The following is a 60,948-nucleotide window of genomic DNA, read 5'->3' on the forward strand; positions in this document are numbered from 1 at the left end:
ACCAGGTGATTCTAGGCTGCGTTTTGACATTTAAAACTAACCATCACAATAAGGGTCCAGTTCCTCCATATCCTGGCCAACATGAGTCACTGACCTTCTTTATGACAGTCATCCTAGTTGGTGAGACATGGTTTTTTGACTCATGTGCTCAGAAACACTGCACCGGGACAGATGTGGAGCTGTCCACCGCCCTAGTGCTGAAACAAGCAAGTTATTCCGTGTGTTATAACCTCCACCGAACATGGGCAGCACCATCCCATGGCTTGAGGTGCTGAATTCTATGAGAGTGGCAAAGTCAGCTGAGAGAAGAATAAGAAGAATGTGAGAATCCATGCATTCCCCATCTGCTTTGACTGTGAATTGTAGGAACTCCTTCAGCCAGTAACCTTTAAGATACCAGCCCACTTTAGGAGAGGAAAAGTGTTCTCAGCCCTCTTTTCTGCTGGGTTTTGTTCCAGTTCCCAGTGCATGCAGTAAGGGTGCAGATCGCTGGCCTTACTGTGAGTTTATCCCCAAATAAATAAACCTTTGTTATGCTCCATTCTGGGCTATTGTGGTACTTTTTGGTACAACTCCAACCATGGATGTAATGTGACTAGCCACTTGAGTTCCTGCCTCTATGTCTCCTCAGTGATGAACCCTGTAACCTAAAATTGTAAGCCAGATAAACCCTTTCTTCCCCTCTAGTGCTTTTGGTCAGGCTATCTTATGACAACTGCCACTTGAAGCCCCTCTTGTCTGCTTTTTACTTATATCATGACCAGCCATCCTGTGTACTTCAGCATTTGTTTGAGTCTGTCTGGGGGATGCTCACCTTGGCTGACCTTGGATCCCCAGCCTTAGACTTGGAAAGATTCTAGAACTTCTCAGTGTGCTTCTTCTGCTTTTCTTGATGTTGTAGCTTATTGCATTGTTTGGTTGGTTTGTTTTGAGACAGTTTCATTATGTATCTCAAGCTGCCCTCAAACCTATGTAGCCCAGGCTGGCCTCACCTTGGGGTCACCATACACTGGCCTCTACAGGGCTGTGTCACAGGTGTCCTCCACCATGCTCAGTCTGACTCGCTTCTCCACAGCATCCCTTGGCCTCTGCTTTTGCAAAACGCCTGTTAACTCCTGTTCCCCTTTCTCTTTTTGCTCTCCTTCCCATCCACTTCCCAGCTTGCCAAAAAAAAATCCCTAGGCTTTGGACTTCTTAACAGCTTCTATAATCCCTTCTGAACTCATGGTCTAAGTCTTTCATGCTTGCTCTACAGTTTGCCTCTAAACACTTAAAACTGACAAATGCCTTCCATGTTATTGGAAGATTGTGTGAAGATGGTGGGGGTGGTACTGCTTTTAGCACCTGGGAAAGTATCTATTATTGTTGGTTACCAGTATTTTTATGGTGAACTGAATACCAGCTAGGTGTTAGCAAGCCTCCAAAGAGGTTCCCAAAAATTCATACCTCCTGGAAACCACAGCTTTGTCTGTCCTCGGCATTGAGCAACAGGGTTTAACCAATAGAATATTGCAGGCACAGTGGTGCGTGACTTGCAAAGTGAAGCTATTAAAAGCATCTTGGCCTCTGCTATGTACTTTAAGGATTACCTGGTACTCTGTATGGTCTGGAGAATTTCCTGTAGTGGCCATGCTTTCAGTTTTGAATGAGTGAATTTATTAAGTGTATAGGAAGAAAAAGTGAAAAGTATAATAGCAAGTAATAGGTAGATGATAGATAGATAGATAGATAGATAGATAGATAGATAGATAGATAGATGATAGAAGACATAAACAGATACATACATACATACATACACACATACATATATATACATAATATGGTAGTTCGAATGTAATTGGCCTCTATAAGCTCATAGGGAGTGGCACTATTTGAGGTGTGTGCTGGGGAAGAATCCTCTTGTACACTGTAAAGATTTGTCATCATATTGGCTTAATAAAATACTGATTGGCCAGTAGCCAGGCAGGAAGTACAGGAGGGGCAACCATAGTGATAGACTATGGGGAATTTTGAAGTAGGACTAAATGCATTTTGCATTGTGATATGGTTACACACTTATGGGGGTCAGGGAGTGTTTTTAAATGCTTTTCCTTTATAAGAGTCGCTGTGGTCATGGTGTCTCTTCACAGCAATAGAAACCCTAACTAAGACACATTGATACATAAATTGATGCATAGATAGATAGATACATACATACATACATACCTACATAGATTGACAGATGATTATGATAAATAGATACATATGTACATAGATCAATAGATGATGATGAAGATAGATAGATGATAGATAGATAGATAGATAGATGATAGATAGATGATAGATAGATAGATAGATAGATAGATAGATAGATAGATAGACAGACAGATGGATAGATGGATAGACAGACATATAAGTCAGGAGCTCATCATATCCAGCAGAAAGCCACTGAGGAAGTAGAGGCTATAATCTGAAGTTCTCAACTGAGCTTTCTGCTATGACTGGGCATCCCACGACTGAACTTCCTCCCACCAAGGCTAGGCATCACATGTTTGGGCTCCCCTCTTCTCTTTTGTTTCCCATTACAGACACTTTTACACCACAGGACAAACAGTAGTAACCTCTGTCAGAACGATTTGCCTGTTTTGTTTTGTGTTTTTAGCTGTTCTCAGGGTACAATACTTTTATTCTTGGGCTGTTTTGCTATTCTCTTCCCTTCCCCTATGATAGTGGTAAGGGGACCAGTGCATCCCCAGGCAGGGGCCTGGAGGATACTTTGAGACAAACATGCTTGGGTCTGAAATGAGGAAAGAGGCAACCCTGCTTCCAGAGTCAGCTTCTTGGTAAACTCCAGTGCCTGGCCCATGTGCTGACAGCCTCATGAGCATCCTCGAACTTCCTCACTGCCATGACAAAATACCAGACAGAAAAGAAAGATTCTTTGGGCCCATGGTTTAAAAAGGAATTCCGTCCATCATGGTGGGAGACACAATGAGACATGAGGCCACTGGTCACCTTGCGCCTGTAGTCAAAGCAGAGAGAGGTGAGTTCTGGGTGTTTAACTGGCTCCTCCTTTTCCTCCCTGTCTGTTCAGTCCAGGAACCTAGGCCACAGAAGAGTGCAGTCCGCCCTTAGGATGGTCCCTCTTCCTCCATTAAACCTCTAAACTATGTCTCCTAGGCGATTCTAAATCCAGTTAAACTGACAAATGGGATAAACTGTGATACAGACCCATCCAGTCCAGTTCTTTCTGAGGCACTAGTGATGTGGCTGTGGTTTGAAATACTCACTGCTCTTCCAAAGGACCCAAATGTTATTCCTAGCACCCACTTTCTGTAGCTCCCAGCCACCTGCACATCCTCCAGGGAATACCATGCTGGCTTTTGGCCTCTGCCACAGCCATACTCATTTGATGTACACAGAGAGAGAGATACCCACATGCACATAAAAATAAACAGATGAGCATGTTTCATCCGCACTTCCGACCAGGAGGAATGTGACTGGTAACAGAATGTCAGCGCTGCTTTCAGTGATTAAGTGGCGGGGTGACTGATTACCACAGAAACTGATGACGGCTACAGTTTACCAGAGAGCCAGTCATGGTTCAATGCCACAAAGTTCCCTCCGAATGGCAGCATCCTAAATCAGATAGCGACACATCTCTCTCAGTCGGAGATGGTCCTTCCAACCTGTGCTAAGACAGAGTTTTCATTATCTAACAACTCTCTCCTGAGAGCTGAGAGTGTAACTCAGTGGCAGAGCATTGGCTCACCATGCATACGGCCTACTGCACATGTACACACACATACACACATGCACACACACACATGCACACATATGAATACATATACATACATACACATGAACACACACACAATTCTGGAGGCCCAATCAAAGCCAGTTTTCCACACTTTCTAGATCAGACTTTTAAGATTCTACACTTAACAAGGGTGAAGCCTCCCAAGCGCTCACCTCTGGACCACACTGCCTCCTCCCTCCCCACTCTAAAGGACTCTAGACAGTTTCCTAATAACTGGCTTACATTGCTTGCCACAGACTCCAAATCTGTGGCTTCAGCTAGAACCCAGGAATGCGTGGTTAAAAGAAGTCCTTATCCTATCCTTTCTCAAGTGATGCTGTGGAGGTGGTCCCCTGTCCCGGGTGATGCTGAGCAGGTGGTCCCCATCCCAGGTGATGCTGAGTAGGTGCTCCCCTGTCCCAGGTGATGCTGTGGAGGTGGTCCCTTGTCCCAAGAGATGCTGGGCAAGTGGTCCGCTGACCACACCTGAAGAGAAAATGCTCTTAAAGCCAGTGCTGCTCTCATCCCAGCCCCTGCCTTGCCAAGTCATTTGCCGAGCAATTGCAGCACATGAAATGGGAACCACATTGAATGCATTTACCCACACAAACGAGCTGGCTTGTGGGATGGGAATAGCATTGAAAGCTTTTACAAGCACAAAGGGAGGCTTCTCCAGATCTGAAGCTGGAGGATGGCAAGCTGTGCTCCACTGCAGGTGACAGTGTGCGGCCCGCATTTCTCTGTCTCTCATAAAGCGCTCCAGCGAATGTGCGGCCCCGCATTTCTCTGTCTCTCATAAAGCGCTCCAGCGAATAGCTTAAGGAGCAGAGGCCACTCCCAGCTCCCAAATTCCTGTACCCTTTTCTACTTTGGCAACTCTAAGAGAATTACATCTATTTCATAATGGTTGGCGTTTATGGCTAAGTTGGATTTAAGAGCTTTTTAACATCTCCAAAACTAGTGTATGGGCTGGGCAGATGGCTCGGCAGGTAAAGCACCTGCTGATTTAGGGTGTGCACAGTGGAACTAGAAAGGAAACTGTGGGAGGGGAAGAAGAGGCCTTAAGAGAGGGGAACAGGGCCAGTTTTTAGGTGAGGCTAATTGAGTACATGTGATGAGAAAAGAGGAGGGGGCACCAGTGGGAGGCGAGAACCCAGCAAGAGTGGGGCAAGAGGGCAGGGGAGGAAGGGAGCATCAGTACAGAGTGTGTGCAAAACCACCGTAACAACAAAAAGTCCAAAAGTTTGCATTGCTTCCACACTTTTCTGGCACAATTCCTTATCCTTCTCAATTCACAGCCTGCCTTCTTGAGCTCTGCATATCACTTGGCACTGTCTGGTTAGTCAAAATCTCTAGCCAGGTTCTCCTTGAGAAGTTCTCCATCCTTTAATCCTAAGTACAGTGACGCGGTGCTCAGCGGAAGCAGCTATTCCGAATTGCTTGAATAAATAAATTAATTTAAAAATATGCGCAGAAACCTGTTGGGTCCTTAAATTCATGGCCAACACTGAGAAAACCTCATGTGGCCAGGGATAAAGCTCAGTCAGTGACGTCCTCACCTGCAAGCACAAGGCCCGAGTTGAGATCCCCAACGCCAGTGTGGAGGGAAAAGAAGCCATCTCAGGTTAAAGAGGCAGGGACATGCGGATCCAGGGGACTCCTTGCCAAACAGCTTAGCCTTCTTGGCAAACTTCTGGCCAAAGGGAGACTCTCAAAATAAACGACTGAATGAATGAACGAACAAACAAACAAATAACAAGGTGAACTGCTCTTGCAGAGTGACACCTAAGGTTAATCTCTGGCTTCCACAGGTACACACATTTAAATACACACACTCCACACATACATACATACTACCTAATACATACATACACACACTATATATTCATACACACACTATGCACACACACACCACATATATGGGCACATACACACACACATATGTGCACATACACACATATATACACACATGCGCGCAGTCTAGATGCCCAAGTCAATTAGCACTTTCTGTGTGACAAAACACCACTTCATGGTCTGCAGCCCAAGATGGCTTCTGCTCAGCCGACATCAGCTTCCCAGGAGGCCTTGGCTAGGGTGGCAGGCTCCAGCGAGCTAGCCTGGGCTGTGTGTGAGGTGGTCACAGTTCTAGAAACAACAGCAGGAACACTGAGACCTTTTGAGGGCTGGGTTCGCACACGTGTCATGATTTCTACTTAATTCTGTTTATCAAAGGTCACATGGCAAACCAGAGCCAGGGGATGGAATAACAACCTCACCCCTGGGTGGGAAGAGGGGTGTCTGTCCATTTTGACAGGTTCCCAAGCTTCTCTAAGATGGGCCACTTCAGACATGCAAGCCAGGAAGGGCTGATATAGAGCAAGAAAGCACAGCCGCCTCAGACAATACGGACCCCTCCTAACTATACTGATTTTCTCACTTACATGAGCTCCCGGTTCAGTGGGCATGGAAAGACTGGCCACTCGCCATCCCAAGGTAACCTCCCACCCAATATATCCCAGATCTCAGCCTGACTTCCCACCCCAGTACATCCCAAATTCCAGAATGACCTCCTACCCCTGTTCATACCAAATCCTAGAATGACCTCCCACCCCAGTGTACCCTAAACTCCAGAGTGACCTCACGCTCCAGGATCACTCAAATTCCAGAACGACCCCCACGCCAGTGTATCCCAACCCCCAGAGTGACCTCACACTCCAGGATAACTCAAATTCCAGAACGACTCCCACCCCAGTAGATCCCAACTCCCAGAGTGACCTGCACCCCAATAAATTGCAAAGAGCCAGGAGCTCTACCACAACCCAACTACAACTGCACCCTGAAATTGCTTTGTCTTCCCAAGAATGCTCTCCTTTCTAGTCACCCTGTTTCCTTTTCCAGGCAATAGCTAAAGAGCCTCAGCTGATAACCCATAACCCAGGCTGTTCCAGGCATAGCTCTGGAACAGGATTTATAGGCTGCCATCTTGGTTCCACAGCCCTCCACTCACTCCAGGTCTCTCAGGCCCCACGTCCTCAACTGCAGATCTGTGCCTACTGCTTTTGTATTTCTCCCTGAAGATGTGTCCATCGATTTGTACATTTTGTACAAGTGCAGCTTCGCTCCGGATGTGCTGGCAATGTTCAGTAAGGAAAGAAAATAGCAACGGTTCACTTTTCATTTAGCCCTCTGTCCCCCAGTGTGATCGAGGTACGGCAGCTTCCCACAAGAAGCAATTTGCGACTCGTACAGAGGCGTTTAGCTGAAAGGTAGAAAGGCTCCTTAACTCGGGAGAGCTGTCTTAAGTACTTACATTTGCAAATTACAGTTCTGAGAGAACTGCTTCCAAAGTCACTGGCCAGCCTGGCCGCTGTGATCACGGCCGTGGGAGAGCCTGCAGCGCCACCTTCTGGGTAAGGATATCTATTACAAAGGTATATATATCTATTACCCGGTACTTGGAGCCCCTCTCATGGTCACTGACCTAGGCAGCCAGAACCTGGTAACCAGGGAGCCGCAGTCTTCTCCCTCTTGCAGGGCGTGCCTGTGTAGTCCCCTGAGACCTCAGACCCAGTGCCTCGCAACAGAGCGAGCGGCCCTCCTTCAACAAGCTTGTCTGAAAAGCGCAGGAACAGGACGGGTTCCCAAGAGCTGGCCAGTCACCCGGGGTAGCACCCCCATTTTGCCTCCCCTTTCTGAGACCTCAATTTCCTCACCAGCAAAACTTAAATGAGGCCAGACTCCTGAGGCTGTTGCCCCAATAACAACAACAGCTGGTAACAGTGAGCCTGGATTTCCTCTAAACAATGTTGCAAAAACGACTATGATCAGGAGCAGCACTCCTTATAGTGGAGAGAGTGGGCTCCGCGGGATTCAGCAACTCACAGACTCTAAGAATATTTGCAAACCTTGGCATCCTATAAATGTAGGGATATTTCAGCCTCATTCACCGATGGGGGAAAACCCACTAAATATCTTGTTCAATGTTGATGGTTTAGTACAAGCCATAAGTAGACAATAGGCAGGCTAACAGAGGAGAGAATGCATGGGTTTATTATTGCACAGAGCATAGCAGCTATACAAGGTGTGGGGCCCAAAGGAGAAAGTCGGGTGGCAGGAGTTTAAATATCTCTTCGCGGGGGCTCAGGGAGCTGGTGATCTTTAGAGGTTTGGTGATTTGGGGGTAGGGCACAAAAGAGCCAAAGGCCTGGGATTCTGAGGTTCCATTCTCACAGGTTGAACTCAGTCTTCCCCAGTGAAGGAAATTTCAGGAAGACTGAAGGCCAGGAAGGAGGCAGAGTACTCACCTGGTGTATACAGTCTTGGGTTCCATCCTACACCAGGCATGGGGATGCAGGCCTGTTATCCCACTTGGGAGGTGGAGGAAGGAGGATCTAAAGTTCAAGGCCATCCTCAGCTTCTTAGTGAGACGCGTACTCTATCTATCCTTCTAAAATTGTTAGCCTCAAATTCACTCTTCTACAAATGGCGTCTCTTCACAGCAATAGAAAAGTAACTAAGACAGAAGTTGGTGCCAAGAGCGGGTGTTGTTACGATGGGCCTGCCGTGCTATCTTTAAGAGAATGTGGAAGATTTGGGGACTTTGGTCTAGGAAAGCAGTGTGAATGCTGTAGAGTTGACTGTTGTGATCAAGGCTTAATAGATCATTCTGGTAGGAGCTTGGAAGGCTGTGATATGCTAAGAACAATGCGGACTATGGAGGCCCAGTTCAAGAGGCTTCAGCGGGCACCAGTTTAGCAACTGGGCTAGAGATCATTCTTGTGGTATATTTGTTAGATATTGGATTCCTGGTTATTGAGTTCCTCCTCTGATGTAATAAGTCAAATCAAACCAGATTTAATAAGCAGAGCAAAGAAAAGCAGAGCACTCCTGAGTGACTCTCAGGAAGGGAGAAGGGAGAACATGTGGCAGATGGGGGACTATACCTCAAATAGTCTGTGGGCCTGGTCCCGAGCATCCCAGGGCGAGGAGTTGACCCCTGGTGGGCTTTCTTTGGGCTGGGTCTGGAGAGGCAGTTCCAGAGATGATCCCCAACAATATTCTTTGTCAAAAAGCATTTCTGGGTTTTTTCCTTCATGTAGAACAAGGGGAATACCTTCCATTGCTGGTGGGAGTGTAAACTTGTACATCTACCATGGAAATCAGTATGGTGGTTTCTCAGAAAGGTGGGAATCGTTCTACCTCAAGACCCACCTGTATACCTCCTGAGCTTACACTCCAAAGACGTTCCGTCATACCACAAGAACAATTGCTCAACCATGTTCATAGCAGTTTTATTCATAATAGCCAGAGCCTAGAAACAACCTAGGTGGTCTTCAAGAATGGATGAAGAAAATATGGTACATTTACACAATGGAATTTCTCCCACCCGACACAGCCGCAGGGCAGGTTAAGATCTTCTCTGGTAAACCACCTCGTGGGCTACACAGATTATTAAAAATGGGTTAGATCAATATGTAAGAGCTAGCCAATAAGAGGCTAATGGGCCAAACTGTTTTAAAAAATACAGTTTCCGTGTAATTATTTCGGATAAAGCTAGCCATACGGGCGGCCGGGTGCCGGGGACGCAGCCCCACCGCTCCTATTAAAACTGAGATTACTTATCTGTTTAAAAATGACAACATAAAATTTGCAGGCAAATGGATAGAATTAGAAAGAAAATCATCTTGAGTGAGGTAACACAGACCCAAAAAAATAAATATGATATGTATTCACTTATACGTGGATATTAGCTGTTAAATAAATGATAACTAAGCTACAATCTATAAACCCAGAGAAGTAAAGTATAGAGCGCTGGTTCTCAACCTTCCTAATTCTGAGACCCTTTAATGCAGTTCCTCATGTTCTGGTGACTCCCAAACATGAATTTATTTTTGCTGTTACTTCATAACTGTAATTTTGCTATTGTTATGAATAGTAAATACTTTTGGAGATAGAAGTTTGCCAAAGGGGTCACAATCCACAGGCTGAGAACCACTGGTACAGAGGAAGGGACTGCGAGGAGGGGAACGCACGGATCTCTGTGGAAGGGGGAAATAGAACAGATTTTATGGGTGGACTGGGGCATGAGGGGGACAGAAACAGGAGGGTCAGAGGGAGGGAGGAGGGAAGGTGGGGTTGAGGGAGGGAATGCAGAGTGACAGCTAAAAATGAACAAAAAATTCTGTTTGCAGGTGAGCTAAAACATTTGAGGCTAATTCCACTGGCAGAAGAGATTTCAAGATAGACTAATATTGACTCTGTTGCATTGTTATTAATAACCACTCTATTGCATGTTTATAGTGGAAAAGAGCAAGCAGGGCAAAAATAAAATACGAAATGTATAGTCTGCCAAGAAGAGGCACACCAGGAAATTCAACACTGGAGCCCATGATTGTGCTGAAAGAGAGATGTGATGAGAGGCAGAATCAAGGGAGCAGTGCCAGAATGTTGGAGGTGCCAATCCTCCAAGATGTCTGCCAAGGAGAGCTGCATGCAGAGCATGGAACCAGCTCGAGAGAGAAGCACGTTGCGGTCAGCAAAGCTGGGAGAGCAGAACCATCGAAGTCCTCTGACATCAGACGTGGAGCTACAGATTTGGAGATGGTCTTGATTTGGTCCAGTATCTCCTCAATATCCCCCCATGGCTCCTTTTTGGAATAAGCTGAGGTCTAAAGATGATGACTCCTAGCAGTGGGGAAAGGGAGCCTGAACTGGCCATCTTCTGCAACCAAGCAAGGCTTCTAGTTTTGAGACTGGGATGTCATCCCAGAAACAAAACCTTTGGCCTACAATTTGTCCTGCTTACAAGGTGTGCTGTGGTACAGGTGGCTCAGAACTCGTGGGAGTGGCCAACCAATGACTGGTCCAACTTGAGGCCCACACCACAAAAGGGAGCCTACGCCTAATACTACTTGAAGAGCCAGGACCCAGAGGCTTGATGGCCCAGAGACCTAGAATAAAACCAAACATGACTAGCCAAAAAAAAAAATGAAATGGCTCCTAATGATATTCTGTTATACTCATAGATTGGTACCTAGCCCAACTGTCATCAGAGAGGCTTCATCTAGCAACTGGTGGGAACAGGTGCAGAGACCCACAGCCAAACATTAAGTAGAGATCAGGAAACCCTGTAGAAAAGAGGGAAGAAGGATTGTAGGAGCCAGAGGAGGCAAGGACACCACAAGAACACAGCCCAAAGAATCAACTAAGCAGGACCCTTAGGGGCTCACAGAGGCCAAAGAAACAATCATGGAGCTTGTACGGGTTTAAGCTATGTCCTCTGCATATTTGTTATGGTTGTATAGCTTGGTATTCTTGTAGGACCCCGAACAGTGGAAGAGGGGGTGTCTCTGACTCTTTGCCTGTTATTGAAACCCTTTTTCCTCCTATTGGGTTGCATCAACCAGTCTTGCTATGAGGGTACGTGTCTTGACTTATAACCTGTTCTGGCATGTTCAGTTGATATCCCTGGGAGGCCTGCTCTTCTCTGAAGGAAAACAGAGGAGGAGTGGATCTGGGGGAGAGGGGAGGTGAGGGAAGGACTGGGAGGAGTGGAGGGAGGGAAAACTTTGGTCCTGATGTAATCTATGAAAAAGGATAAATAAAAATATAAATGAAGATGCAGTCACCGAATAAATAAACTCACTTCCACTCCTAAGGGAAAACTCTGTGCTGCCTCCTGAAAGGTTTTATAATAGAGCCTATGAAATAGACAGAGAATAGATAAATCAACCAAAGAAAACCCGTTTCGTGTCTATGCACACAAGACTCACATACTGGAAACTCAAAGCCGAGCCAGGTGGCAGGAGCTCATACAACACTCTGAGCACAGACAGGGGTGGGTGCCTGGAGGCTCAGGTGGAGGGGGTCATCAGCAAGTCGCTTAGGTAAACACATGGTGCCAAGACACAGCTGGGCCTGGTCTCTAGGGACAGGCCTCATCACGGCAGCCGTTGCCTGCCGACACTGCCCTAATGAGCTTCTGTTAGAGACGGACATCACTTTTACAGAAGGTCACCTTTTCGGAGCTGTCTGTGTGTCTTCAGTGTCTCCAAATAGGCAGCTCGAAACAGGTCAAAGAAGTAAGCGGCACAATCTGGCCAGCCTCCTGCAATCACTCTTTTGGAGGGATCAGGGAAGAAGGGGTGTTCTGAGTCCTAGTAAGTTTGTGTTGAATTTTTATTTTTTCTAAAAAAGTTATAATTTTTTTAAAAAAAAAAGTTTATTTTTTTAAATCTTCCAAAACTGCTGGGCTCTGGTTGACTCTGCAGTTATTGATTTTAGCCCCTATCGTACCTGCACTTCTCAAACATGACTCAGAGTTTCCTCTGCCGTTATTAGTAACGACTTCCCACATCGCCATTAGTGACCGTTTCGTACAAACCAACCCTCAGGCGTCACTGGCCCAGTTCTTCTGGATCCCCCGAGTCCTGGGAAATGGTGGGCTCTTTCTGAAAAGTGGTGTGATTCTCAGAATGTCGCATAATTCTGTCCTCCTGGCAACTACTTTCCTCTCCCCAGAGGGCTTACAATCTGTGTCTCTCTCCAAGCAACTCGATGTTCCAGACATCTCAGCTACGGTGTCTGGAGCTGCCTACCCTCCAGCTTAAATCAGCCCACACCTTATCAGCTTCTTCCCAGACGGATGAGTGAGAGAAGCCACAGTGGATCCCATGTGTACTGACCGGACTTAGGGAGATAGCATCCTAGCCAATTCCATGCCCACGCGCTGAGTTCTGAGTGTTCTCTCTCTGTGTGTGTGTGTGTGTGTCTGTCTGTCTGTCTGTCTGTCTGTCTGTCTGTGTATCTGTGTATGGTGTGTGTGTGTCTGTCTGTAAGTCTGTCTGTGTGTCTGTGTATGGTGTGTGTGTGTGTGTGTGTGTGTGTGTGCTCACACCAACCCTCTGAAGCAGGAACCATCTTTATGCACAGTCTACAGATGAGGAAGCTGAACCTCAGAGGTGTGGACAGACTTGCCTGATTACAGGGCGTGACCCCTAGACAATCAGATCCCAAAACCTGAAGCCATAAAAACGCCCTTTGCCTCAAAGCACTGGCCCAGTCTTCTGCCTGCTGTGTGGAAACGGAAAGAGAAAGTCCACAAGGGGAGAAACTGGAGCATTGTTCTGTTTTGTTTTTTCTGTGAGACAGGGTTCCCCTATGTAACAGCCCTGGATGTCCTGGAACTCACTCTGTAGACCAGGCTGGCCTCAAACTCACAGAGATCTGCCTGCCTCTGCCTCCCGAGTGCTAGGATTAAGGTGTGCGCCATCATGCCCATCTGACCAGAACTTTCTGAATTCCTCACAAGGTCCATGTTCTTACCCCGTGTTCCACACATACCATCCACTATGGCCTCACCCACACTCACTATGAGCAGAGAATGGCAGACACGAACCCAGTGCCACACCAAGCATTGGTCAAGTCAAAATCAGGCCAGCTCGTGTTTATAGCCACAATCCTTCCCCAAAAGCAACGGAGGAAAATGAAGACCATCTGAAATCCAGTCCTTATTCAGGATAGGGGAGGAGGCTCAATGGATATGCTTAAGTGTGAGGATCCCAGAACTCGATCCCAGGTGGGAAGGATGTCCCACCTGGAACTCCAGCCTCATGACACAGAGGCAGGGGATCTCTGGAGCAGGCTGGCTCGCCAAAGTAACCGTATCAATGAGATCTGGGTTGGATTGAGAGCCCCTGCCTCGCTGAATAAGGTAGAATAAGTAATCAACTGAAAGCAGCTTCTTTATTAACCAATGGCAATAAAACATATTCACGGCATACAGTGGGGAATCCCACATTTGGGGGAGGTTGTAAAACCTTTAAGAAGTGGGGCCTAGTTGCAGGAAGTGGATCTCTGAGGGACAAGCCTTGACCTGCTTCCTGCCCTGCCTCAACTTCCAGATGTAAGCAAGCTCCTGCTGCCAACAGCTGGGATCTCTCCTGCCATGCTCCCCACCATGATGGACAGGCCATGCCGTTGTATCATGAGCCAAAATAAATCTTGAATTTTCTTCAGCCTCACAGCAATAAGAAAAAATAGCCAATACACAGGGAACGCTGGCACTTGAGGGCTGCAGCCTCAAGAACTGCCCATAGTTTTCCTGTCTGCTTATGCTTAGCACAACACAGGCACACAGTGGTTGCTCAGGGAATGGTTACTGAATAAACAGGTGAATCTATGGCCCCCTTGGCAAGACACCTACAGTGTAATCCTTCCCCCCCCCCTTCCCAGTGCAGGAATGGCCTGCAGACGTGGCTCTCCAGTTTCCCCCACTGCCTGCCCCAACTGTGGTTGTGGGAAGTCTTATGAGGTCCTGCTCTCTTTCTGGTCATGCATAGTGGAGCTGCTTTCCAGAAGTCATAGGATGTGTGCGAGCTTATTCCCACATTACAGCAAGAGAGCTGGGCTTCAAGGGTTTTAAGAATTACTGTTTTAATTAGGGGGGGGGATGCATATGGGTGAGAATGCCCAGAGAAGCTAAAAGAGGGTATTGGGTCCTTTAGAGCTCAAATTACAAGTGATGGCAAGCTGCCTGATGGGGATGCTGGGAGAGAACTGAACTCAGGTCTTCTGCAAAAACAGCAAGCAGTCTCCAGCTCTGAGCTTCTCTCCAGCCCCTCAAGTTTTCTCCAAATCCTTGAGGACACACAGCTGGTAGTCACAAGGTCCAGAAGTCACTTCTGCTCTGTTTGCCTCCAGAGATCTTGCCATGTGGCCATCCAAGAATAATATTGCCTCACTACGGATAAGAGTCTGCCGGTGCACGTGATGGGCCTGGGTACCTGATGTGTACTGAATGAATAGACAGAGGAGTGGATGAGTGTTGGCTGAGGCTGCTCATTCGTTTCCAGTCACTTAGACCCAAATTAATCACACAGAAACTTTATTATTGAAATCACTGCTTGGCCAATCACTTAAGTGTGTTGCTAGCTAGCTAGCTCTTATATCTTAAATTAACCCATTTCTATTAATCTGTGTGTCACCACGTGGCTGTGGCTTACTGGGTAAAGTTTCATCCAGCATCTGTCTCTGGCAGACTACATGACCTTCTCACTGACTCCACCTATATATATATATATCTTTTCCAGCCTGTTAAGCCATTGGCTGAAAGCAGCTTCTTTATTCATTAACCAATAGAAGCAACACATATACAGAAGGACTTCCCACAGCAGATGAGAGCATCTCAAAGAACAGGCTGCTGGCAGGATCTGAGACTGTATGACATCATGATTAATGGGGACTGGAAAACGACCAACGGTTCCAATTATCTAAATCAGATGATGACAAGGAAATCATCTATGTGAGCATGGCCAGGAGATGGTCCCAATCATGGCACCTGTACTGATTTAAATAAGAATGGCCTCCATAGGCTCATAGATTTGAATACTTGATCACCTGGGAGTGGCATTGTTTGAAAAGATCAGGAGGTGTGGCCTTGTCGGAGAAAGTGTGTCTCTGGGGATGGGCTTTGAGGTTTCAAAAAGCCCATTCCAGGACCAGAGTCTCTTCTGCTGCCTGTGGAGCCTGTAGAACTCTCAGCTCCTTCTCCAGAACCATGTCTGCCTGCACACCACCATGCTCCCTGTCATGATGACTAGGAACTATAAACCTCTGAAACTATAAGCAAGCCCAATTAAATGTTTTGCTTTCTAAGTTGCCATGGTCGTGGTGTGTCTTCACAATAGAACACTGACTAAGGATGCACCAGAAAATGCCCTGCAGCTTTGAAAATACTGCTCCAGCATGTCACTCTCAAGGGTAAAACCACAAGCAAGCTACTAAGGGGAAAAGTCACGTCAGAATATACAAAGACTGACCCCATGCTCATCCATTCCCAAGAAGAGTCCTTCAGCAGAACTTGGGTCATGTGCCAGACTCCTGACCAGAGAGTGGTGCATTAACAGCCTTGCTTAGAGGAGGGAACAGCAAGCAAGCAAAGCAGGAGTGAGTGGCAGCCATGTTGTCACGGCACCTGCCCTTATACTAGGTCCAGTCCCATAAGAATTTGTAGATTTTTGTCTTGCTTCTGCTATCTCAAACTGGGGCTAAATAGACCTTTTCTCATTGTAAGTGACTTGCCTTCCATATTTCATTCTAAGATAAATCTGACTTGTGGTCCTTCTGCCTCAGCAATGCTTTGAGATGATAGATTTCACAGGGGCGTGAGTACAGGTATCCGTGATTTACAGAGGCATGGGTACCGGAAGCCAAGGGACACGGACAGATGACACAGGGATGTGAGTGCCAGGAGGAGGGCCACTGACATTACACAAGGACATGAGCACCCAGAAGCAGGGCCCCTGACAGATGACACGGGGGCATAAGGATCAGAAGACAGGCTCAGAGCCATCTCAGAGGCTGCCGGCCACAGAAACTGTGCTGGGCACCTGCTTTCGAGGAGCTTCCAATGGGATGAGAATCAATACTTTGCTCTGCCAAGCAGTGAGAACGAGCTCAGAATCCAAACCAAGCTAGGCTCCGCTCCCCACTTGCCACAAGAAGAAAATCATTTTCTATAATGAGGTCTTTACATCTCTCCCTAAGAAGGAAGGCTTGTTATCAGCCCAGCCTCTGCCTCATTACTTTTGAGGTGCACAGCCAATTTTTCTGGGCGCCAATGTCTTCTCTCTGTGTCATGCAAGTGTGAGTCTGAGCTGCAAAGAGCGGTCACCTCATAATTGGACCATTAGAAAGGTGTGAAGAGGGGCATGCTACCAATGGTGTTTGGGTTTTAAATTCCAATAAAAATGAGCTGAAGCCTGAGGTTCAAAGGTGCTTGTTTCCATCTGCTTCTATTGCCCCTGCCCTAAGGGCTTCCTGAGAGAACCACGTGTTCTGTCTATACCCATGTTGACTCGGTGGCTCTTTTTTATTTATTTATTTTTTTTGACGAGAAGTATTTATTTATTTATTTATTTTTAAATTTATTTATTTATTAAGGATTTCTGCCTCCTCCCCGCCACCGCCTCCCATTTCCCTCCCCCTCCCCCGATCAAGTCCCCCTCCCTCATCTGCTCGAAGAGCAATCAGGGTTCCCTGACCTGTGGGAAGTCCAAGGACCGCCCACCTCTATCCAGGTCTAGTAAGGTGAGCATCCAAACTGCCTAGGCTCCCCCAAAGCCAGTACGTGCAGTAGGATCAAAAACCCACTGTGATTGTTCTTGAGTTCTCAGTAGTCCTCATTGTCCGCTATGTTCAGCTAGTGGTGGCTCTTTTTTAAAAAACATATTTGTGTGTGTGTGTGTGTGTGTGTGTGTGTGTGTGTGTGTGCGCGCGTGTGTACACTCATACATGAGAAAAGCGATACACTTGTGGAGGCCCTTATTTTGTATGTTTGTGTCTTTTCTTGAAACAAATTAAATTATAACCTATGCCCCCATTAGTCCACCATGCCCAAAAGTCCCTATAATCTACATGAACACCCAGCGAGAGAAAAAGATATAGAAACTGTAATATATAGAAAATTCCAGAAGAACCCTGAGATCTTCAGTGTAGTACCAAGGGGTAATTTTGAGATATTTCTCTTAATAGGTACATGAGATAGATATTATGAAGGCTGAATGATAAAATGTTACTATCAGCTAGTATTTCTGAAACCATTATCCAAGTGGCTCAGACCTCACATTATTCTCCCACTGTCGTGCAAGTGTAGCTGTGGTTTCTGAAAACCATAGTGTGCAGGGGTTGGGGTGTATCTCAATGGGCAAAGTGCATACCTAACATGAAGGAAGCCCAGAACTCAGTCTCTTAAACAGCGTGGAAAGTGGGTTTAGTGATGTATGTCTGTGATTTCAGCCCTTGGGGGAAGAAGCAGGACATTCAGGAAGTTTTGAGGTCGTTGAAAACAAGTTCAGGCCAGCCTGGGAGATATGAAGCTTGTCAAGACAGAGTCAGAAAAAGGGGAGAGGGGTCAGCCTCCAGCATCTTCTTGAATCATTTTCTACTTTGTTTTTGAGGCAGGGTCTCTCACTGGCCTGGGGCTCACAGATGAAGCCAGGCTAGCTATCGGCGCATGTCATCTTCCCTGGAAGAGGGACCTTTCATTTTCAATGCAGGCTGAGTTTCTTCTTCATTTGCTCTCTTACTTTCCAGGATGTTCTGTCCTCTAGCATCCCAGTATGCATTCCCATCAGGGTCCTGAGGGTTCTTGTTATAGCTTACTGCACTGTGTCCTACTTGAAGCTGGCTTTGCCGCTGAGATTTTGTCACATGACTCTTCTCACTTGGTGCCAGAAATTTTATTTATTTGTTTGTTTGTTTGTTTATCTATCTATCTATTGAGATAGAATCTTAAGTAGCCCAAGCTGACCTCAAACTCACTGCAGAGTTAAAGGCGACCCTAAGCCTCCGACCTTTCTTTCTCCACTTCCCAAGTGTCAGGATTACAGGTGTACCACAGCACACCTGGCTTATTTTAGGGTTCCTTCCTTTCGCAGATTTCCTGGCTGGTTCTGAGATACAGGTAGGAGGAGCCAGCTCAGCTGTCATGTTGACACCTAATGGGCACCAGCCGCTGGTGCCACTTCTGCCTGGTGATGGCAGAGGTCCCAGGGTATTAATAGTGGCTGGCAGCACTTCATTGATCAATCTGCTGGAGGACAGCGAGCCAGACAGAAAGGCAGCTGGAAACCCTTCTGGAAGGGACTTGGCCCAGCTCTTCGGGGGTCCCTGACAGCCAGTCCTCAAAGCACTGATTCCTGGTTTCTCGATTTCAGAGCGATTATAGCACTGAGATGTCGCACCAGCCCTCCCCCTACAGTCCCCACCCCATCCCACCCCTGTGCTCCCCCTCAGAGATGGAAGGAACTGGGCCCAACTTCTAATCCCTTGCTGATGCTGCTCCTGCTGAGGGATCTCAGTCAAGAGGCTGCAGCCTCCAAGCCTCGATTCCTCATCTGTAGGGTTTGTGGAAAATGAGTTCATGAATAAGCTCTGGGTTCAGCTCCCAGCACAGAAGGAAAGAGAGAGACCACACAGGTGGTCCAGCTGAGTCTTTTGTCCTCCACAGCCCTGGTTCCCCTCTAAAAAATGTGTGATCTTGGTGGCTGGTTCATACTTGTACAAAACCTTGAACTATTATCTGCTGACATTCTGTCGAAGCAGAATGCCTGCATTTTTTAAGATTTGAGGACATCACCCACAATGTAGACAAAATTAAATTCAACAATGGACTCCCAGGTGGGCTCAGCCTAAGATCTCCTCCCTGTATACCTTTTTAGCTATTTATTTATCAAGGGATTTATTGGCGCTAGCTCCTTAACATCTGTCGCTTGACACCCTACCCACCACTGTATGATCAAATCAAACCAACTGGGACAAATGTTATCCCAGTCAAGAGAGACAATTGAGACCAAACCACCAGATGGCTAATCAGAGAGGTCTCCTGAGAATATTGTTCAGATACGGACGGCGGGGAGGAGGGGGTTGTCAGATCAAAATGAAGTCATGCTGTGCTCAGTGGCACTTGCCTATAATAATCTCAATACTTGGGAGACCAAAGCAAGGAAGATTGTAAATTTGAGGCTATTAGCCAGACCGTTTTAAAAGCAAGAACAAAAAAGCTCAGTGACCCATATCAGGCCCTCCAAAAATAACTCCAGAGGAGAAGTCCCCCGATGTGGTTACCTGACTGCCTTCCAACCTACTTGCAGTCTGTTCATATTTGTTTCAGATGCAGAAATATTTTGAAAACTTCCAGACTAATTCATAGCTGTTTGGTGCACTCTGTTGTGCACGCCTGTGCGCTGGAAAGGCCTCTCACTGATGAGAAGTCATTGCTGGCAGTAAAATGTGTACATCACAGAGGGATGTCAGCCCCCATGTGGCACTGAGTTTACAGACCGGACTTTCTACTAGCAGTGAGAACTCCTCCAAGCAGGGCTATCTTCAGGTATCTGCAGAAGTATCTCAAGTGCCATTGCCATAGCCTGTAGTTTACTTCTTTCTGTAAACGGAGATGATTCTTAATGTCATCATTGTGCAGCCTATCTCTTCGTGTGATGCCTAGAATTCTCCTGAGACATGCGATCTCAAACACGTTCAGCCACTATTCTGAGGAGCGTTTCATTATCCAGGTTTCAGAGTTGTAAAGAAGGCAATTCAGGCGGATCTCTGTGAGTTCAAGGCCAACCTGGTCTACAAGAGCTAGTTCCAGGATAAGCTCCAAAGTTACAGGCAAATCCTGCCTTGAAAAACCAAAAAAAGACAAAGAGGAAGACCTGAAAAACACTGGATAGATAGCATAAAGGAAGACTGTGGAACCTTGACATTAACACAAGCATCTAGGACTGCCCAGAATAGGAACAACTGGAGAACCGCCCTAAACCGGCTGCCCATGCATGCTTAAGCATTGCTGGGGCATAAATGATGAAGATGACTAGCAGTGGGGGACCATCAGGGACAGAAGGGAAGAGGGGCACTTTCATGTGCTGTATTCTAGACACACCCGTACCTGAGTGTGTACATTAATAACATCTGTGCACACGTGTTATTAATTGTTTAATATGAGCACATGGTTAACGGTGGCTGCGTTTCACAGCAACTCCCGCTCATCCTCTGTCACATTTAAAGGGCAAAAGTAAAACGCGTAGATGGAGTTTTTTGTCAGGACTGCTGGCTCCCAAATAACCACACAGAGACTTAATATTGATTATAAATGCTCAGCCGACAGCTTAGGCTTATTACTAACTAGCTCTTACAACTTAAATAAACCCATACTTCTTATCTACACTCTACCACGTAGCAGTACCTTTTTTCGACATGGCATGTTCAGCTTGCTTCTCTCCATGCCTCCTGGCAACTCCCCATGACTCCGCCCTCTTCTTCCCAGCATCCTCTCAACTTGGTTTTCCCAACTCAGCTCTTTTTGCCTAGCTATCAGCCAGTTGGCTCTTGCTAATCAAATCAGAAGGCGCCTTGGCAAAGACACACCTTCACAGTATAGAAAAAGATGATTCCATGGCATTTTTCTCTTACCCAAGACCCACAAAGCAAAAGTCACAAACTCAGTTCCTATGAAGCCGGAGGAGGAGGCCTAAGTGAGTGAAAGAGATCCAACCACAGGAGCACTTTGGGAACTAGGAGGCCCTCAAGATGAAGTGCTATCAGGCCGCTCTGACCTTGGAGATATCCCAGATGACACACCCGCTCTCTTTGTGCACTGGGCACTAAGTAAAGGCCCATTTCAAGGTCTGCATCAAAGGCTTCTGCCAACAGTTCTAAGATCTATTAGCATCTTCATCTAAACGGCAGCTCAGAGAGGTTGAGCCACTGATCGTAGATCACACAGCTGGACTTGCAGGGCCAGTTTGACTAAGAATTTACCCTTAATTGGTCTTTATACCTTGAATACTCCAAGCAGTAGTACTCCACACAGGACCACCTTGCCTCCTTCAGACACTCTTACAGACCATGGTAAACAGAATACATGCACATCCAGTGTGTTTTCTGTGAGATGCAGCTAACACATCATAACAATTTAGCTTTATTCTTTTTGTTTAATGATACTGAGTCTGGGGACTACCCTGAAGCTCACCATCCTCCTGCCTTTGCTTTCCAAGTGCAGGGGCTATAGACCTGAGCCATCATGCCTGTCTTGAGACTATTGGAATAGTTTTCCTGAAGTATAAATGCATAGCATAAAGTGACTTGTTCTAAGTGTACCGAAGTAACCCTTCACTGCCCAATCATCCCCATGTTCCTTGAACCCTATCCCACCTCCCACTCTTAGCCTCAAATGGCCATTGACCTGTTGTGGCTCTCCAGAACTTTGCCTGGTTTGGGCCTTCTGTGAAAATGAAATCCTAAGGCACATTGTATCTGTGGCTAGAATTTTCCCTTTGGCATGGCAGTCCCGAGACTTGTCCTGGATGGAGGGGTCAACTCGTTCTGTTTAAAAACGATTTTATTATTATGGGGGGGGGCACATGTAGTAGGAGCTGCGGGCCTCTTCCCACAGCCCGGCTCCCGGCCGCCTGGCTAGCTTATGCCCCAAAATAACGACACACAAACTGTATTCATATAAACACTGATTGGCCCTTTAGCTCTAGCCCTTACTGGCTAATTCTGATATCCCGATCAACCCATCTCTAATAAACTGTGTAGCACCAGTCTTACCAGGAAAGATTCAGCATGTCTGACCTGGCAACTTGCTTCATCGTGTCTGCCCGGGAGAGGGGAGCACGGCCTCTGAGCTCACTTCCTCTTCCTCCCAGCATTCTGTTCTGTTTACTCCATCCACCTATGTTTTAACCTATCAGGGCCAAGCAGTTTCTTTATTAGCCAATGGCCTTCCTCCATCAGGCACATGTGCAGGTCAGAGGACATCTTTGTGGAAAAGCTGGTTCTTTCTCCCCCCCTCCCCACTCCCCCACCCATCCCCCCATCCCTCCCACCCCCCACCCCCGGTTAACCTGGGTCCCAGGGTTAGAACTCAGACCCTGGGCTTATACAGCAAGTGTTTTGCCTGCCGAGCCATCGCCCCAGCCCCAGATTGCCCTATAATCCCTAATGAGTGGGGTCCACTCCAGAAGAGTCTATGGTTACATTTCACAGGCGACAGGCATCTGGATTGTCCTGCATGAGTATTTGCGTCTTCTCTTTTTAGTCTTTTGTGCATGTGTGTCAGACAAGTTCTTGCGTGGTCAAGACTGGCCTTGAACTCCGAGTACTGGAATCATAAGACTGCACCTCCAGGTCAAGATCATAGTTTACTTTCGTTTCTTTCTTAAGTTATAAAAACAAAAGGGTTAATTTTGGCTCACGGTTCTGGAGGTCCAAGGTAGAGGGACCACAACTATGCCAGCAAGGCATTCCTGTGGTGTCACATCCCCAATAGCGCAGAGTCAGGTGAGAGAGAGTTCTTGTCACAGTTTAGTTAGGAATTAAAATGAGAGTCTTTGCTTCTCTTGAGACACTATGGGAGTGGAGTTGCTGGGCAACCTGGTGTGTATACTTTTAGCTACCTGCGAAAGTACCAAACTATTTTCCACAGTGGCTGCTCTCATGTTCACATCAACAATGTAGTAGGGTCATTTAGAGGGCTTCTTCAAGTGAGTGTTAAGTTCTACAGTCCCTTTCTTTTCAAAGCGATCATGTATGCACCAGTCTTCCAGATTTCACCTGTTCTGCTGGGAGGAAGAACAAAAGATGCATGAGCCCTCGGCGTGAAACAACAGCCACACTCCACAGTCTGGAAACTCAAAACTCCTGGAAAGCTCTGCAAATATCCATTCCACAAAGGACCAGCATGAGCTCCCTAGAGCCAGGCTAGAGATCTTGGCCGGACCCCAGGCCCGCCCACTCCGCTCCAGGAGGCGGGACTTAGCTAGGGAGGCGGGGCCTAGGGGCAGGGATGAGAGCACGCGGCTCCGGATGATTCCGCCTACCCAGGGATAGGCTGTTTCTGACGAGGGCGGAGCTGGTGGGTGGAGCCCAAGGCGTGCGCTCCGCTGTAAAGCCCCGCCCACCGCGCTCCGCTCCGCTCGGGAGGCGGGGCCTGGGGAGGGTGAGGCACGGCCCGGTGGGGCGGGCTCACGACCACGGCCCCGCCCACCGCGCTGTGTTGGGGCTGGTTCCCGAGTGGGCAGCTCCGGAGCAACGCTTGCTCGCGGCGCGCCATGGCTGGGCTGCTAGTGCTGCTTAGCCCGGCGGGAAGAGTGGGCGCCCGGATACTGCCCCGGACCCCTTGGCTCCTGGGAGCCGCCACCTCCTGCGCTCCACCACTCTGGGCCTTGGCCTTGTCCCGCCCCGGGCCGGACTCCCGGCTGCTGCACACGGCCCGCAGGGACTGCCTCAGCCGCCAGGTAAGCCTCCCTACACTTACTCGGACCCTGAACCCCAAGTAACCCAAGCGCCGTGCCAGGGCCAGTCCCAAGGACAGCTTTGCATTGCACCTGCCCAAAATGGGTCACCTCCGGGGTCCCTGAGTTCTCAAATCTCTAGAATCGGAAAAACATCTCTTCCAGTTAGCAACCTGAGAAACTGAGGCTTGGGATGGTGTGGTGCTCGGCCCAAGGTCATGGAGTCTCCTGCCGGGCCCCAGTTTCTAAAGCCAGAACAGTGGCGTTACCGAGCGGACTGCAAAGGGCCTGAACTCACTATGAACTTCCAAGCCGGCCTTTGAAGTTTTGTCCATTCTGAAGTTCAGTTCAGGCCTGGGCACTGGGCCCAGGAGGCGTCTTCTCGGTGTGCCGGTGTATCTACCGCCTCCCTGTGCCGGTTGCTCCTCCCTCTTTATGTAGCTGGAAGAGCAGGCTCTCAGGGCAAGCAGTCCATCCTGTTTCGTTACGGTTGCCTTCCCTGAATGCTAAGAGTGAAAACTAGCTTCCGTTCAGCCAGCAGCGCAGCTCAAGAGGGTCTCTGAAGAAAGTAGTGGAGTACCCAGATCGGAAGCGTTAAGTCGTGTTGCAAGCCTGGATCCCTGCAGGAGAGGGCTTCCAGCTCCTGAGTCTGGACCTACCCATCCCCGGGCTGTGTGACCTCAGACCCAGAGCCCAGGAGGTCTGGACCTGAGCTGGCCTTTCAGAAGGCTGAAACTGGCACCTTGCCACCAAGATTCTGGAGGACCACCGCTATGATTCAGGCAGGTCTGAGCCCTGTCTGCCCTTGTTGCTTTTCAGTAAGTAGCCAAAGGGATTAGTCCCTGTACTTGGGTGCCTCACACAAACATGGATGGGCTTCCTTCCTTCCTTCCCCTCTCCTCTCCTGGGTGACAGACAGGACACTGGCACCTCGTCTCTAATCCTGAGCTCAGGGCAGGATGCTTAGAACATACCGCCTGCTTCCTGATGATTCTGCTCCCTCTCCTCCAGGAAGTCTTCCCTGACTGCCAGTGGTGTGCCCCCCCACCCACCCACGCACACACAGTTGCTTCTCTGAAGTTCCAATCTCTGCCTCCGTGATCTGGAACAATCTCTTACCTTGTTCCACCACCTCAGCCCTGCTGGCAGCCCAGACTGCCTCGATCGGTGTGTGTTCACAGCAAGGATGAGTGTGGTCTCCAGCTCCTAGGATCCCTGTCTTTGCTTGCTAAGTCAATAACCTTGATCGAATGCTCTCACGGTTCCGTGTCTCTAGAATGAGATGCTAATAGGTCTTTTCCCAGAGGGCGACTGTGATAAGAGAGAGCATGCTAGCAGGCATCTGGTACATCATGCCATTCTTGCTGTCCTCGGTGTGATTACACACCACAGCAGGGCCCCAGAGCCCAGGGGCCAAGCTTGCCTCTTCTGCTGATTGAGAGATGGATGGAATCAGAACCTAACAGAAGGTTCGAAACCTTCGCTGTGGGGGAAGGGCCTGCCTAGGCCTCAATCCAGCAACCCCACTCCATTTCCACTCCGGCTGCCTTCATTAGGAGGCCAGCTGGGGTCTCCAAATGTTCTAGACATTAAATCAAGTGTCTGAGGGCCATGCCCACCTCTGCCTACAACAAGGACTGCACTGTGTCAGAGAGGGGGAGATACAGTGCCCCAGAGGCCTGCCTTTTCCCGTCACATGATTCAGGGTCCTGTAGAGTGAGTGGAGCCCGCTTGGGGTATGGGGAGGGGCGGGCACTGTTGTGCGAGCGGCTTGCTGGCGTCCCTTATCTAACTAGCAGCACCCGTCCCAGCAGCCCCTCGAACTCCCTCTCCTGGTCTGTCTGGATGTGTCCTCACCCTGCTATGTCACTCTGTCCTCTGCTCCTGAGACTGGCAGACTCCTTTGAGGTTGGTCTGTTTTGTTCATTGGACTGTCCTCTACTCTGGAACACTGTGACCCAGAGAAGAGACAGAAGGCCAAGGCTCCTGGGCTGTCCTTGGTTACACACTCAACCCCTCGGGGCTCTGAAGGTCCTCTTCCATTCGTGGGGGTGTTGTAAGACTAAAGTTTTCCCGGCATTCAGAACACTCTCGGTACAAAGTCAGCACGTGCGGTGCTTATCAAATGAGTGGAAGCAGGTGTCCCAGCACTGTGGTCAAGTTCCTGCCCCTTTTCTGATAAGGCTTTACTCTGGCTGTTTTGAAACACCGTCTCGTGTACTCCAACCAGGCTGGCCTCTACTTCAATAAGCCTGAACTTCTGGTCCTTCTGCCCCCACCTCCAAAGGGCTGGGATTATTGGTTTAGCCCACCAAGCTGGGTTTATACAATGCTGAGAAATAAAAGCTTTGCACATGCTAGACCATGTGCCATGGAGCCACATCCCCGCCTGAGCACTTTGAAGTCAATGTCACACACTCAGGGCAGTCCAGAGCGCTTGGGGGCAGTAAGCAGTGATACTCTATGGACAATGAGTGTCTACAAATGCCCCCATTGCTTGCAGGTCACGCTCATAAATCCCTTTGGTTTGGCTTCTTTAAACCCCTCAAGGACTTGGAAGAAAAATGCATGGCCCTTCATGTCCTGCAAGAGTGGCCATTCCTAATAGGAGAGACTTTTCCAGGATGTTCTGGATCTGGAGGACAGGAGGAAAAGCTGCCAGCACCTTCTTTTATTGGCCAGCACTTGCCCCTCTCCTGTCCTTGAGTCCTGCACCCCCTGCTGAAATGCTCACAGAGGCCCTGGTTCTCCCTGATATGTAATCCTCTCCCTCTGGGCTGGGCTGATAGGATAGTCTGCAGCCCCTCCCAGTGCCTCTGTCTCCCTTAGACCAGTGTCAGTCAAAATCCCATTGAAGCTTGGCCCGGGCAATCTCAGTTATGGCCCATTCTCCATGCCCCAGAGCTGCCACAGCTGTCCCTGATGAAGCCCCTTTGTCTCACACCCTCTGGTTTGGCAAAAGGCCTTCTGGCCCAGAAAGGAGACTAGAAAGGCAGCCAGACTTCCATCTAGAAAATAAACAGAGGCTTCTGCAGGGCTGGCGCAGCAAACATCAGGACCAGACTTTGTTTAGAGAGGGGGCAGGCTGAAGAGATGGTTCAGAGCCCTGACGACTCTTGCAGAGGACCTGGGTTCAATTCCCAGCATCCACAGGATGGCTCACGACCATCTGTAACTACAGTCCCAGGGGATCTGAGGCCTTCTGGCCTCCATGGATGTACTAGGCATGTACTTGGTGCAAAGATGTACATACATGCAGGCAAACACCCATACACATAAAATAAACAAATCTTAAAGTGGGAGCCTTGGAAAGCCTTATGGTACTGTTTGATTAGGACTTACAAGCTACAGTGGAGGGACTCTTAAAGGAGGTAGCATTTGCATTTGTATCAGACATGTGGAATGGACACGCACACACACACACACACACACACACACACACACACACACACACACTTCACAGCCTGAGCTAGCAGGGCCAGGACAGAGGGTCAGGTGAGCAGGGCTTTCTCTCTAAGCTTAGTGATTACTTTCCAGTCACCTCTGGAACTGATGACAAGGCCCAGTCCCAGGCCTTTCCCCAGATCTGCAGAAGCCAAAGCTGGGCTCACGCAAGTAGGTACAAACAGAAGAGCACGCGAGCTGCCCACTGATGAGCATCCATGGTCAGCAAAATTTGTGCACCAGGAGCTGGGGAGGGACACAGCAGGGTCACAAGCCTTATTCCACAAGTGCAAAGTGAGGGCCCAGAGCTGCAGCAAGTGGCTGCCACAGCAAGGATAGACCTGGTGGTCCCCTACAATGTGGTAGAGCTGGCTGTGTAGATTCCGTTGGTGGGTTTCCTTCTCACTAGGGGGATCCTGGCTCATTTCCTGGGGATCCTGGCATGCTCATTCCCTTTGCCTTTGCAGACGCACACGTTAAAATCAGGAAGGAATCTGCCCAGCTGCAAGATCAGTAACCAGAGGTGACTGGCAAGAGCCAGACTCATAAATCCTTTGGCTAAAAGCACTCTCTTGTAGAGGTGTATTTTGTCTAATCTAGATGTGGGTGGGTTCTCTGTTGTCTGTCCCAAACTGGTAGACTCAGACAGTAATCCAGCCTGTGTTAAGATCACCCCATGTAACCAACCAGATGTTCCAGTAGGTAACACTTGCCTTGTACACCTGACAGCCCTGAGCTCAATTCCTGGTCCCCACCGTGTCCCCATAGGCTCAGGCGTGTGAGCACTAGGTCCCCAGTTGGTGGCTCTGTTTGAGGAGGTGTAGCCTTTCACTGGGGGGTGGCCTTTCAGTATAATCCTGCTCCACTTCCAGCTTGTTCCGTTTCCTGACGTGATCTCTCAGCTTCCCGCTCTGGCCACCAAGCTGCCCCCTGCTGCCACGCCTCTCAGGCTTGATGGACTCTTTTCCCTCTAGAACTGTGAGCCAGAACGAACTCTTTCACAGGCTGCTTTTGATTGTGGTGTTTTACCACAGAAAAGTATCTGATACACAGATGTAAAGATGCTTGAAAAGAATCGACTCACCAAGTTGTCCTTTAACTCCACGTACATACTGTGACATGCGTGCCTGTGTGTAGTAATAGGGGCGGCTGGGCTGCATCACCAACACCCCAGCCACCTGCCCGGCTAGCTTTACCTGAAATAATTACACAGACACTGTATTCATTTAAACACTGCTTTGGCCTCTTCTAGGCTAATTCTCACATATTAATTTAGCCCATTTCTAATCATCTGTGTAGCGCCCCTAGGTGCGCTTACCGGGAAGATTCTAGCCTAAGTCCATCCTGGGTCGGAGCTTCATCACGTGCGTCTGCCTGGGAGCTGGGCATGGCGTCTCTCTCTAAAGCGTCTGCTCCGGCCGGGCGGTGGTGGCGCACGCCTTTAATCCCAGCACTCGGGAGGCAGAGGCAGGCGGATCTCTGTGAGTTCGAGACCAGCCTGGTCTACAAGAGCTAGTTCCAGGACAGGCTCCAAAGCCACAGAGAAACCCTGTCTCGAAAAACCAAAAAAAAAAAAAAAAATGAAAAAAAAATGAAAAAAAAAAAAAAATAAAGCGTCTGCTCCGGAGAGGAGAGCTGTCGGGTCTGACCTCACTTCCTCTTCCTCTCAGCGTTTTGTTCTGTTTACTCCTCCCACCTATCTCCTAACCAATGAGAGCCAAGCAGTTTCTTTTAATTTAACCAATGACCTTCCTCCATCACCTGTGCACATATATGTGTGCACACACACAAATAATGTGTTTTTAAAAAGAAGATTGCTACACAGCGCGGGTAATTTCTATACCCATTCTGGTCAGTATTTTGTCCCGGAATCAGCCTTCCCTGTCATGTTTCCTGTCTCAGCGAAGGCACATGACTTTTGGAGCCCCATCCTATTCCAACCCACCCCATCTTGGGGTAGTGCAGACATGAAGTTGTGTGCTCAGTCCACAGACTTGGATGGTCTGAGCTCTCATGGGTCACTTTTCTCCTTTCGGTGACCACATAGTTGACAAAAGCAACATCAGGAAGGACGGACTCACTTTGGCCCATGCATTGAGACTGTAGTCCATTGTGGCAAAATCATGGTGGCCGGAGGGTGAAGGTGTCTGAAGTCAGGAAGCAGAGTAAGATTAGCACTAGCACTCAGAGCACTTTCTTCTTACACAGCACGAGAGCCCTGTCCAGGGAATGATGCCACCTACGTGCAGGGTGGGTTGTCTTCCCTTCCTTAGCTCCTGTGGAAACTCTCACAGACCTACACACATGCATCTCCTACAGTCATTCCAATGGAGCGTTGCAGCTCTGGCCTTTATAACAAGCCTGCAGGGCTCCTCTGATACTTGACACATTCGCTCCTGTGCTAGAGGTCAGGAGTCCAAAATCTGCCTCGCTGGGCTAAAGGCAAGGTGACATCAGGGCCAGTTTCTTCCCGAGGTTCCAGGGAAGAATCCACTTCCTGCAGCTTGTAGGCCTCCCACCCCACCCACACCCATATACCAGTAAACCAGGAGAAGAGCATCTTCAAACCTCTGCACCCGCTATCACCTCCTCTACTCAGACTCCAACTCCTGCCTCCTCCTTTCCCTTATAAAGACCCACCCAGAAAAATCCAAGTTAGCATTTCCATCTCAAGCTCCATGCCCAGATCCCATCCGCCAAGTCCTGCAGTAGGAGGTGACCTGGCCATCTCTGGGGCCATCGGGGCTGACCTAGCCCTGGCTTAGTGGGAATGAGCGTGATAATTGGTGTCTATAATAATAATAATAATAATAAGTGGGTAGAAAGAGGTATAAAACTCAGGTAAGGGTGAACATCTGTAGCGGCCACCAACCTACCCTCCCTTTGCTCTGTGCACAGGAGCCCAGCAGAATCACTGAGCCAGGAAGTGGTGCCAAGAGCACAGAGGGAAAGCTAAGCAAATCACAGCAGCTGAAGAAGGTCTTCCAGGAATATGGGGCCGTGGGCATGTCGCTGCACATTGGGATCTCGCTGGTCTCCTTGGGGATGTTCTACACAGTTGTTTCCAGGTATGATTTTCAACAGTGGTCACCATGTGGCTGGATGTGGTAGCACCAGCCACACCTGTAATCCCAGCATTCAGAAGGTGCAGGCAAGCGGGTCACAGGTCCAGGTCATCCATCCTTAACTACATAGAATTTGAGGCCAGCTTGGGCTACATGAGACTCTATCCCAAAAACATTTTTTTGTTTAGTTTTGTTTTCTTCCTCTGTAAGGTAAGCTAAAAATGTGGATGAATTTTATTATTGGTTTTGGGGTTTTTGTCGGGGGGAGGAGGTTTGTTTGCTAAAACCTACGTACTCATCCATTCCCTGTATTATATACTTTAAAAGTATGTATAGTTCATCTGGTCAGCAAGATGGCTTAGCAGGTAAAAGGTACTTGTCAGAAAAGTTCAGCTATCTGAGTTCTACCCCAGAGCTCACAGCGGAAAGAGAGAACCAACTCCTGGAAGTTGCCCTCTGACCTCTGCATGCGTGCCATGGCATGTGCGTTGCTCATATTCATACACACAATAATCATAAGAGTTTGTTTAATAATAAAAAGTAAAAATACTGTCACCCTCCTAGGCAGTTCAGTTTCTTCCTTTAATCCCCGTCTATGACATTTTCTTTGCCTCTTTCTCCCCCCAGTGGCATCGACATGTCTGCAATCCTGCTTAAGCTTGGCTTCAAAGAGTCCCTGGTGCAATCCAAAATGGCAGCCGGCACCAGCACATTCGTGGTGGCCTATGCCATCCACAAGCTCTTTGCACCCGTGAGGATCAGCATCACCTTGTTCTCTGTGCCCTTCGTCGTTAGATATTTCCGCAGAGTGGGACTCTTTAAGCCTCCAGCCACCAAGCCATGAGGAAGCCGGTTTCTTCTGAACTACAGGATTTGGGTTGGTTTCGGGGTGGGGTTTTTTGGGGGGCATATGGGGCAGAGGCTAATGACTGTGTTCATTGTGGGTTTATTTTACTTTTGCCAGCAATAATCTGCTGTGTTAATTTACTTTTTTAAAAATGATATTCCTCGAGGAGCCATGTTCGTGACTTAAAATGTCACCAAGGCTTCAAAATGAGTTGACAGCCACTCATGGTGGCCCAGGCCAGTAAGGCCAGCTACTGAGGAGGCTGAGGCAGGAGGATCTCAAACTCAAAGCCTGCTTGAGCTACTGCAATTAGGGTCAACAGTGAAGGGAGGGGCAAAGGGCATTGGCAGCAGAGCCCTCGCCCAGCACAGCAAGAACCTAAATTTGATCCCAGTACAAAATGGGACTGCCTACAGAATGCCTCTTAGGTCATTAGGCAGGGGTCTCTGCAGCACCCCACAGGACTAACCTTGGCTCAGGTTCCTGAAAAGCAATGGTTAATTTGAGAACACCCTCTCGCCTGATTTATCAGTGGCAGCAGCCTGCAGTTAACACACAGTATTCTGCAGACAGCTGCCAGCACCACAGTTAATCAAGGAAAAATTAACAATCCCTAATCACAGTCTCCATTAACATCCAAGCCCTTGACCTTCGTAACAATTGTGCCAGGGAAAACCAGCCATGAGCTTCTGGTGTGTTCACTGACTCCAGAGCGACTTCATGTCTGGGTGTGATGAGGCTATTTGTCTGCAATCTCACTGATACGGGGCAGTATTCTTTGTAAAGTATGGAAATGCGGCCCAGGTGTAACGGCATCACTTGGCTCCTGATATCCATATTCAGGGGAACTCAGATCCTTCCATAGAAGCTAAAAGAACATCCTAGCTTTCTCAGACAATCCTCTTAGCTATCTAAACCTTGAGACATTTCAGAGCTGACACCATGTTTACAGTGTGCCACTGTTTACGTTTTTTAATTGAATTGAATCATATGCATGAAGTATTTCTACCACTTTCCAAAAAAAAAAAAAATGGAAAATGTTGTCTGTTCTGAGTAGAAGACAACCGTGTAGGACTACAAGCCGAGGGGAAGAGAGACCTTAGGGTTCTATTGCTGTGATGAAACACCATAACCAAAAGCAATTGGGGATGGGGGTTGATTTCACTCACAGGTCCATGTAACAGTTCATCATCAAAAGCAGTGAGGGCAGGAGGCAGGAGCTGATGCAGAAGACATGGAGGGTGCTGCTTACTGGCTTGCTCATCGAGGCTTGCTCAGCCTGCTTTCTTACTCAGGACCAAAAGCCCAGGAATGGGCTAAACCCTCCCCCATCAATCACTAATTAAGAAAATGCTGTACAGGACCTCAATTGAGGTCCCCTCCTATCTGATGACTCTATGTCATGTTGACATAGAACTAGGCAGCACAAGAGAGTGGGACAGGTTTAACTACAGTCCACCACGGGAGGGTAAGTGTAGAGGGTGCGTTTAGAGTAGAAACCAAAGCAGACTCTCAAGCCTCCTCCAGGAAGCCAGGGGCAGGAATTGGCTCCATCGCTCAACCCTCCCCTCTGGGCAGGCACTTGTTATGTCATATCCAAAAGAAACTCCAGGCCCAAGCCCCAAAGGTAGTCCAAAGATCCAGGAATGGGGTCAACCTGGACTAAAGGATTTCTGGTGGTTACATAAAAGCCAGCATTCCTCAGAACTTGTGAAACCGGTTCCCCTCTACCAAAAGGAGACATTTCCCTTCCCTCTGACAGAAGGGAGCTATGGCTACCTGTGGCTATCAGCATATCAAAGCTCATGCTGGCATCACAAGTACCGGACACACATCCAAATCCATGCTAGCACCTCCTCTTGTACCAAACTCCCTTGAACTCACAGGCTTCCCTTCCCCAGCTACTCTCTCTCTCCTCTGCTCCTGCTACTGTGTTCTCTCTCACAGGTAGCCCTGGTTAGGTCCAGTCTGGCTGTTCTCTCCCCTTAGGCACCATATCAGTTTATATAGTTCTTCCCTGATGAGTCAGACTTTTTGAAGGCTCAGCTGCATGGTGACAAGGGTTGCATTCGTTTTTCTTGCTCACAATTCCGTTGACAATCGGAAAACACAAAGAAAGCACTGCTAGCTAGCAGGAACACATTTTACTGAGATCTGGCTGACAGTTTCTTAGCCCACAGTCACCCACACCATTTGTCTCGGTTAACATTTAAAAGAAGTTTTGTGAGACAAACTCTCCACTCGTGAGATCTTTAAAGTGGGATTGCGGTCTTTTCCTCTTAATGCAGCCTACAGCTGGAAGCTTTACTGACTAAGATCAGGATGTATTACAGAAACTAATCCCAAAGACAGCCACATAGCTGAGCAAGAAGCCCCAGGTCAATGTAGGGGGCTTGTGTGGACTAGATGGAGGAAGGGAGACGTCTCTCCATCTTGCCCAGCGTGGACCCCCACCCACCCTACTTGCCCATTCAGGTTCCTTAGTAACACCTATGCAAAGAAATACACTGAAAGTAGCAATAAAACTAATTGTACCCACAGCATGTGTCTTTCAAGCCAGGAACCAGAACCAGGGGTGAGTTGAGAGGTTGGAAGACTAAAGAACCATATAAACCAGCCAGACAAGCAGATCTGCTCCTGTTACCTTCAGTGGAACTGGAGCAAGGAAACAATCTTAAAACGCAAGCCGTTGGCCTCTAGTTTTCTAAGCAGACACACTGACAAGCTTAGATTCTGTGAAACCAATAAAAACTTTTATAAAATGATGTGTTCTGTCATCTGTTAAGCCGTTGCTGCTGCAGGCTAGGAGAAGCATCCTGTGGATGTGCAGCAACCAGCTGCTGGTGTGAGCTGCAGGCACCAGTGTTCCACACTCGGCTTGGATCCCTGTCGTTCCATCAGTTAACTGCAGCTGGGTGGACAGGACTTGGGATGGTGCTATTTCAACTACGTTAGTTTAGACTGGGGACCAAAAGCTTATTTATCCCTATGCAGTTCCACTCAGGCTTGTAGTGAAGTGTGAGGATGGTCTGGCTGACGTTTTACACTGACCACTTGCATTTTCCATCACCTGACACCTACTGTCCTGAGTTTGCTGTGAAAGCCTGTTTCTCTAATTCTAAGCTCCCCCCACCCCCGGTTGATGGACAGGTAATATTGGCTGCTATAAACTCGACATGTTAGGATCATAGCCAAGAGACCAGAAAAGCATACCTGCTCACTCTAGCCAACAGTGACCAGGTGACCAAATGATTCCATGTACTCCAGGTAGATGTTATACATATGTTTATATATTTAACAAGTTTGTGTACTTGACAGAACTCCAGCATAACAGCCCATAACATCTAGAAACACCTGATTCAAGTCCAAAGCAGGTAGAGCACAGGCTCCATTGAGGTGGTTGAGGGTCTGAATCCCATACAGGCTTAAGGCTGAAAACCAGTGTTCTGAAGGGTTGCCACTTAAGGCGATACAAACCTTTATTTTAACGTTTAAAAGAAAACTACATATTCATTCCAACAGCTTTCCCAGGCCTGGCGGCCCAATAAGTTACACACACACTCAGGCACTTGAAGGCTATGGACACAGGTGATCACTAGGAAGGTGGCCAGAGTGAGAACTTTCCCACAGTGAGACCCCAACAAGGACACTTTGGGGGTCACAGGCCATGGGAACTGTTGCAGTGGAACCTTCCTCCAGATTACTGAACCAGGAAGAGCAGCATAGTTCTTGCTCAGGTGGGGCTTCCTGCACGCAAGGCCAGAGACTGCCTGCTCAGCAGGGCACCGGGGGCAGTGATGAAGCTCCTGCAGGTCTTGATGGCGCATTTCTCACAGCTGCACAGTGGCCACGGCTCCGAATTCTCTAAGACGATTTGCTAGTTAGCTCTTTGTTTTTTTGGCCGGTCGAAGACTTTGAGGAATTAGCTGTGATCCAGGGGTGCTCAAGGACTTCCGCTAGTGTTAGCCTCTGGCTTGCACTGTGCTTTAACAGTCTTGAAATGAGGTCCCTGGCTCCTTCAGTCACAAAGTCGGGGAATGTGAATTCAACCTGAAATATAAATGATAAAAATGACATGGGTCAGGTGTACAAGAATAAACAGTAGCCCTTGGCAAGAACTGAAAGTAACACCCTACCCGTGATATCCTTCTATAGGTCTCCTGGTAGGTCTGTGCCTCAAAGGGGGGCATCCCAACTAGGAACTCATAGCAGAGGACACCCAGGCTCCAGAGGTCCACCTTCTCATCGTGCATCCGGCCCTCAATCATCTCGGGGGGCAGGTAGTCCAGAGTGCCACACAGTGTGGTTCTCCTGAAAATGAAGGAAGCTGGGTTGACACTCTGACCTACATGGCAATGTGGCACGAGCACCCATCCCCCCCTGCTCAGTGCTGTCAGACAGGTGCTCACCTATATCCCACTTTTACGAAATGGATGGCGGGGAGTGTGTATGATCACACACTAGCCATTGTGCTTCCCCAGCTTTCCAGAACCTCTTGGAAATCTCTCATCCCAGTAACCCTGTCAGGACAGTCTGGAGAACTCTGGAGGCCAGTCTGGGCTTTGAAGCAAGAACCCATCTCAGAAAACAAAGGCGCTATGCAGTGTTCTCCGTAATTGGAGTTCTACATGAGCTCTCAGAGAAGCAACACTACCATCCTAGGCTGGGAATGTTGGCAGATCCCCGTAATTCCAACATCTGGTGGGATGAGGCAGGACTGACAGAGGTTCAATTCCAAGGCCCACCTGAGCTACAGTGTGAGATTGTGTCAGTGACGCGGGGGAGAGGAAAGCAAAGCCGTGGAAATGTAAGGGTCTACAAGATGGGAGAGGCAGCCACGCACTGCATGGAGTGTCTGTCACCAGGTTCACTCCGGCTGCTCTTGGTTTGGGGCTTAGAAATGAAATTTTCTATTTTACATGTGTTTTGTCTGCATGTCTGTACACATGAATGTTATGTCCAAGGAGGCCAGGAAAGGGTACTGCGTCTCCTAAACCTGGAGTTACAGAGAGTTCTGAGCCACCACATGGGTGCTGGGTACTGAACCCAGGTCCTCTGCAAGAGCAGCCAGTGCTCTCAACAGCTAAACCCCTCTCCAAACCTTCTTTTTAAAGTGCCTTACTATGTGGCCCAGACTAGTCTCCAAGGAGCAATTCCCGACCTCAGCCTTCTAACTGCTGCTGGGACTACAGCTATGTCCCACCACACCTGGCTGAGATGTTTGTTTTAGTCTTACCAGGCTAGACTCAAACTTGAGATCCTCCTCTCAATTCCTGGGATTAAAGTATGCACCATCACACTGGGCTTGGCTAGCTTCTCTCTCACCTGCCACAGAGGGAGGGCTGTGGGGGTTGGGGGGTGTTCTGATTTAAAAACAGCTATAAAACATCATGGACAGCTAGAGAAATCTAGCTACTAAGAATTCAGCTGACCATGGTGGTCACAATGGCGGTGACTGTGCAGGGCACCTGTCTTATGGAATGTACACTGAGGCATCGCCATGCTGTGGCTGACTAAATACCCACAAAGCCGATGCCTCGGTGTCCAGGGCTCTGGAATGTTGCTGTGGGCTGTTGTGCTGCCATCACCAAGTCGGCATTTTTGATCCATTTGTGTTTTGAAAGCCACAGCTGGAACAAGCCAGGAGCAGACAATGGAAGCGAATGTTGCTGAGATACTGCAGGGGCATACTCAGCAATTCATGCCTGGTGCCCCACAAGCCCTCTGTGGGAGTCTCAAAAGATGGGCCTCAAAACCCAGCATCTCTGATGAGGACTGAATTTGAGAGGCAGCTGGAGCAGCTGACAATCCCCACTCCTATCGTCTCGCCTGAACCCTGCAAGCCGTCTCTATCCTGATGCCACCACTGGACAGATCACAGTCCAGGCTGATCGCACAGCTCCACGGCGCCTACATACAGCTCTCTGGTGTTGATTTCACTGGGTAGCAGAAGTGCCCACTGATGTCATCAGTTCAAAAAAACCTGCCACACTGTAGCTGAAGACAAACAGAAGTGACCTTAAACTGCACTAACCATTTTTTCTTTTTTTTCCAAGACAGGGTTTTTCTGTGTAGCTTGGAGCCTGTCCTGGAGCTTGCTCCGGGCTGGGCTCGAACTCAGAGATCCACCTGCCTCTGCCTCCTAAGCGCTGGGACTAAAGGCTGTGCCAACTGTTATAACAGGCACTAATCTTCAAGACTACATTTATTTGTGTGCTTTGACTGCGTGCTTACGTCAAGAGAACATCACAGAGCGAGAGGTGGGAGGACAATTTGGCCTAACTCAGTCCTCTCCCTTCCACCCAATGGAGCCACGACCGCACTGGCTCAGCAACAAGCACCTTTACTTATTGAGCTTTCTACTCCAACCTCTAACAGGCTTCCTAAAAAGCGGCACTTGGTAATATTTTAAAAGGCAATCCCCAAAGTGGGCAAGACCTTGACAGCAGGAGCACGCTTTGAAGACACCCCATTCACAAGCTGGAGAGATGGCCCAGCAATTAAGAGCACTGGCTTCTCTCCTAAAGGACCTGGGTTCAATTCCCAGCCATATGTGGCACTTCACAACTGTTTGTAGCTCCGGTTCTAGAGGACCTGACACCCTCACACAGACATGCAGACAAAACACCAACACACATAAAGTAGATTAAAATTTAAAGACACCCCATTCACATGAAAAATCAAAGCTACTCAAACCCAACTTTGATTTGCAAAAGTTTGCCTCCTTTTCAACTGCCGCATTAGACGCCGTCCCTGCCTCAGCTTGAGAGGAGACAGTAAAGGTCTAATTCCCACTGCACCAACACTGCATGGTTTCACTCTGTTCACCACCCCAGTTCAAGTCCCCCCAGAGTGCATCCTTGTTTATCGATCATACATCAGCCAGACCTCTAAGTTCATCGCCCTCTTCCATTAGCCTCTCGGAATACTCAGAACCTGTAAGCTAAGGCCTAGAGTGCCAGAGCCCAAAATGGTCACAGAAAAAAGCTTTATCAAATCTACAGTGGTCCCAAGTATTCCTAGGTCAGCCAAGGCCCCTTATTTCAGAGTAAACTAGCATTTACTCAACAGTCCCCACCCAACCCCCATTCAGGGCTTCCACCTCTGGACTCCCATACCTGGAAGATGGAGCATGTACAGACCACCCAAAGTCTGCAATCTTCAACTCTCCATTTGGCCCAAGAAGCAGGTTCTCTGGCTTAATGTCTCTGTGGATGACTCTCTTTGAATGACAGTAAGACAGAGCGTTTGCCAACTCGGTGATGTACTGTTGGGGAAAAAGCATTGAAGGCAGCGTTAGCTTTATGTAAAGCAGCCAGGCAACTGTGAAAGTTGATCCAATGAAGACTAACACGGTTTTCAGCTTTTGAAGTAAACTCATTCTTTTGTAGCTCACAGTAGAGACCAATAAGGCTGGCACCCACTGCACACTGCCAGAGCAACGGCAGCTGTGGGCAGCAGGAGTGAGGGTCAGCCAGTACTCCCTGGTACCGCGTCCCCCTCACCTCCCAGGCTGTGGGACTGGGGCTACACCCCTTACATTGCTCTGCAGTTTCTTAGATTACATGAGGAGTAAACGGGGGGGGGGGGGGGGGTGCTATGCTAATTAATAGGGAATAAATATTCTTGGCTTATATCTCAATGCACACAATTGAACTGAAATCTTAAATGGAGAAGCGCAAATATATAGATGATGTTTTGTCCACGTACAAAGTCTGAAGCAGGGTAACATCAGAAACCAATGGACAATTTCCTCATTTACCTTTGAGAAGAAAGTTGGTCAAACAGAAGATTTCTTATTGTTTGTTTTTCAACACAGAATTTTTGTGTAGCTCTGGCTGTCCTGGAACGCACTCTGTAGACCAGAATGGCCTCAAACTCAGAGATCCGCCTGCCTCTCTGCCTCCCAAGTGCTAGAATCAAAGGTGTATGCCACCACTGCCTGGTTGATGATTTCTTACTAATGGCCAATTAAAGAAAATGATTAGTGCAGGTTGCTTGCTGTAAGCGTCAGGTGAGCATGACAGCAGCCTGTAATTCCAGCAGGCGGGAAGCAGGCTGCGAAAGAAAAGCAGCTATGCCTTAAGGACCGCAAGACCTCAGACTGCCTGGAGAAGAGCACGGAGAGAGGGGGGGAAAGCTCAGACGGGGAGGAAATAAAATACAACAATCAGGAAAAAAGCACTATAAAAACAAAAGACACAGGCATATATATGACAAACAGCCAGTGTCATGTGACACCAGGAAACCCAGATCAACCACTACACCCTGTCAGAACCACTGACGTCCAAAATCCTGATGGCAAATGCCCAAGGAGGGGTCTGGTATTCAATGACAAAACTGTCACCAGCTGACCCAAGCATACCGTGTAAGACATAGACACAGGAACACATAACTAGTGAGGAGGCGGTGGGTGCTGCTCTCACCGCTGGGGGCAGTGTACAGTGCGGCCCAGGGAGAGGGAGCCCACAATGGCCCACATGATTGGGGAAAGCAGCAGTCCGGCTCCCTGCACCAGCTAAGGTGAAAGGATCAGCAAACACAGACGCTCTCCTTCTCTGCGGCTAAGGACCTAGAAGCATCGACAGCTCAGCAGGAGGAGCTCCCGCCCTAGTCTCCAGAACTCAGTTTCCAGGAACATTCTCAGAAGGAACGGCTGTTTCTAGGGGCAGGCCCAGAAGTGAAGGAAAAGTTAAGCACTCTGAACCAGAGAAAGCACATGGAGCCCAATGCCCCACAATGGCAGTTTACATAGAAGCAAGAAGAGCTCCCAGCAGCCAACAATGGAACAAAATAAAACAAGTCCCTCTGCATTTTAAGTTAAAGACAGGAGAGAGAGAGAGAGAGAGAAAGAGAGAAAAAGAGAGAGAGAGAGAGAGAGAGAGAGAGAGAGAGAGAGCGAGCTCCTCTTCTAGAAGTTCTAGACAGTTCCCAGTACCACACAGGTGTTCACAACCATCTGAAAATGCAGCTCCCTCTTCTGGCCTCTGTGCATGTGGTACACAGATAAACATGCAGGCAAACTATTCAAATACAAAAAAATAAATCCAAAAAGAACTCATGACAGGAAGAGCAACCTCCTGGCCCAAACTCCAAATAGTTCACACTCCACTCAGCCCTCCTCCACTCTCCACTCCTCAGGGTGACCGTGCTTAGCGGCTGAGAGCTCAGCATGGGGAGGGAGAGACTGACTTAAGCAGAAGCAAAGGACAAAGATCACCAGGCACAGGGCACCGAGCTTACCACCTAGCAGGCTGTCACATTATAAATGTGCCATAGGGATGTGTGACAAGAGTGCGCTTGGTGCCGGGCTCTTCCTCAAGACCCACACGTGTCCCTTCCTAATCACAAGGGAAATGAATGCGCTCTGAAGAAAGCGTGGACGTCGCTACGCCAGTCATCACCAGCACTGATCCAGTCACAACCAAAGTAGGACACTCACTACAGTTGTTAGCAGGAGAGAAATAGGTGTGGGGCGCACAGAAACTCGGTGCTCTTGTGATTTCTGTATCTAGAACTATACTAAAATAAACACTGTGGTAATTTGAATGCCATTGTCCCCCATAAGCTCATAGGGAGTGGCACTATTAGGAGGCATGGCCTTGTTAGAGGAAGTATGTCACTGTGGGGAACAGCTTTAAGGTCTCCCATGCTCAAGATACCCAGTGTCTCAATCGACTTCCCGTTGCCTGCATGTAGGACTCTCAGCTACAGCACCACGTCCCACCATGATGACAATGGACTGACCCCAATTAAATGTTTTCCTTTGTAACAGCTGCCCTGGTCGTGGTGTCTCTTCGCAGCCATACAAACCCTAAGACAAAGACAGACACAGACACACACGGGAGATGACAAGAGAGAGCAGAACTAGATTACATTTCCACAGAAACACACACACACAAAGCCAACCACTCTACAGCACTTACGGTAGCCGTTCTCTGCTCGTCAAACTTGGAGTGCTTCTGGAGCTCCCTATAGACTGTCCCAAGGGGTGCGTACTCGAGAATTAGATAAACTCTGGTGGCATCGTGGAAATATCCATACAGCCTGAGGATGTTGGGGTGCCTGCAACAAAGAATGGAGACCGTGACACCTGGCTCCAGAGTCCAGGTGTATTGAATGCCGAGCCCACCCAAGAAAACAGCACCTTAACCATACCCACACAAACATATTTGGGTGTGGTTCACACTGCTCCCTTCCAGACATCTTTATTCTTAGTGGGAACTGTCAGCTGAACACCAATCTCTAGGTGTTGAGGGGTGGGATGTGCCAACAGAAGACACATCCAAGGTAGAGGGCTGGCTGTGGGCAGGGCCAGGTGGCTGGGCACAGCCTGCCAGGTGATGGCAGGCCAGACAGCAGAGCTTCAGGGCTGGCATGAGTCAAACTTGGAAAACACCGAGATCTGGGGTAGGAGGTCCTTCTGTATTTGCGTTGCTTTCATTGGTTGAATAAAGAAACTGCCTTGGCCCTTTGATAGGGCAGCCCTTAGGTGGGCAGAGTAGACAGAACAGAATGCTGGGAAGAAGGGAAGTGTGGCAGACGCCATGAATCTCCTGCCTGAGACTGACGTAGGTTAGACTCTTGCCGGTAAGCTACAATCATGTGGTGACACACAGATTTAATAGAAACGGGTTAATCAGGATGTGAGAGTTAGCCAATAAGAGGCTAGAGCTAATGGGCCAGGCAGTAATTTAATTAATACAATTTCTTTGTGGTTATTTTGGGGTTTAAGCTAGCCGGGTGCCGGGAACACGGCCCGCTCCTCCTACAACAGAGATCCAAAACAGAAAACAAAAGAAAATACACCAATTGAACCATAGTCTTCCCCTAACTCTCCTCCTGAGGAAAAAAATCCCAAGTCAACTACCCAAGTGATGTAGCCTCAGGGCCACATCCCCTGCATCTATGGGAAACAGCAGCTTTAATCATTCCCACTGGTCCCCTGCTCCTGTGGCAGGAGGGCCACTCACCGCAAGTGGGACTGTATCTCCACTTCTCTTCGAAGCTGGTGCTCCACCCCTGCTTTCTCCAGCTGAGTTTTAAACAGCACCTTCAGGGCCAGGATAAACTTGCTTTGCTTCTCCCTTGCCAAGTAAACATTTCCAAACTTTCCTTTACCCAGGGGGCGGCCAATGTCAAAGTCCTCCAGAGTCCACTGCCTCCTAGAAAGTAATGTATTTAAATATGAAGAAAATCTCCACCGCTTTCCAACAAACAGCCGACCTGATCCGCTCAGATGACACCTAGTACGGACACTAACAAGCACCAACCCGGAACCACCAGAATGAGTCACAACCTTAAAGCCCAACATCCCCAGCCCAAAGCAGCACTGTACTGCAGAACAGACTGACAGACAACCCTCACCACCACAGGACAGCAACAGTATGGACGACTGCACACCCTTCAGGACGGTGTGGGGACCTCCTCCCTGCATAGCCCCAGAGAAGCCAACAGGCTACAGGGAGTCACTCTGGTGGGAGACACAGAGGCACTGCCATTGATGAAGCAGGAGAGACCCAACAGGCCATCCAAATGGCTTCACAAACTGTGTACAAGTTCACTGAGTTATACAGTCCTCAGGTCTGTGTTGTATATTAACGTGTGATGTTTTTCTATTTACTACTTTTACAAATAAAGTTTTAATAAAATTTTCTATGGAAAAGGTAATTAAAGAAGTAAAAATGACTTTTGATCCCCTGGTCAATTGGTTGAATGAGGATGTGTTAGGATCGGTGGCCGCAGCCGGGTGGTGTTCTGATACTGAGGGTGTGTTAGGAGGGGGGGGGCCGCAGCCGGGTGATGTTCTGGTAGAAGAGGAAGAAAGCTTACTTTTTCGAGTCTTCAGTTTTCTGTTTTGATGCCTGTTCCTTTTCAGAATTATTTCCTATATGAAATAAGTTAAAATACTGTTTTTAGAGCAACTATATACTTCTTTAAAAAAAAAAAATCCGTGAACAGAGATAAATCAAAGAATAGTCCCATAGCCAGGCAGAGGTAGGCAGGTCTCTGTGAGTCATTGCCAGCCTGGTCTACAGAGCAAGTTCCAGGACAGGGCTACACAGAAAAATCCTGTCTCAAACAAAACAAAACAAACAACAAAAATCATCACCAAAATATTGGAGGTGCATCAAGCATGATAACCCTGGCTTTTCATTTCTTCATTGGGGAGACTACTAAACCAGAAACCATAGTCTGCCATGTGAGGGTCTCAATTTCTAGAGCAAATATGAGCAGGCCCTCATCCAACAAGAGTGAGCGTGTCCATCCTCATCCTGGAGCCTCCCCCAGGAAGACTTTCCAGAGAAACCAGCAGCATCCCTCTCACAAGCTGCCCCCGCCACCTTCTCCACCCCTGCTGGGGCAGCGCTGCGTACAAATTATCATCATGGAAAGAGAGCACAAGCCAGTCACCCTCCTTCCAAAGACACGCTAGCTTAGAAGACGTGACAGTGGCACACCTAGGGACCACGGGTGCTACTTCAAGAGCTGCGCATGTGTGAGACATGTCCTTGTCACCTGAGACTCAAACAGCACAGCAGCTCCAATCAGGTCACATGACTATGGGTCCAAACTAATTTCTCCTTCATGAACCATTCTCTCGATTCATGTGTTCAATATCACCACTGCGGGACCTGAGGACCATGACCCAGGCACATACTCCAGCCACCTGGCCCTTCCACTGTCACCCTTTAGGGGACGGGCATATACACACATAATTTAAATGGGTTTCTTCCAGACTGTCTGCCTGCCATGGCTTATTTTACAGACACCATGTCCTTCTGAGGAGTTTAAGTTTTCTCTCTTCCTTCACCATCACAGCTGCCTCTTCCCCACTCATCCTCCAGGTCGCATCTATCACCCAGTTGTCTTGAGTCTGCTTCCTAAATGAAGTGGCAAATTCATGACACCTCTCCTTTCTGGTGATGTCTTAGAAGTTAACTGCTGACTTTTAGCCCCGTTCTGTAGAAGTGTGTCAATAACTGGAGACTACATAAAGGGGCTACAAGGGCTGGAGATGCTGAGCAAGGCTGGCTATCATCTCAGAGCCTGCAAGCACTACCAGCTGCTAAATAATCAAACATTAACCCTGCTCCAGCCACTGCAGTTTAAGTTCAGCCTCCCTCCCAGGCGCCCCACAACCAGCAGCAGCCCCTCCCTTACAGCCAACATCTCCTTCTGCTCCAAAGAACCTGCAGGAGCTTCCCCTGGCAGGGCTAGCCATTACGTCTGTAATCATCCCATCTTCTCTTTATCCTCAACATGCATGGCATACAAGCTAGGGCTTCGAAGTAAATGCCAATCTCTGCATTTGCTTTTTGAAGAACTAAAAAGGATGACCATCCAAGGCAGTAAAAGACTGGCTTACCAGAGGCTGTGGGCTGGGGCTGCTCACTTTTCTGGGGGTTGCTGAGCCGGGAGACAGGTCGAGGAACGTTGGCAGCTGGCAACTGCTTTGGCACTGGCTTTTGACATGAGGCCAGTTTCTGTGCTTGTGAAGGGACACGGTGGGAGGAGTTGGAAGGACACAAGACCCGCTGGGCCTGGCCACTGCTAGCCAATCCTAGGTTCTGAGAAGGAATCTGCTCTGTCACCAAGACTCGTTTTGGACCAAAGGGAACTGTGGTCTGAGATGGAGAGAAAGACATTAATTATGGCTATTGGTATCCTGAGAACTCAACCAAGTTTCACTTCTAATCTAAGACTCATAAATATCATGGCTAACAAACAGAAATGGGGGCCGGAGAGATGACTGAGCAGTTAAGAGCACTGGCTGCCCTTTCGGAGGACCCTTTAACTCCAGATCCAGGGGATGTGATGCCCTCTTCAGGCCTCAAGTGTGAGGTATACACATGGTACACAGAAATACATGCAGGCAAGGATTCATTCACATAAAATACAAATTTTTTAAAAAAAAATAAAGTTAAAAGGAGGGGAGATGAAGCTATTTTAATATGCATGTGGCTAGATGGAGGGCACCTCCCACCCTCACCCCAAAAGTCCCCTCTATTAACCAGTCAGGAACTCAGCCTCCAGCCAAGGGTGGAAACACTGAACTCTGTCAAGCTCCGAAGCCAGGGATGCTGGCACACACACCTGTAATCCCAGTACTTGGGGGGCTAAGGCAGGAGGAGCACTGAGTTCTAGGCCAGCCTCAGCACCTCAGTGAGACCATCTGCCAGGAGCAGACTCAAGCGTTGCCAAAACTTCATGTCCAAACCTTGTAACAACTTTATGTTTAGGAAAAAGACTGAACGAAATCTGACTGTTCAACAGCACCAACCTCAAGCGATTTTGCAAAACAGTTTAAAGTTATACTAGGCTTCCAATAAGCTTGTTACTAGTATTCTGTTAATACCTGGGTTTTACTTTCAGAGCACTTATTCGAGAGGGTCCCAATGAATAACCCTAGCCAGCCTGGATCTCGCTACATAGAACAGACTAGCCTGTCTCAGTCGGCCCACCTCTGCCCTCAAGGGATGGGATTAAAGGTGTGCCCATCACACCCTACCAACAAAATATTTAAGAAGGTAACTTCCACCCAGGGGTTGAGAGTAGCGGTGCACACCTATAATCCCAGCACTACGGAGGCAAAGGCTGCCAAACCTGTGAATTCCAGGCAGTTCCAGCAGAGCCAAGGCTGTTAACAGAGAAACCCTGGGGGGGGGGGGAGGATATAATCTCCAAAACTAAAATGCCTAAGAAATTATGAAGAAGTTGAGTTTTCAAAAAGAAAAAAGGGAGGACTCTGACAAAAAAAGAAACAAATGTAAGTACTGTGTCAATTCCTAAACAACTCTTAAGGCCCACACCAAGCAGTAGCAGGGAAGGTGGGGCCCAGGATCCACTCACTCCGAAGACAGGCGGTCTCAAGTGTAAAGCCATCTCCTGCAGAAATAAAGGCCCACCGACGGAAGCTTCCCGGGTCAGAAAATAAAGGCCCACCGATGGAAGCTTCCAGGCCAGGTCAGGAAGGGACTTAAGCTTCCACCCAAAGCAAGGGTGGGAAGAATTCCAATACCAGAATCATTTCTACAGGAGCAGCCCCCTTGGCTCAGTGGATAAGGGCTCTAGAAGCTAAGCCTGACAACCTGAGTTAGATTCCCTGACCCACATGGTAGAAAGAACCTATGCATGCAAGCTGCCCTCTGACCTACGCTGTGGCACACGCACGGGTGCACACAAACAATGCATTTCACTTCAAAATTATTTCTAAAAAATACAATCGTGATCACGGGTAATTCTGTTTACCTTAGCAGGCCTGGAACCGCAGTTTTCTTTACATCTGTCCATGTCACCTGCAGAGAGAAACAAGAGCCTTTCACTTACAGGAAGCCACCTGCTTTAAAGTGCCGACGGACAGACCTCTGTACGTGTGCACCTCGCCCTTTCCTTGGTACAAGTGAAACACGCTGACACGCATGTGGCATGCGTGAGCCCCTTCCCACTGACAATCGCTGCATCTCGTCACATCCTCTCATGCTCTCCCCTCCAGGGCACGTTCTTTGTGCTTTAATACCTAATGTCCACCATACACAGCCTCCCACTAGCCCCACCACTGCCTTGGGCCGTGATCCCATCTCTCATCCCTCTTGGAGCCGCAAAGTTCACCTAGTCTTCTCTTCCTCCAAACCCATTCCCATTGGGCCCTTTGAATTCCACTGCATTGCCAGTCTCTCAGCTTCCCCTACTATGGCAAACTCAGCGCTAACTTTATTCCCAGAGAACAGGTTTGGCCACTCACCACTCTTGTCCCCTTTCCCCTACCCTCATGGTTTGGCCTCATTTTACCCCCCAAACCGAGTCCTTCACCTTCTTGTCTTCATCAAATGACCTTCACAGATCCCTGCAGCACAATTAGTAAAAACCCGGAGACAGATGCTGGGGTTCAGCCTGAAGGTCAGAAAAGCAAAGCAGCAGCCACTGGCTCTTACCTCGGTATGAAATGGCAACCCTGCCTCCAGGAATCCTCAGAATGAGGATTAGATTCCTCTCTAGGGCTGGGATTAAAGGCGTGTCACCACTGCCTGGTCTGTAAGGCTGATCAGTGGGGCTGTTTTCTCTCTGAACTTCAGGCAAGATTTACTAAAATACAAATGAAACATCACTACAGACCCCATTCAGCTCAAGGGTTTACAACTCCCCAATAAGAAAGTGCTCATGGCACAGCAGGCTCAGGTTCCCCTTTGCACACATATGCTTGCTGGCAGAGGGACAAACAACTAAGTGTGTGACTGAAGGGACCATAATGCAAAGATTAGGGAGGCTGGGAGCAGAAGGGAAGATAGCTGTATCCACTTCACTAGATGCCTGTTAGGGAACGGAGCTCCTGGGCCCAGATGCTAGCTTTAATAAAGGACCCTGCATTTTAACTTTCCCATGATTAGCTACACCAGGGCCCTAACCCTAAGAGATTTCTATTTCCTACATCTGCAAGTGAAGCCAGGATTTTGTTTGGTTTTGGTTTTTTTTGACAAGGTGTCTTTGTGTAGCCCCCAGCTGGTCTGGAACAGTGTACACCAAGTGGGCCTTGAACTCAGAGAATCTTCTTCCTCAGCTCCCAAGTTCTGTGATTAAAGGAATTTGGGACCAGACACTGCCCTATGTTTGTTTTTGAGACAGGGCTTCACGTAGCCCAGGCTAGGCTAGCCTTGAACATGCTATAGCGGAGGATTACTTTGAACTTCTGATCCTCCTGCCTCCACTTCCCCAGTTCTGGGATTGCAAGCATGCTCACCATGCCCAGTGTATGAAGTGCAAGGAATCGAATCCAGGACGTGGAATCCAAGAATCCAGGCAAGCACTCTGCTAACTGAACTACATTTACAGACAGGCCCCACTTTTGGGAAAGGCTCTACTCTCTTGCCTCAGACTGCCTATGTGAGCAACCACATCTGGCGTGTGGGGAGGCTAATTTTTTGTTTTAACTATTTTTGTTGATTCAGGGTTACATATAGTTCAGGCTGGCTTCTGATGGACTGTGTCTCTGAGAACGGCCTTTAGCTTCTGATCCACCTGCCTCCACCTCCTCGTTATTGGTATTAAAGACAGGGGCTACCATGAAGGGTTTAGGCAGTGGTGTGGACTCCCAGGGCTTCCAGGATACTCTATAAACTGAGCTTTAACAGGTCTACACTTTGAACCAGAAACTCAAGTAGTCCCGCCATCAACTGCACAAAAGGCTGAGGTGAGGGCAGCACCGGTTCTGGGCGTGTGTCTCTGCAAGGGGGCTCTCACTCACAGTCGAGCCCATCTAGACCCCCGCCTCTCCACCACAATCAGTCCCCAGTAGGTCGCAGCTGCTGCACCCATACCACCTCCGCCAGTTTGCAAATTACTCGGTCGGCTGGTGGTCTGGGTCCCATTCCCACCGGAACCGAAGCCCAAGGAGGGAAGAGGCCATCTGGATCTTTCTTACACCGAATGCAAACCTACTGAGACAGCCCCCTGCCCCAATGCCACTCAATGTTCCCCTTCGGTTTGCAGCACCCAGGCTCTCCCTCGCCCACCTGGTCCCCTTCCTACCCACGGGCAGGATCCTGACTCCGACCGAAGCCTCAAGCGATCCCGGGAGCTCAGCCGTTACAATTCAAAGGTTCTCCTTTTAAAAATAGGAGTTAAACCCTCTGCTCCGAAAGCTGATTGGCTCGAGGCAAAGCGACACCGTCCTGTGATTGGCTCACCGTGAACGCGACGACTGGAAGCTCGGTCCTTGCGTAACTGGAGCGCAAGCGCACTGAGCCGTCAGAGCCCGGAAGTGGTGAGCCAACGGCCTGTCCGATCTGTGGCCGTTCTGTCGCTCGCCGTGCTCCCCCGGATCAGGCGTTTGCCGGTCACACAACAACCGTGTGGGTTCAGGGTTGTCGCGAAGGTGATCGGCTCGGAGGCGGTGAATGAGCGTCCGGAACGTGCCAGTGAGTAAGATGGCGAGAAGGGCAGGCTGGCGAGTGATCGGGAGGTTGCTCGGCGCTCTGCTGCGTGCCCTTCGCGCGTGCGCAGTGAGTGCGCACTCAGAGCGATCGATCAGGCACGATTCGCGCCTCCATTTTTCTAGAAGAGAACGGGAGACCGAGACCCTGATCGGGGGTACGGGGTTGTGGGTAGGAGGGGCCATAGGGAATCGGGTTGGTGCGGTTAGCTGGGGTCTGTGGTTGATTGCGTGAACTATCTGCAACTTGCGGAGAGGATGGCCAGAGGCCGTGCGCCCCGAGTCGGTGTGCCAGAGTTGGCCGGCCAGGCCTGCAGCCCGAGCCTCCAAGGGCCTCGGTCCCTGCTTCCCGCCTGAGCGGTCCCTGGGTTCCCTGGGTCCTCTGCATCCCCGGGGCGGGCTCTTCCTGCCTCGTGCCTGAGAGTTCCTTTTGGCGAACTGGAGAGCCTCCAAGTAGACCTGTGCTCCACTGGAAGTTTCGTGGGGCATTCAGTGAAGGCTCAACCACTCCCCCGCCCCTTAAATCTCGTGGCACAGCCCCAGGTGTTCCCTGGCAAAAGTGAAGAGATGGTTGCTCAGTAGTTTAAGTTGTGGACTCTGGAGTGCGCAGACTTGCCCTCAACTATCGGGGGCTGACTTTAGCTTGGATGAACCGGTCTCCTAGATTCTTGGAACTTATTTCCTCCTCTGTTGTGTCCGGGCGTCTTATGCAAGAGTAGATTTGTGTACATTTCTTACGTAAGTGCACGAGTATATTGAATACTTTCGTTTAGTGAGCTAATGCCAAGTAGGTGCCTGGAATCGTATCTGGCAGTACGAAGTGCTTGATTGGTGTTACCTGTTGAGGACACCCCATCAGAACGATGCTGTGTGTGGCCCTGCGGGCTTTTTGTTGTCGTTGTTACTGTTGTGCAGGGCTTTTTGTTGTTGCTGTTGTTGTTACTGAGTCTAGGGCATCTGGCAGGCTAAGCAAACATTAACCCTTGGCCTTATTACCAGTCCCACCTTCTTGCTTGCTGTCCCTCGATTCCTGTAGTCAAACATCTAGCCACATACTAATAATTATCAAATTGCCTGCACAAATTGATATGGAAGCCATCACCTTTAGTTTTGGGTTGTTTTCATGGACTGGAGAGCTTCGACCCTTCCAGATGAAACTGGAAGAGCACAGTCTGTCCAGATTTACATTTCCTGTTTGTTCTGGTGGTATCATTTTAAGTTTGTTTGTGACAGGGTCTCACTGTGCAGCTCTGGCTGGCCTGTGACTTCCTTGTAGACCAGGCTGGTCTCAAAATCACAGGGATCTGCCAGTCTCTGCCTCCCGAGTGCTGGGATTAAAGGCGTACATCACCACCGCCCAGAGAAAATAGGTTTTAAAATAATAAAATGTCACTCAGAGATTTACAGTCCAGCTGGTGAGAAAGGTAAAGTACTCCAGGCGTCTACAGAGTGTGAGCTGTCTGCCTGTCGCGGGCACCAGTGCTAACAGAAGGGATAGCAACAGAGAAAGGCTGCAAGTGGGTAGTTTAGCAGAGGAGAGAAATAGTGAAGGGTTCTACTGTAGCCATTGGTGAAAGGGCTTGTATAGTTTCTGTATGCAAGCACTCACCTCTGCAATTTCTGTGCACCATCTTGATTAACCTCCAGTGACTTAGGTAACAGCAGAGGAACCTGAGCCAAGGAAAACAGGGTGACCGTCCAAAGATAATACAGCTAGTCAGGCTCAGGCTGGGAGTGGAGTGTGTGGCTGCTCCTGGCCGAGGAGATCCGCGCTGCTGGTAGCTGAGGAGTGCCTCTGCTTTTCACCAGTGCCTGTTTACTCTTGCAGCCGTCAGGGAAACTGTCCTCTTCTGCAAAATGTACAGAACCAAAGTGGGCTTGAAGGACCGGCAGCAGCTCTACAAGCTGATCATTAGCCAGCTGCTCTATGACGGTTACATCAGCATCGCCAATGGCCTCATCAATGAGATCAAGCCCCAGTCGGTGTGCGCGCCCTCGGAGCAGCTCCTGCACCTCATCAAACTAGGTAAACTGTGAGTGCGGATTCCCACATCCCAGAGTGACGTTGTAGATGTCTGCCAAGGGCAGTTTCTGAGGTTATTCTGCGTGGTTTCAGTGTCCAGTGTGTGCCAAGTTCAGAGATGAGGACTTAAAGGGTCACTGAAGTCTAGGTGATGAAGCTGGTTCTATTTGTACAAATCACCTGGACACTCCCCTCAGGTCTCAGCTCAGATGTCATGGCCGATTGCTCTCCTCGCCTTTGCCCCTGTCTCCCCATGCTCCTTTGCTCAGTTACTCTGCCACCATGATCTGCTTCCCTCCTAACATCCTATCTGAAAGTGACTTTGTCCTTTGAATCATTTCCACACACACACACACACACACACCGTCTCTGTAGCTATCAGGGCCTTGTGTTGGCTGTTGGTATATCCTGGCACACACACACACACACCGTCTCTGTAGCTATCAGGGCCTTGTGTTGGCCGTTGGTATATCCTGGCACACACACACACCGTCTCTGTAGCTATCAGGGCCTTGTGTTGGCTGTTGGTATATCCTGGCGCACACACACACACAACACACACCGTCTTTGTAGCTATCAGGGCCTTGTGTTTCCGTTGGTATATCCTGGCACACACACACACACACACACACACACTGTCTCTGTAGCTATCAGGGCCTTGTGTTGGCCATTGGTATATCCTGGCACACACACACACCGTCTCTGTAGCCATCAGGGCCTTGTGTTTCCGTTGGTATATCCTGGCACACACACACACACTGTCTCTGTAGCTATCAGGGCCTTGTGTTGGCCATTGGTATATCCTGGCACCTACCTTACCCTGTACCCAGCTGTGTCCACGTCACTGCCAACGTTGATGGTAAGTTTGTGTTTAAGCATGCTTTCAGTCAGAAAGTGGTCTCCACAGCTCACACACAGACACACACTCTAACATTATTCTGGGTCATTATGAAAGCGTACATAACAAGAGATGTGTTCACAGAAAAGATAGCAGCACACGGAACAGATTTATTCCTTTGACTTGATAATGCCACTTATGAAATTGTCCGGGGGGGGGGGGGATAAATTAAAATGGTCCACAGAGAAAATTTAAATGTTTAACTTTAAATTTAAGATTTTAATTCTAGATATCCATAAAAATGTATAATGTGGAAGCAATACAATGTTGAAGACTTGTTCTGGTGAACTGTGGATGTTTAAACAACCAGGCAAGTCCCAATAGTACACGCCGGCGTTTGTTTTGAAAAGCAAGAGTTGTATGTTTGGGAAGAGGTCATAAAAGTTCTTCACGTGTTTTGAGTCCTCCTATACCCGTTACACTTACTGTTTATGTGATAGGTGAGGTTATTTTAAATCCAACACTTTCTTGTTTGTTCTGGGGATTACTGAGGAGTGATTTTTATTATTACTGTTTTGCTAGTTTGGGTCTGTATGTGTGCAGTGTCCCTGGAGGCCAGAAGAGGGTGTCAGATTCCCTGGAACAAGAATTACAGACATTTGTTAGCTAAGAATTCAACCCAAATCCTCTGGAAGAACAACCAGTGCTCTTAACAGCTGAGCCATCTCCACCTCTGTGTTTTATTTTGATTTTAATTTTTTTTTTTAGTTTAGGTTTGTTTTTATTTTATGTATTTGAGTGTTTAGCCTGCATGTATGAGCATGTACCATGTGAGTGCCTGGTGCCCACATAGGCAAAAAAAGTTATCCAGTCTCTTGGAACTGGAATCATAGATGGTTTTGAGTTACCATGTGAGTAATGAGAACTGAGTCTCAGGGCAAGTACTCTTAACCACTGAGCCATCTTTCCAGCTTCCTTGTTTTGTTTTTATTTATTTTTTTTTTTTGTGTTTTGTTTTTCGAGACAGGGTTTCTCTGTAGCTTTTGGTTCCTGTCCTGGAACTAGCTCTTGTAGTCCAGGCTGGCCTCGAACTCACAGAGATCCACCTGCCTCTGCCTCCCGAGTGCTGGGATTAAAGGCGTGCGCCACCACCGCCCGGCCCTTGTTTTGTTTTTAAAACAAGATTTCATTATGTAGCCCTGGCTGTCCTGGAACTTATTATATAGACCAGACAGACCTCAGCTTACCTGCCTCTGCCTCCCGTAAGTGGGCTCCATTATTCCCAGCTTTTTATTTGCTTGCTTGCTTGCTTGCTTGCTTGCTTGCTTGCTTGCTAATGGATTTCTTATCTCCGAGGCTACCTTGAGCTCAATATGTAGGTGAAGTGGATCTTAAACTCATGATCCTCTTGCCTCTTCCTCCTAAGTTCTGGGGTCACAGGCAACTTTTGTAACACCCAACGAACATATTTTTTATAAACTTCAGTATACTTAAGTATGGCATTCTTTCAAAAGTATGTCACTAATTCACCCCAAAGCTGCAACTAACTGATCACAACCCTAAAGACTAGAATTCGGTGCTGGAGATATAACTCGGTGATAGGGTAGACCCTGGTAGGTGTGAGGCTATGGGTTGTCCCCAACACCATAAAATAAGCAAAGATGGACTGGAGAGATGGCTCAGCAGTTAAGAACATCTTCCAGAGGTCCTGAGTTCAATTCCCAGCAACCACATGGTGGCTCACAACCATCTGTAATGAGATCTGGTGCCCCTTTCTGGCAAGTAGGCATACATGTAGGCAGAACACTGTATACATAGCAAATGAAGAAATTTTAAAAAAAAAGAAAAGCATCTAAGTTTTGTTTCCCCATTCTAAATGGAGAAAATAAATTAACTACAGTGCTGTTGCTTTGTGGTGTTAAAGATGAATTCTGCCTGCAGCAGTGTGCATCGCGCACAGGATGGGCAGGGTGCATGGCTGGTCGAGCATTTGGTGGCGGTGGCAGACATCGTTTCCACCCTAGACCCGGAGCTTGTCTTTGCACTTAACAGCTTTTCTCACGCTCTTAATTTTGGTTTCTCCAGGGATGGAAAACGATGACTCTGCAGTTCAGTATGCAATTGGTCGCTCCGATACAGTTGCCCCTGGCACAGGGATTGACCTGGAGTTTGATGCAGATGTCCAGACAATGTCGCCCGAGGCTTCCGAGTATGAAACCTGCTATGTCACTTCCCACAAAGGCCCATGCCGCGTGGCCACCTATAGCAGAGACGGGCAGTTGATAGCCACAGGCTCCGCTGATGCTTCCATAAAGATACTGGACACGGAAAGAATGTTGGCCAAAAGTGCCATGCCAATTGAGGTACCCTTCCCGCCTACCATTGCTCCAGACAGGCAGCTGTGTGCTCACCAGCTCTGGTGTACCCCGTGGGACTGTGGGCTTGGACCAGGTGCCTCTGTACCTTGAGCATCTATCTCTCCTTTTCTTGTTGGTCCAGGTCATGATGAATGAGACTGCACAACAGAACATGGAGAACCACCCAGTGATTCGAACTCTTTACGACCACGTGGATGAAGTCACGTGTCTTGCTTTTCACCCTACAGAACAGATCCTGGCCTCGGGCTCAAGGGATTATACTCTAAAATTGTTTGATTATTCCAAACCGTCTGCTAAAAGAGCCTTCAAGTACATTCAGGTTAGAGATCAGAGGAGCCTTGACTTTTATTTAGACACAGTATTTTATGGTTATTTTCTTAGTTTCGGGTATTTTGTGACTTTTTCCAGGTGGTCTCAGTGATCACCCTATAAAGGATAAGCCCTGGGTGCCACTTTACCAGACTCCACTGATGTGTGGGTCATGGCTGTCCTCTGCCCAGGTAGGACTGCTGATGAGCTGGGCCAGGAGGATTGGCACGAGTTCATTCATGACCAGCCTGCGCATAGTCAATTCTTTGCCAACTTGAACTATAGTGTGAGACCCTGTCTGAAGCGGGGTTAGGGATGGGTCACTTTTGTTATACTGCGGGTTCAAGCTCCAGGACTGGGAAAAAACAAAAACTTCCCTAAAGGTATAACTTAAGCCACCAGTGTTCTCAGTTGGAACTGTTGAATGTTTCAGAAGCGGCTTCCGTCATTCATTGGCTGGTTTTCCTTAGTATCGCTGCCCTGGAGCAGGTTTTTTCACCTCTGGGCTCATGAGGGCAGCTCCCTTTCTTCATTTGCAAGGGTCTGTCTGATTTCACCCCATGTTCATTCGCAAGTGACCTCCTGTCTAGTTTATGGAGTAACTGGCCAGTAAGTTTTCTGCATCCCGGGATGTGCATTTGTCCCCCTGCCTCCTTCGGCATGCTGGTCAGGTCTGGTGACTGACACTGTGCCTCTGTCCTCACAGGAAGCTGAAATGCTGCGCTCCATCTCTTTCCACCCTTCTGGGGACTTTATCCTGGTTGGGACTCAGCATCCTACACTCCGCCTCTATGATATCAACACCTTCCAGTGTTTCGTTTCTTGCAATCCCCAAGACCAGCACACCGATGCCATCTGTTCCGTTAACTACAATCCTAGTGCCAACATGTACGTCACTGGCAGCAAGGACGGCTGCATCAAGCTGTGGGATGGCGTTTCCAATCGCTGCATCACAACCTTTGAGAAAGCTCACGATGGCGCAGAAGTCTGTTCTGCTATTTTCTCCAAGAATTCCAAGTACATCCTCTCGAGTGGAAAAGACTCTGTAGCTAAGCTCTGGGAGATATCCACAGGGCGGACGCTGGTGAGGTACACAGGTGCGTGAGAAGGGATGCTGGGGTTTCCTGGGGATCAGATTCCTGAGGATTGGATATACTGGAGAAAAGGAGTTCAGAGAGGTCTTTGGCCCATCCCCTAGGCCAATATAGGAAACCCCTGCAAGCGATCACCGGTGTCCACGTATAAAGTAGACCCAGCAGAGAGGAAGAAAAGAAAGCCAGCTCAGTTTCCCCACTAGTTACTGTTAGTCTCCAGTTTGTAGCGTCTGTGCCCGTGGGCTCCTTTTATGGTAAGTCTTGAATTTGCCCAGCATGGTGCTCAGTTCAGCTCTGGGTACAGAGAGTGTTTGCTGCTGCGCCTTATTGTGGTCCACAGCAGCTAAGAGTGTTGTTTGACAGGATCGTCTGGGAAGTTCCTCTCCTGTGAGATGTGTGGGTCTCACTACAAGAAGCATGCCAAGGTTGTAGCTTGCAGAGTATTGTCAAGAAGCTCTCTGAGCATCTTGGAGAGGGACATAGAAGAGCTGGTGACATTCAAGCCACTAGGGTGCAGCACTGGTCCTGTCTGTGGCACAAGCTAGTTGCCTAAAGAGCCACTTTTGTCATTATCTTTGGTAGCTTAGATACTTTATATGGTATCATTTTGGAAAACATCTCTTAAAACCAGGTGCTCCTTGTATGCAGAAGCCATCAGAGTGAACGTGAAAATGTTCCATTTACAAGTGATAGTCCTTGCTTTCCAGGGACTGATGCGCTGGGACAGGCATGAACTGGACTGCTACCAAGAGCTTGGATTTTTGTAGACACCTGATTTATTGGCTTAATTTAGTAGAGAGTTGCAATTTTTTTTTCTGAAGGAATGTATACATTCTGGATTTCCTAATTCCCAAGTCAGCACCCTGACAGTCGGCATGCCAGGGTTTCCATTCTGGTTTGAAGACTTACTTAGAATGCAGAGTGGTTTTGAGATAGCGGTAGACAGGGGAAACCCAAAGAGGACATTGGATGTATTAAATTCATCATGTGTTTTTATGTGTACTAGACGGGTCAATATTTGTAATCTATAGCTAGGCTATGGATAGATAGGAAAAAGATGAGCCCAAACTTACAGGAAGAGAGTTAAAATTTGCAGTATTTTGTAAGAGAAATTAAATGGAAAGTTGGTTATAAAATGCACAGCCTTCCCGTAAACCCAAGAAGTAGTAGAAGTGAGGCCATATTTCTTGACTCATCGAACCGTCTGTGACTCAAAGGGATGTTGTGTTGTTGGTGAGACATCTGACTGACGGGTTGTTTGGTGGATATTTCAGAAAGGTGAGGAGTGTCGTGTTGGTGTTTTGTCACTCCCCAGTAAGTCCATGGACTGCACACAGGCTGATGTCTGTCACCGTTACTTCAGTAAGTCCATGGACTGCACACAGGCTGATGTCTGTCACCGTTACTTGGAGTCAGTGGAAGTTAGGAACAGACACAGGTGCAAATTAGAATCCAGAGTGCTGCACAGCACTGAGTAGATCTGCCTTGCACCTGGTACTGTGCAGACCTTACAGATAAATGTTCCTGGCAGCGTCTCCTGAGCACTTGCAAGGTGGGGTTTGTGAGTCATTTGCTTTACTCCTCAGCACCCTCATGGGCAGGCGCTGGAGAGTTGAGAAAAAAAAAAAGACTTGAAGTAGGAAAGCATCTACCCAAAGTCACGGCCCCTTAGGAATGCACACCCTACTAACTACCTCTATAGCCATGTTCTTCCCTCATACAGATCTGCACGGCCCCTCAGGAGTGCACACCCCGCTAACTACCTGTGTAGCCATGTTCTTCCCTCATACAGATCTGCACGGCCCCTCAGGAGTGCACACCCCGCTAACTGCCTCTGTGGCCGTGTTCCTCCCTCCTACAGATCTGCACTGCGAACTCTGAATGAAAGTAGCACATGAGCTCTGGTTTCTGAGGTTAGAAGTGCAAGGGTATTTGGGAGACTGTCCACTAAAATATGGCCTCATTAAGTAGTTGATTGCCCTGGCTGGTTTTTTGTTTTGTTTTGTTTTGTTTTTTGTTTTTGTTTTTCAAGACAGGGTTTCTCTGTGGCTTTGGAGCCTGTCCTGGAACTAGCTCTGTAGACCAGGCTGGTCTCGAACTCACAGAGATCCGCCTGCCTCTGCCTCCCGAGTGCTGGGATTAAAGGCGTGCGCCACCATCGCCCGGCCCTGCCCTGGCTGTTTTAATATTTATATATTGCATGGTATTTACAGCATAAATGACTGCTATTTATAGTCATGAAGTGATAAAGCTTCCCTTTGAAAGGTGGGCACTTATGTGGTGTGCCGTTAGTTTATCCTGAGGATAGGACGCTGTGTGCAGTATTTTACAAACTGTTCAGTGGATGCAAGCTGAATGCCCAGCAGCAAGACATCGTTAGTGATGCTAGGCAGTGCCCAGCACCACGGGCTTAAACTAGGAGATGAATGACGTAGTACAAGGTGAGCGTTTGCCTGCAAGTGCCTCAAAGGAAGCGGTTGGTTACCTTGGGTGGTCAGCCTGGAGGTGACAGTATTGGCACAGCGTTAGAACATTGTGAGGGTCCAGAGGCTAACATGTTGGTTTGTGTGACAGGCGCAGGTCTGAGTGGACGGCAGGTGCACCGGACGCAGGCTGTGTTTAACCACACTGAGGACTATATTTTGCTGCCGGACGAAAGGACCATCAGCCTCTGCTGCTGGGACTCTAGGACAGCTGAGCGCAGAAACCTGCTTTCCCTGGGCCACAACAACATCGTGCGCTGTATTGTGCACTCGCCCACCAACCCTGGCTTCATGACGTGCAGTGACGACTTCCGAGCTCGATTCTGGTACCGGAGGTCCACCACTGACTGAGCCAGCCCCACTTCTAGGGTTCCTGTCTCAGGACTCTGCCCTCCCTGTGTCCTGCCACCAGCCGCAGGAGTGAGCAGTTTGTACCATCTGTGGTGGGTGTGCCACTGCCTGGCTCCTGCCTTGGGTTTGAACGCGGAAGCTCTTTTCTTGACCTTGATGGAGAATTGTGGGAGAAGTTGGGAACAGACCTGTGCACTTGTCTGCTGCCGTGATTCCGGTGTGCTTCCCACCGGCTCTGTAAGTGCAGGACTTGCCGTGTCTTTCAACTGGTCCAGGAGAAGGACAGAACACTGGAAGTTCTTCGCGGCCAGCCAGGACTCTCACAAGGAGTGCCCTCAGGCTCTTTTGTGACCTCTTGTGCCTGCCCTGCCCCCTTTGTATTTCCTTTCCAGCTGTGTTTCGGCCCATGAGGCGGTCTGCAGCTCTGAGGACCTCAGTTTGGTGCCGTGTGGAACCACCTTGCAGGGTCCCAGTCCCATTCTGAGGTGACGTCACCCTGGTAATAAAGCTCAGATCCAAAACCTCACTGTACCTTCTTCTTCACTTCAGTTTCCATTGCCCTATCTGCCATTTCCTGCAGCGTCCTCTTAGTACCGCTCACCGCTCCGAACAGTGACCGGCCCATAAGCCCAGTAAAGTAGGGTGATCGGGAGCATAGGGCCTGCCTTGGCTAAATAGCAAGTTTGAGACCAGCCTGGGCTAGGCCTGCCTTTAATCCTGCTCTCGGGAGGCAGAGGCAAGTGGATCTCTATGAGATCCTAGTCTGGTCTACATGATGAATTCCAGGGAAGCCAGAACTACATAGTGAGTCCCTTGTCTCAACAAACAGAATGGATGGTAATGATTTGATGGGATACATAATCAAAACTGTATCCAGTCTAAGCCACAAGAGCCTGCTGTTGCCCCCAGCCTGACAGAAGCTTCTAATGGGGGTACACGGGAGCATGCTCTTGGCGGGGGGAGGGGTTACTGCAGCGTGCTATCTGATGTATCTCTCACTTGAAGTGTCTGGGAAGCTGATGGGATTTCTGTCTAGCTGCACGGAGGTGAACCAGCCCTGTGAGCTTCCTAAAGAAGACTCCCTGGGGACCTGGGCAGAGAAGTACCTGGAAACAGTGAGATCACTGATAGAGTTGTGACTAGGCCACACTAGGTCACTGCTGTGTTGTGGGGACTCTGACATAAACATTCTGCTCCAGCCTCACCACTGGGGTGGGGGATTGGGGTAGGCAGGGGTCACTGGGTTTGGGGTCACAATCCTGAAAAGCTGTATTTTTGTATCCATAGTAAGTGTGAGCTTACACTTTTATTTTGTTTTCTGGTTCTCCAGTATTGGAGCGTGGCCACTTGGGGGTACTACCCATAAGAGTATAAGAAAGTTACTGGCTAGGGACAAGAACAGCCGCTCTGCCCTGCTCTGCCCGCAGGCTCCCCACTCCTTCCTGTGACTTCTCTTGCATTCATGCTGTGACAACACTGCAGAGCAGAGGCTCGCCACTTCTGTCCCTGCCTGCACTCCCAGCAGGCATGCTGTCTGGCACTGGAGAATTAAAATAATAATGCCACTTCATACAGTCCCTGGGCTAGTCTCAATGGCTGTGGTTTCTTTTTTTTTTTTTTAAACACAAGATGCAACTTTATTTCCATTTAGAAGATTCAAATTGTAAAAAGTATGATCATTAGCTGGCCTTGATCTTTTACTCAAAAACAGTGTTTAATTTATTTTTGAGATTATAATTTAATCACAACATTTCTCCCTCTCTTTCCTTCATACAAACTCTCCACTATGTCCCTCTGCTCTCTTTCAAATGCATGGCCTCCCATTTACCTAATTATTACTGTGTGTTCGCGTGCATGCACACTTGCATACCTGCATGAGTGTATGTGTGTGTGCACAAAGGTGTATGTGTACATGTGTGTGTGTGCACAAAGGTATATGTGTATAGATATATATTCCTAAAGGTAACCTGTTGGATCTATATAATGTTGTTTGTCTATACGTTTTCAGGGCTGTTTCAGACTGGAGAATCAATACTAACATTTACAAGATCAAAATTCTCTGTTTCCAAAATAGTTTTCTCCCCTCCCTCTGTCCCTTCCTCTCCCCTGCCTTTTAAAAGCCACGTTCACGTTTTTTAGCTTGCGTAGATGTCAAGAACATTGCACGGACTTGGTGTTCACATCTTGATAATTGTGCACAACACCCCCGGCCTTTGAATGATGAGTTTCTATCTACTCAGAACAACCTGTTATTTTTTAAAGATGTGACTTCTAAAATAAACTTTTTACATAACAGTAACGTAAGCTAGTTTGTGTTTTTGGAGATTGCCATGAGCCTTTGACAGTTGAATGGTAGTTCTTAAGCCATAAGGGTGGGCCATATGTTTCACAGCCTGGAGCTTGTTCTAGAAGGCCTAGGTACATTCCAGCGGGCTTTGTTCTTCTCTGAACAGAAAGGACTTGGGTATGGACCCCTTCCTTCAGATCAGTTCAAGAAAACTCTGCTTTGTATCTCAGTTTTCTTTAGAAAAGCAGTCTGGGGAGCCTGGTCTCAGCTCTGGCCCTGAAGGTAGTCACTATTGTGAGCTGTGAGTCCCTTGGGTGCTC

At 48.5% G+C, this 60,948-nt stretch overlaps 3 protein-coding genes across 10 annotated transcripts; 2 read left to right on the top strand and 1 right to left on the bottom strand.

Moving 5' to 3' along the window:
• The first annotated feature begins 23,322 nt into the window (after positions 1 to 23,322).
• Positions 23,323 to 33,701, top strand: Fam210b (family with sequence similarity 210 member B). The gene is made up of 3 exons (XM_075963201.1): positions 23,323 to 23,583; positions 29,923 to 30,092; positions 30,717 to 33,701. The coding sequence occupies exons 1-3, from the start codon at positions 23,398 to 23,400 to the stop codon at positions 30,931 to 30,933; spliced, it is 573 nt and encodes a 190-aa protein (XP_075819316.1). The 5' UTR covers positions 23,323 to 23,397; the 3' UTR covers positions 30,934 to 33,701.
• A 504-nt stretch (positions 33,702 to 34,205) lies between these two features.
• On the bottom strand, positions 34,206 to 48,735 carry Aurka (aurora kinase A). Of its 4 annotated transcripts, none has more exons than XM_075963210.1 (9): positions 48,621 to 48,735; positions 46,189 to 46,235; positions 44,306 to 44,564; positions 42,769 to 42,823; positions 41,910 to 42,101; positions 40,863 to 41,001; positions 38,055 to 38,203; positions 35,073 to 35,247; positions 34,206 to 34,986 (listed from the first exon to the last, which is right to left on the bottom strand). In XM_075963210.1, the coding sequence occupies exons 2-9, from the start codon at positions 46,228 to 46,230 to the stop codon at positions 34,801 to 34,803; spliced, it is 1,197 nt and encodes a 398-aa protein (XP_075819325.1). In that variant the 5' UTR covers positions 46,231 to 46,235; positions 48,621 to 48,735; the 3' UTR covers positions 34,206 to 34,800. The 4 variants fall into 4 exon arrangements, with proteins under 4 accessions (XP_075819325.1, XP_075819324.1, XP_075819323.1 ...); XM_075963209.1 differs by lacking the exon at positions 48,621 to 48,735 and adding an exon at positions 48,447 to 48,580 and having other exon boundaries at positions 34,207 to 34,986; XM_075963208.1 differs by lacking the exon at positions 48,621 to 48,735 and adding an exon at positions 48,463 to 48,580 and having other exon boundaries at positions 34,216 to 34,986.
• Cstf1 (cleavage stimulation factor subunit 1) lies at positions 48,730 to 59,957 on the top strand. 5 transcript variants are annotated; one of them, XM_075963207.1, is made up of 6 exons: positions 48,730 to 48,855; positions 50,701 to 50,891; positions 53,812 to 54,089; positions 54,226 to 54,423; positions 55,120 to 55,510; positions 58,082 to 59,957. In XM_075963207.1, the coding sequence occupies exons 2-6, from the start codon at positions 50,723 to 50,725 to the stop codon at positions 58,339 to 58,341; spliced, it is 1,296 nt and encodes a 431-aa protein (XP_075819322.1). In that variant the 5' UTR covers positions 48,730 to 48,855; positions 50,701 to 50,722; the 3' UTR covers positions 58,342 to 59,957. The 5 variants fall into 5 exon arrangements, with proteins under 5 accessions (XP_075819322.1, XP_075819319.1, XP_075819318.1 ...); XM_075963204.1 differs by having other exon boundaries at positions 48,732 to 48,851; positions 50,694 to 50,891; XM_075963203.1 differs by lacking the exon at positions 48,730 to 48,855 and adding an exon at positions 48,933 to 49,023 and having other exon boundaries at positions 50,694 to 50,891.
• Positions 59,958 to 60,948: the final 991 nt, after the last annotated feature.

The sequence above is a fragment of the Microtus pennsylvanicus genome, chromosome 2, assembly GCF_037038515.1.
Source record: "Microtus pennsylvanicus isolate mMicPen1 chromosome 2, mMicPen1.hap1, whole genome shotgun sequence".
Classification (NCBI taxonomy): Eukaryota; Metazoa; Chordata; class Mammalia; order Rodentia; family Cricetidae; genus Microtus; species Microtus pennsylvanicus.

What these genes read in the sequence shown, in the direction of transcription:
- Fam210b (XM_075963201.1), top strand. Translation starts at nt 23,398, where the DNA reads ATGGCTGGGCTGCTAGTGCTGCTTAGCCCGGCGGGAAGAGTGGGCGCC. An exon ending in GGGACTGCCTCAGCCGCCAG is followed by an intron (nt 23,584 to 29,922) that starts GTAAGCCTCCCT and finishes CTCTGTGCACAG; the next exon opens with GAGCCCAGCAGAATCACTGA. An exon ending in TTCTACACAGTTGTTTCCAG is followed by an intron (nt 30,093 to 30,716) that starts GTATGATTTTCA and finishes TTCTCCCCCCAG; the next exon opens with TGGCATCGACATGTCTGCAA.
- Cstf1 (XM_075963207.1), top strand. Translation starts at nt 50,723, where the DNA reads ATGTACAGAACCAAAGTGGGCTTGAAGGACCGGCAGCAGCTCTACAAG. An exon ending in CCTGCACCTCATCAAACTAG is followed by an intron (nt 50,892 to 53,811) that starts GTAAACTGTGAG and finishes TGGTTTCTCCAG; the next exon opens with GGATGGAAAACGATGACTCT. An exon ending in GAGCCTTCAAGTACATTCAG is followed by an intron (nt 54,424 to 55,119) that starts GTTAGAGATCAG and finishes CTGTCCTCACAG; the next exon opens with GAAGCTGAAATGCTGCGCTC.
- Aurka (XM_075963210.1), bottom strand. Translation starts at nt 46,230, where the DNA reads ATGGACAGATGTAAAGAAAACTGCGGTTCCAGGCCTGCTAAG. An exon ending in GCGGTTCCAGGCCTGCTAAG is followed by an intron (nt 44,565 to 46,188) that starts GTAAACAGAATT and finishes TCTCCATCTCAG; the next exon opens with ACCACAGTTCCCTTTGGTCC. An exon ending in AAAACTGAAGACTCGAAAAA is followed by an intron (nt 42,102 to 42,768) that starts GTAAGCTTTCTT and finishes ATTACTTTCTAG; the next exon opens with GAGGCAGTGGACTCTGGAGG.